The sequence below is a fragment of the Tympanuchus pallidicinctus genome, unplaced genomic scaffold, assembly GCF_026119805.1.
Source record: "Tympanuchus pallidicinctus isolate F22 unplaced genomic scaffold, pur_lepc_1.0 scaffold2, whole genome shotgun sequence".
Lineage (NCBI taxonomy): Eukaryota > Metazoa > Chordata > Aves > Galliformes > Phasianidae > Tympanuchus > Tympanuchus pallidicinctus.
This window is the reverse complement of record NW_026294721.1, coordinates 3,807,780-3,879,868: the sequence shown is the minus strand read 5'-3', so window position 1 is coordinate 3,879,868 and position 72,089 is coordinate 3,807,780. Positions and strand designations below refer to the sequence as shown.

At 36.3% G+C, this 72,089-nt stretch overlaps 1 long non-coding RNA gene across 1 annotated transcript; it reads right to left on the bottom strand.

Moving 5' to 3' along the window:
• Positions 1-36,103: 36,103 nt before the first annotated feature.
• LOC128080136 (uncharacterized) lies at positions 36,104-43,546 on the bottom strand. Its single transcript, XR_008206502.1, has 5 exons — positions 43,490-43,546; positions 42,554-42,617; positions 40,511-40,593; positions 40,106-40,343; positions 36,104-36,260 (listed from the first exon to the last, which is right to left on the bottom strand). It is a non-coding gene; the product is annotated as an uncharacterized LOC128080136 (long non-coding RNA).
• Positions 43,547-72,089: the final 28,543 nt, after the last annotated feature.

Below are 72,089 nucleotides of genomic sequence, written 5' to 3'. Positions count from 1 at the left end.
AAACAAAAGTCCATTTAAAATATCGTAAATGTTTAGTCAAAAAAAAAGGTTTGAATTGTTATTGTCTTCATGCTGTTACTTTGAGGACTGGAGATACTAGAATTGATGTAAAAACTAACAATTAGGAGTATAAAAAATGCAAGTGCATGTACAGAATATTCAAAAATATGGTCTGATTTGAAAAGTTAGGCATTTTGAAATTAAAGGATAATTATATTAAAATAAGATGGCTATACAGTATAATTATGAATACAAGAAGGCCAGAGTATACAAATAAAAGGCAAATGAACACAGGTTAAAATCTGTCTATATATCAAAACAAATGAAGGACTGCAAAAACAGATAAAAGATTGCTTTGAGCAGAGGATTTTGTCAATTACAGAACTAACCAACCATGGCTGAATAACATCCATGCTTGGATGAAAGATCACTGACACAAATCAAGCACTGTAAAGGAGCCACCATTAGCTGCGTGCTCAGTTATTTTACATGAGCTGAGCTCATCCCTCCATTCTTCTCATAGCCCCTGGACAAATTCCTTGTTTATGAGGAACAAATGCAGTCCTGTAGTTCAGTCACACTACAGAAGCAGTGTTCCTCCCCACTGTTTGCACCTAGCATGCTCTTTTTTGGAAGTAATTAACTGATGAAATGTATACATCAAAGCAATCTTGTTTCTGTATTCATTCTCTGCCTACTCTGTTTCTGTGCCTCCAAGAAAATATAAATTACAAGTTGCAGGTAGAGACTTTCCGTTGTGTATCTGGGAGTACTATGTGCTAACCCATTTTCTTGAAAATACAAGGAAGGCATTTTCTTCCTAGATCTGAGTTTAGAGGTACTTAATTAAAAGGTATGGGAACACTCTTCGGTAAAGGGAGGCTCCCTGAAGATTCATTACTGAGGCTCTGAAGACAGTACCAGTTCTTCCCTCTAGCACTGGAGTTACTACTGAGTTCTCCTGAGAGCTTTTGTGCCTCTTATTTAACATCTGTTCCTTCATATCCCATGAAAACATATGCAATGCAGAATCCATTTTATACAGAAATATCTGAACATGAATATCCCATTCTTATAATAGAAATGTAGAGACATGGATTTTCAGGAGGCCAATGAATACTTGTTGCAAAACCTTGCCTTAATATCCTTAGTCTTCAAGAGATTATGTTAATGTAACCCAAAGATTATGCCAGCAGTGCCCATGCCCTTTCTACACAGTGTTGTCTGCTGCTTTTTTGTGTGTTCATACACAAAATCATTCACCTTCATATGAGACCACATGCCTTCTATGTGCCACAATCAATAATCATAGTGATTGTTTTATGCTGATGAAAGTTAATCTAACAGATTGAAATAACATTTGTCATGGGTTAAAAATTTCTGCTCAAAATTCCTATCGGTGTTAATCTCTACTTGCCCAGGAGATTCATGGATTTGTCTTTTAATTTTACTTACTATTAAAAGGGTACTTCTTGTGATTGTTCTATTAAATGACTTGTTAGAGAGTGTGAGGAGATGGGTGTTTAATGATTATTCAAGTTGCATTGCGTACAAAGCTGTGGTTTAAGGTTTAATTAGATCGCCATACAAAGACTAAAATGATTATGAACATTTTTAGATATATGGTAGAGTAGTAAAAGCACATTTATAGATATAGATTATAAAATAAAATTGAAACATGGACATATCCTTGAGTGGTCAGGATGACAGATGTTGCCACAGAAACAATAGTTCCAGCATTATCTAGAAGTTGCTCATATTTTATTTCCTAACTTTATCAAGGTTAGAACAGGGAGAAAAGAAAATAGGATCTTTTTCAATACTCTGAGGAACTCAGCAGAGAAAACAGGTGCTTGTGTTGAGACTTACTTGTTATTCCTATGTGATGTTAGGCTCTCATTCATCATGGGATGCAAATGAAATGACCACAGTCAGACCAGAGAGATATAGCTGTGAATTAAATACCTCTATGGAGAGAACTGTAACACTGGGTGGTATCCGCTGCTCTTGGCTTTAGGCGTCTGACATGTAGACATCCCTCTCTGAAATATTCATTTAGATTCTCTTTCTAATCAATAACTAAAGAACAGCATTTAATACCTTAATCTCCTTCCAATAAAGGCAAATGAAGAGAGGTTATCACACCCTACCTTGACACATTTTCCTCTATTTCCTATAAACATCCTCTGGAAAAGTATCTGGGATATCATTCTAGATGTCTGAAGTAGAAAGAAGGCTATCAATTGACTTCTTTTTAAAGGGGGTTAAGGTCTTACAGATTAAAATCTGTAAACTGTATTAAATTAAAAAACTGTAAATCCCTACCATTTTTTTGTAGGCTTTTACTAATAGAAGTAATTGCCTTAATATATGCCAAAGAGGCAATTGATATTGCTTAGAAAAAAAACACACCCCAGCTTAACTAATCCCAAATAATCTTGAGTGCATGGCAAGATGTTGTATCACTGGTATCAATTCTATTTCTGATACTGTAGAATCAGAGAATCATCTAGTTTGGAAAAGACTTTCAAGATCATCAAGTCAGACCAACAACCTGATCTAACAAGTTCTATCTGTCCCTTAGTGGTATGTCCAATTGTCTCTTAAATGCCTTCAGAAATGGGGACTCTACTTTTTCCTAACGCAGCCTTTTCCAAAGCTTGATCACCGTGAGTAAGTTCTTCATAACATGTGATCTAAGCTTTACCTGGTGCAATTTGAGACCACATACTTCACGTTCAACCCAAAGCTTTTCTTCTGTGCCTTCCTATTATCACACAGTTTTGCAGTCCTGAAATCCATTCAGATTAGTAGAGTCAGTTAAATACAGTATTACTCATACCTGTATATATTTGACTTTATCCCATTCATGTCACTGAAAGATAATTGGATGCATTCATTTCACCTATTAAGGATGCCAAGCTGCCTTTCTGTACACAGTATGCATAATGTTCTTTTTCCCCTCATAGAAAATATAATATTTATTAATTATTTGACCAGTTTCCAACCTGAAGCACAGATCAGCTTACTTCTTCTTACTGTGATGAGAAATAGTCCCAAAATGGACCATTTGTGTGAATCTATGTACATACATACATTTTTATATTTACAATGCTGATAATGATTCATTTTCCTGAAACTGCTAGTGCTTGTGGCAGTTCTCTACTTAGATTCATCACAATATGCTATGCACTAAGAAAATGCTTGCTATAAGCAGCTAGAGAGAATACAAATCTTGCCCCTTAGTGGCAAGTATTTTGAAGAAAATCTAATTGTTTTGGCCAAAGACAGAAGTCAGTAGTAATGGCTACTGTTCTTATCCTGTAATTCAGGCAAAATGAAATAGTTTTTTCTTCAGTTCCTATTGATATTCAGGAAGATTTGAGCTGTATTAACATTTTCTATGTATTCTAGTTCTATTGCCTGCAGTCCTAAACTTGGAAAATACATTAGCTGCAGCATTAGCTGTTTTTTCAAGTTCATGAACTAAGAAATCCAGATTTATCTTGAATTTGAATAAATGATTCATTACAAGGATGAAGAAAAAGAAAAATAAGCCTTGTTGACTTACTTCTTTGCATCATGCCTCTGCATTTCCAGGAATTATTATCACCTTCCATCTGCCAGCCTGCCAAAGCAGAATCTGAGTAACTTCCACGTGATATAAATGTTTTATTTTTTTTTGCCTGAAAAATCTAAGAAATGAAGAGATTAGATAACAATTATCATAGCACTACCCTTTTGTTACACTAACATGTAACAAGGAACATGCTAATAGAGAAATACTGTGATAGAATATTTCGGTGTTCCAAAGAACATTGAAACTGAACTTAAATTGTGGTCTTACTTACACATTGAAAAGAAGTCAGGAACAAAACAATATACTCAAAATAATAATAATAATAATAATAATAATTAGAATTAGAATTAGAATTACACACAGCTTTGTAGTACAGGTTGTGTAATAAACACTCCTTTCTGACACACAATATTGTGTTCAAAGATGTGTAATGAGGCTTGCTAAAACTTATGATATTCTTTAGAGAGAAGACAATTTAAAATTATCCTGCTAAAATAAATAAGTAAATAAATAAGAAATTCCAAACTTTTCTCTTTTCTCTTTCTTTTCTCTTTTCCCTTTCCCTTCCTTTCCTTTTCCTTTCTTTTTTCTCTTTTCCTTTCCTCTCCTTTTCCTTCCCTTTTCTTCCTTTCCTCTCCTTTCCCTTCCTTTCCTCTCCTTTCACTTCCTTTTCCTTCCTTTCCCTTCCCTTCCCTTTTTTCTCCTTTCTTTTCCTCTCCTTTCTTTTCTCTTCTTTTTCTCACATAAGCTCTGTTCTAGTAAGATAAGAAGATTTTACCCACTTTTAACAATCAAGAGAAGGCTAATGTAAGGAATCATCAAATAGAATTTGACGTTTTTTATGCCATGTCAAATACTGCCTTCAAAATTATCTGTCTTGAATCATTTGGTCTCACTGGAGCTTCTATAAATAGATCTCTCTAAGAAAAGACAATTAAAACTCTAGAAATGAAGTCAATCCAACCCAGAAAAAACTTCTGGGCATAAAAAATTTAAAAAAAAAAAGAAAAAAAAGAGGAGGAAAAAAAAGTTATCTTTGACTGCTGATGGATAACCTTTTTTTGTAATTGTTTCTGAGGATCTTACTCATCAGTCTTCTGTGAGAACATTATGCGGAAAATTGAATGCATTTCATCAGCACTGCCTCCATACTAGTGCAGGTGATCCATCTCATGAGCCTTTCTAGAATCCTAAATTGTCCTGCAGTCTAGGTAAATATTTAATAACAGAGGAGTAATCTCCAATTATTATGATTTAAATTGAAAATGACAAATAGATTTAATGTTTTGGCACTTCATTTGGATTTGTAAATATTTACCAAAACAAAACAAAATAAAAACATAAATACGTGAGATATTTGATAGTGTTTTCTCTATGGTATATTCTCTGAAAATCTCAAGTTGGAGAGAATCATGTGATCAGTTAAACAACAGTCTTGCCAGGAAGTCAACATTCTGGAAAGAATTTTACATGCTTAGAATAAAAAAAATTAGGAGAAAATCAAATGACATTAATAGGTCTCAAGACACTCCACAATGTAAATTAAATTGGATAAAGAGTAGAGTAACTTGCGTGCTGGAGGATTAGACTTCAGAGCAGAAGGAAAGACTTTTCCTGAAGCAACAACTCAGGAAAAAAACAGCTTCAGATCACTGAATTGTTAAGCATGCTGCCATGTTTATGTACGTATTAACAAGTAGAGATGTGCTCTTCTGACTTATATAGCTGTATTACAACAAATTTTCATATCTCACATTCTGGGCTGGTGTTGTATTGAAGGACTTTTATTATGACTTAGACTTATTATCAAAATTTCTGGTTTTCCAAAATACATTTTCCTCATGGTTTCCCTAGACATTGTATTGCTGTGAAATTACATCAATGGTAAATTTTCTGAAAACATTTCAGAAGATGCAAATGTTCCTCAAATTTAACTTGATTGTTTGTTTGCCATTGGTGCTGTAATAACTAGATTAATAGCAAATGATAACTTAGTCTTTCATATCCAATTTGTATTGCAAATTGTTCTTCAGATGCTACCTTTCATTTGATAGCCATCAACTTTCTTAGACTATTCTCACGCTGATTTCAAGTAAAAATGACTCCAGTTGACCCAGTGCTTTACAATAGCAGACAGTGGGAATGAAAGGGAAAGGTGTCTTTCGCTTTTTGGTGTGATATTCAGAGTATAAAAGTCACTTCTCAGCTATCTAAATGGAGAGTTTCTGTGCAGAATGACACCAAATAGGCAAAAGCTAAAGAAAGACAAGGAAGAGGTAATGTGTGAGGTCATTGTAACTAGTAAAAGAATTTGATCTTTCTGAAAATTTTAATACAAGAAAATGGGATTTTTCTAGCTGAAGTGAATTCAAGGAGAAAGTATCTGACAGTACTCTTGAAAAGGCTTGAAAGAGTAGTGAAACTATTGAAGGAGAAAGATAGCAAGGGAGAAACAATATTGTGTGAAACCATGGAGATGAGGTATAATATGTAAAATTTCTCTCTGAATTGAATTCCAGACTTCTCAGACATGCACTCAATTCCCAGATAACAAAATTTCCTGCATAGAACAGGGTAATTCACTTAGTCTACCTGTATGTGAGTTTTCCATCCGTAAAATAAAAATGAAGGGACGAAGGCCAATGGAATTTAGGTCAGATGAAAGGAAAAATTGTATCTTGTAGGACATATGGAATAACTTCAGTAATCCTTCTGATCTCCTCAGAGGCTTTAGCTGAAATTCTCTCCTTGGTGTTGCACAGCATACTTTATAGTAGTCATGAGCAGATGGAAAGTACCCAGAGAGGAGGATTAAGTAAAATTTTAGAAATTTAAGAAATATCACTCACAAGAAAGACTGAAAAAAACTGCAGAACTGCAGTTTGTGAAGCTTGACAAAGGAGATAACTCAGGATAAAGAAAGGCAAGTGCCCCATCCCTGAAGACTTTCAAGGTCATGCTGGATAAGGCACTGGGCAGCCTACTCTAGCTGTGGTGCTCCTGTTTGTTGCAGGGGACTTGGACTGCATGGCCTTCAGAGATCCCTTCCAACTCTAAGGATTCTATGATTCTAAGTGTGAAAATGTAGAAAAGTGGTCTGGGAAAGAAAAAAAAAAAAGGAAGAAAGAAAGTATGTGCTCTTCATAACTGTTGTGGATAGTGCAATAAGTAATTGTATTATATGAAAAGAAAGGATACTTTGATGTTACGATAAAATTTTCTACTTATATCATTACTGGGACCTAAGGGTGATTTGAATGAGTTTGCTGCACAATCTGCATTACAGGAGATCTTTTCTTAATTGTTTGACAATTACTAGCCAGGAATTACACGCTTAGAGAGTTGCCACTGGCTTCAGCACAACTAAAATTAGTTATTTGTATTATAGGAAAGAAAGTTGCTGTGATGTTTTGTTAATTACTCAGTCCCCAAGCCTGCAGATTTTGTTTGCCTAGACATCAGTTAGAGGTATCAGTTTTCTGAAGTTTCAGTGGATGTGGGATAAAGGTATTCTTAATCTCAATTTAATTTTTAAAAGGAAATTAACTTAATTACGTTACTTAATTACTTACTTTAATATATTTTGGATGAATAGCTATTACTGAAGGAAATGCCTCATGAAAATCTGCCTATTTTGTTTCAGATTAAAATCCATAACATCTACAAGATTTCTTGTAAGCAGGTAAGTTGGAAATTATTGATGGGTAGCATTAATTTCTTACTCTTGTTAAAAAGTGAATTGGATTATTAATAATTTCTCAGTATTTAAATTTAATCTGGAGGTATCTTCAAATCTGTGCTTTCAATAAGGAAAGAAAGCAAATTTTGAATTTCAAAGGTGAACATTGCAAATAGTAGGTCGTTATAGTCACAACAGTTTTTATTTCTTTTGAGAGTTTAGTTTACATGGCATGAAGAATGTACTTACAAAGCATGGACTGAACAACAGCAAGATAAAATTTTGATAGAGTGAGTTGCTAACAAACTTCTAACTCTCCATTTGTGAAAGGTATAAGGACTAAACCTCATCCTGTTCTACATGTAGGAGTATCTATGAAAAGAAATTCAAAGTCAACAAGACCTTGAGAAAGTACTGGTTGAATAATCTTTCAGAAATAGCTTCTCTTCCCTGAAAGGCAGTTCTCCACTCAGGATACCTCTGGGTTATTTTCTTCCTTTTAGTGTTGAGAAGTGTTTCATTTTTTGCAGTCAGCCACTCTCGATGTAGACAGTGAGTGCTCCCTGTGCTGAGTGGGTGATGTGCCAATTGCATTCAAGGAGGCATTCTTCCCCTCAGAGGAATCCAGCACTTACCACTACTTTAGATGTGACTGATACTAGCAGCCACACATCCTGTATTACCAAAGTTTCCAGTCTGTTTCTTTAATTCTATTTGATCTGATTTCAAACTATGTATTAGTTGCAGTAACCAGTGTATCCAAGACCAAAGACTCAGAATTGTTCCTGTTTCCCTGAAATCTTCATAGTGCCTTTTATGGAATAGTATAGTAAATTGGATTTTGTATTTCTTTTATTTTTCTGCTTGTACTTGCCAAGGTGGTATCCATCTGAATATTATATTTTTGCATGACATCTGACTGCTTTAAAGCTAGTTTGTCTGAACACTGAAATTCAGAACATCAGAAGATGTTTCTGCTACAAGTGGCCTTACAGGATCCAGATATTTTCTTCTATGCTTTTAACTTACAATAGACTTGCAACAGAACACCTTCCTATGCAATTCCAGATTATTTACAATCAGCTGAATTTTTTAAATTGTGATAAATTAAGCTATCTTTGAAAGAGGAAATGCTGTTCTGTGGAACTCATGAGTTGTGGATTTGTGTTTTTTTTTCTAATTTTGAGTAAAATACTACTGCAGATAAATCACAGCAAAGATTATTTCCTCAGCCAGAAATACTTTCTCTCGCCCATGTGGAATGAGGCCAAAATATAACCTGATCAATTTAACTCTAGTGTGTCTATTCATAGAAAAACAAAAGGAAATAGTTAATGAAACTGTATAGAAATTGCAGTTTTGGTAAAACAGAGATTTCAAATGCTAGTTTTACTCACTCCTACCTCTATCCTCATACCTATCAGCAAAGAACCTGATCTGAGCAAAATGAAGTTCTATCCAGTAACTTTTATGCCTTTGCACAGAAAGATATGGAAGGATTTACTACTTTTCAAACAATACATACAACATTACGTATTATTCACAGTGATAAAAATCATTTGGTTCACATACAAATGCACTGTACCTAGCACAGGAAACATATAGATTCAGTGCAGCAATTTATTAGGTTTACACCTTTTCTGTCCCAAAGTCTAACAGAAAACACTTCTATTAAATTTCCATATATGGCTGCCAACTACTCTTGCATGAATCCCCTTGTTCTTCAAGGTAAGCCTTTGCAATTTCTAAGCTCTCTAAGCAAGATTAGTAGTAACCATTAATTACTGGTCATCAATGAGTTATCATAATTCATCTGAGCTACTGTGACCTACTCTGAAGGTGGTTTTATGTCCTAAAATCAGAAGCATTATCTCACATTTGCCATGGCCTAAGAATACATGTACATATAGTCATTTACTATAGCCCAGCTGATGAATAATAACTTACTGGATAGCTGCAATTTGGCATCACTCTAAGCCTACTTTTAGTTCATTTTCATGTTTGCGAGACAGAAGCATTTTGTGTCTTGTTATTAATAGCACCATGGTTCACCAGCACAGAAACTCTCAGAAATACATTAGAATCTGTATTACAGGTTCTGTTACAATGGCAAATCATTAAAGTCAAAAAAGACCACTAATATCATGCAGTCCAACTACCAGCCCACCATCACTATGCTCACGAAGCCTTCTTTCTTCCTGTAACACCTACCCTTTTCTTGAAAACCTTCAGGGAAAGTGACTCTGCCACTTCTCTGGGCAGCCCACTTCTTTCCTTACACTAAAAGGAAATTTTCCCTACATCATTAACACTTGGCCTAAGCTTTGGGAATTTCTAAAAGAAACTTACGCTGAGGGAAGAGGGGAAAAAAAACCTCTGAGTCAATATGTGACTTATTATAATCAAATAAGATGAAAGAAATTGCTGATCTGAAAATGAAGAGAAAGGGTGAAGATTTATAATCCGTAGTCACACAAAAGAAATTCCTTCATCTTTAATTTGTAAATGTGAATGACACTAAATAACACTCTCTCATTTTTCTTAATAAATACATGAGACTATATTGCTATCACTTATTATTAGCTTCTTATTTGCATAGTACTAGGCAATTTGCATTAGGAACTTATTTTTCCCTCCTCTATTTTGTTTTTCAAATGAATTTATGCTCACAGTGGGAGGCAGCAGGAGAAATCCTGGATTTATCCACAGAGAATAGCAAACAGTAGGCAAATTTCCTTTTCGGTCCCCCGCTGACTTGCCAGAAGAAAAAAGATTGTTCAGTCATTGTGTACATTCAGTTCTCATCATCTGTGGTCCCAACAGGGGGTCAGTAAAATGTCTTTGGGATTGCCAGTTAGCATTAAATGTGCTGCTGACTTTTTGAGGGGTGTTGGGTATCCTTGAGTTTAATTCTCAATTCAAAAACCCTACTGCTGCTATGCTATTCACAGGCTATCATCTCACTGTTTCGTATCCAGTTGATTTGCAGTCTTCCAGTTCCTTTACATTTTTGTCACTTGGGAAATCTCCACAGCAGGAGTGACTCAACCTACACGTTTACAAAGTGCCAAACTGCAAGGTATATTACTGGCTGAGGGGACGGTGTTGGGATCAAGGTTTTGGGTACTGTGATCTTGGGCAGGCCTCTGAGAGATCACCTTTGTGGGCATCGGATGGGATTTGGCTGAGCAAAAGAGTTCTGGGGAGCAATCTCACTGGATTGACTACCAGAGCTTTAAACTAGATTCTACGGGAGAAGGAAATGGAGTTCCTTGTGAAAAAGAGAGGTCTGATAATTCTACCTTTTTAGTAAACTGTGGAGAAAAGACTCTGTTGCCTAACTGGATTATGGAGGACTCCTAAGAGAAGATAACATTGTCAATAACCAGGCTTAAATCTTCTTGCATCTCTCTAGAGATACCTGAACCTGCTGCTTCTCTAAAGTTCCTGTATACCAATGCACACACCATGAGAAATAAACAGGAAGGACTAGAAATCTGTGTGTGGTCAAAGGGTCATGATATCATTGCAATCACTAAGATACGGTGGGACAGTTCACACGACTAGAATGCTGTCATGAATGGCTACGTCTTCTTTAGAAAAGACATTCCAGCAAGTTAAAGTGGTGGAGTTGCTCTTTATTTATGTGAGAGAACAACTAGAATGTATTGAGCTTCACTTGGGGGGAATCATGAAGTGGAGAGCTTGTGGGTGTGTACTACAAGCCACCAGATCAGGAGGAGGAAGCAGATGAAGCCTGCAAACAGCTGGAAGTAGCCTCATGATCCCTGGCTGGGATCTCAAAAAGAACTGGTTCTTCTTGGGGACTTCAACCAATTCTGGTATTTGTCAGATAAGCAATATAGCCAGACACACAAAGTCCAGGAAGTTCCTCTAATGCATTGGTGATAACCTTCTGATGCAGGCAGTGGAGGATCCATCAAAGAGGAGGGTGCTACTTGACCCTGTTTTTACTAACAAGGAGTGGCTGGTCAAGGATGCAATGATTATGGGATGCAGTGATGATGAGATGGAGTTAAAGATCTTGTGTGGAAGAAGTGAAGAAGCAAAGCAATAAGTAGAATTGCTGCCTTGGATTTCAGGAGATCCATCCTTGACTTCTTCAAAAATCTACTTGGAAGTATCCCATGAGCTAGAGTGTTATAAGGGGGCCTATGAGACCTGGTTGGTGTTTAAACACCACTTCTTCAAAGCTCAAGATCGATGAATCTCTTAAGAGTAAGAAATTGAGGAAAGATGGCCAAAGGCCTGCATAGGTGAGCAAGGAACTCATGGATAAATAGAAAGGAAAGAAGGTGGTCCACAAAATGTGGAGAAAGGGCCTATCCAACTAGGAAGAACAGAGAAATGTTGCCTGGGTCTGGTAGGGATGTAATGAGAAAGGCTAAGGCCCTCTTAGAATTAAACCTTGCAAAGGAGGTAAAGGATAATGAGAAAGTTATCTTTAACTACATCAAAAGTAAAAGGAAGACTAGGGAAAGTGTGGGTTCCCTACTAAATGAGGGGGTGTACATAGGAAGTTCTGTAATGACATGTGGTATTACTTATTTATGGTAAGTGTGATGGAACACTGGAACAGGCTGCCCAGAGAGGTTGAAGTGTCTGCTTCTATGGAGATATTCAAGATCCAGCTGGCTGCCTGCAATCTATTTAGGGTGCCTGCTTTAGCAGAAGGGTTGGACCTGATGATCTTCTGAGGTTCCTTCCAACCTCTCCAATACTCTGTTACATATTTTAGGATCTATTTTAAGCAAACAAACAAAGCGCAAATCTTTATCACTCACACATACAGACTGCCTCTACTAAACTAGAATTATTAATAAGAGTTCACAGCTCCTTGACTACATTGCACTGTCATAATGCTAGATTTATATTGCAGAAGATATATTTATTGGGTGCATTGTTAACACTGATCAGATCTCACTTTACTTCTGTTCAAACAAGTGGATTTTCTCAGTCTCACTTTTTTTTTTTAGCATGCAAAATCTTTTACAAGAAGGTGATCTGATGTAATGGAATATGAACTGCAGAGTATAAGACACTAAGTAGAGGCTATATAATACTGATTTATTTAATGTAACTACAACTTCTGTGGGGTGATACTAATCTACAAAAGAAAATAATGCCCAGCTTTCCCTCATTCCAACAACAAACTGATCTAGCTAATGAGATATCTCAGATTGGGCAGATTGCTTACGAGCATGCCACAATAGCAAATTAAACATACTTGGCTCTATTCTCCCACAACTAAGAATACTAATCTTTCTTCCTCCTCCAAAACTTCACGTCTCCATGCAACTCCCTATGGACCAAAACAGTACCAAAGATGTACAATTTAAGTATATGCACAAGCAGGTTCTGATGTCAGGAGTATTTTCAAGCACAGTTTAATTCACATCATAGGTGTTTATAGTGTTTACCAGGTGTAAGAAACACCACAATTCTGGTAATCATGTAATTTTCACAAAATAATATGTTTAGGTCTTCTTCAGTCAATTTAAGATCCAAGTTCGCTCAACTTCTAATAAAAGTTTCTGAATACTGAGCTGTTCAACAAATTGAATGCACGCAACTATATTAAGGTAGAGAATAAGATCTTTCTAAATCACAGAATTGTAGGTGTTGGAATGGACCTCCAGAGATCATCAAGTCCAACCCCTCTGCCAAAGCAGGTTCCTTACACCAGGTCGCACAGGCAGGCATCCAGGCAGGTCTTGAACATCTCCAGAGAAGGAGACTCCACGACCTCCCTGGGCAGCCTGATCCAGTGCTCCATCACCCTCACTGTAAAGAAGTTCTTGTGCATGTTTGTGCGGAACTTCCTATGCTGCAGTTTCCAGCCGTTTCCCCTTGTCCTGTCTCCACTCACCACTGAAAATGAAAATAAATAAAATGAAGTGAATCCTAAGTGGAGAGTAAAACCTTCTCCAACCTAGAAAAATGCCAGAACAAAACACTTCAACACTGATTCAGCCACCTAACTTCAGGAACTTACCCAAATACTTGGTTTTATATGGAGGCTCTTTCCATAGTCATCAGGGTTATACATCTTACATGGGGCATAAATCTGCACCTTGAAATATGATGTCAGATGAGAGAGCCTAGAGTGACTCATTGCCTTGGTTCCAGCTAACTACTAAAACTTAGAAGGACTCCTCTTTTTATAGATCAGTGTCACGGGGAAAAACTGCTCACTCATATGATTTCAATCTTATTGGGATTGAAGTGGTTTATTGATTGATTAACAACGCGTCATTAAAAAGCAATCAGTGAATTATATATCTAGCATTGATACCAACAACACATCAGATAAAGCTCAACACCAGGCATACACAAAATATTAGAAATAGCTACACATTTCCAAATGGTGAGCAGGCTCCTATAGGATCACATTTGCATAATGAAGCAGTGTTCCTGCAAACTAGGACAGATTTATTCAGTTCCTCTTTTCAGGCTGACTCCTTTTTAAAAGTCATCTGTGATTAACTCTTAATTTCTGTTCACTCTGATTGACGATTCTTCTCCCTATCAGATTTCATTATTTGGGGACAAAAATCTCAGATAGTTTTGAGTGTTGTGGTCATACAAACTCCTGTCTCACCAGCTTCCATTATACAGGCCCATCAGCAGATGGGGGAGTGTGTGAATTCACTCTCTGTTCCTGTATAACACATTTGCTTTTGAATCTCACCCGCTTTAGAAAAGATGACAAGCAGTGGTATTTGCAAACAGCATTGTTGACATTATCAGAAGAAATCCAGCAGCTAAATAGATGCTCTACTTCCAATATTTTTACTTTGTATTTTTGTATTGTTTACATAACTGAAAAATAAGGAGAAATCAGATTTGCTGAAATTAGTTCTGGCTTACAGTGAAATTAACTGAATACAGAAAGCCAAGGGTTCTGATAATTTAATGTTGTATGTATATTGCAGTGTTTAGGAATGGGTCTCTTTTTCTTCAGTTTCTTCTGAATAAATGTAAAAATGAATCTATATAGCCCCTTCGTTTTAGACACATGCTTTACTCTATGTGTAATTTCCAGACAATGCTTGCCATGGATAATTAGGTGCTCTAGTTTTAAATCATGTAAAGATTAGCAATTTGTATTTCCAATTCTTGTTTTAGATTAAATGTGAATACGCATGAATGTGGGTGCGTGTGAATGTGTTTCTGCATATATTAGTATGAGTATCCCACTCAGAGGATGTGATTCCTTCCCTTTCTTTCTCCCGACTACTCTCCTTCTATCTTAAAAAATTGGAACAAGTCTGAATTTGATTTACAACCTAAAGTAAGTGACATTGCTAGAGGAAAAGAAGTAAATAATAAGCAGGTAAAACCAGAATATCAGAAGTGAAGACCAGGCAGCAGCACTGCCTGCTTTAAAGTGCCTGCAGTCTCTGTCAGTTTAGAATAAAACAAATGAAACTACCATTTACCTGGTTCTCTAGTGCAAACCCTAAATGACTTCACCCTGATTTAGTTCCTCAGGCAAAAACAGAAAATGTCAAGACTGAAGAAGAAGATGTGCTGAGACTCATGACCAGAAGGTTTTCAAGCCGGAAGGCAGAAAAAGATCCCTTTGTGGTTGAAGAAGCAGAATGAATTGCACGTCTCAGCCTTGAGAGCTTTGGGTTTGTTTCTGAATTCAAGAGGCTCTAACAAACCACAGAATAAGCAAACAAAAATAAAAAGCAGCAAGCTATGTTTGCTCTGATTTTGTCAGCTTCTCCCTTAAAATTAACAAGGAAAAAAAAAAGTAAAAAAAAGGAAACCATTTTCATTAATCTAAATGGTCAGGTTTTACTAGCTGTGTGATTTGTTTACAAGAACCTGGGGTAACGATTCACTGTCTAGGACTAAGATTTATCTCTAGTTCTCGAACAAATAAGATTCTCACCCTGTTATGCAAATTCCTGAAAGGAGAAATATATTTTTAAGATTTTTATTTTTGGGTTGCAGATAAGATGACACCTATGCAAAGATCAGAAGCATGCTGAAATTGAAAACATTGAAAACCCACTGATGTTATAGGATGGAAAAATACAATAGGATTGCCATAGGGAAGAAAGTATTCTAGGATAGGAAGAGCCCCTTTGCCCTGGATGACATATATATGCTACAGACTACTTCTGATCACTGTGGTCACCTTTCACCAGAGGAAAAATACGGAAAGATATGGATAGGAATAGTTCAGAAATAAAGCAGGTCAGATACAAATGTCATGGGAACAATGGGAATAAGTGGATGAATTGATTGTAATGTTTGTATTGTATTCAAGTAGCATGCTCACTCCTAAAACAAGAAGCCAGTTAGTAATAGCAGTAAAGCAGTCTGACAGGTTGGAGACTCTCACATTGGGGTATATTTTTCCTGTGAGATGAAAGGAGGAAGGATGACGCACCTCTCGTTTTGTTCACAAAAGATGCATTTCAGAAACAATGAACAAGTCTCATTCTATGACAAATACTCCAGTTTAAGAGATGAACCATTAGATTTAAATACTTCTATAAAATTATTTCAACTAATTGTCTCCACAGCATAACATTTAAGAGAACTTATAATTCAGGTGAATAATCGTTGGATAGATCAGTCAGCTAAAGTACTTTTTTTTCTTCAATCTACTGGTATAGACAAACTGTTTTCTGTTCCTGGAAGTAGCAAGCATTTCCACAATCTACAACTCATCCAGCTACAGACCTGGCCACAGAGTGCATTTCTGCCTGTAGATAGGGATGGCAAGCAAATGGCTCCCATAAAGATGAATTTAATAGTTATTCATCCAGTATAATTTATTTGCTTGGGTTTTAATTACCTATTGCTACAAGTCTCCTTGGTGATGGTGAGAATGTTGCAGTTAGATGTCAAACTACTTAGAATCATAGAATTGCACAGTTTGGAAAAGACCTTAAAGATCATCAGGTCCAACCACAACCTAACCATACGACTCTAACAACTCTCCACTAAATCATGTCCCTGAGCACCACATCCAAATGGTTTTTAAATACATCCAGGAATTGTGACTCAACCACCTCCTCTGGGAGCCTATTCCAGTGCTTAACAGTCCTTTCTGTAAAGAAATTATTTCTGATATCCAATCTAAAACTCATCTGGTGCAACTTGAGGCCATTTCCCCTCGTTCTGCTAATTTAGACAAAAAAAAAAAACAAACAACAACTGGTGATACACATCTCAAAATCTGCTGTTGGTGGGCAGCTTGTTTTAAACAAGAGATCAGCAAAAGATTGAGAAGATTTGCCTGATGGTAGCAGTAATTATACCAACAGAACTGGAGTGACTCATAACGATGGCATTTAACCAGAACCTCTTAACACTCTGCAGGGAATCTAAAGGTCACTCAGTTTTCAATTAATTGGTTTCTGGGGGCTGACACTTTTTTGTGGCTTTCCTAAACTGTCAGGAGGGTTAACTTTTGCGCCTGTCCTTTTTATTGGCTTTTTAAAATCAGGATGCACCCTTCCTCTGTATTGTATATGTTCTTCATTTTCAATAGGAGCAAAGACTACATTTGAATGTCCTTATCTACAGACAGATGTTCTTTATCTTTCGTTCTCAAAATTGCTAATTGATTTACACTTTGATAAAATGAGATATTTCTGTATTTCTTGACAAGGTGATGCAGATAACTGACACTGAGTCTAAATGAAACATGCCTGGATTAGCATTAAATGTGGAGGTTGGTGGCCCTGCACGTGGCGGGGGGTTGGAGATTCATGATTCTTGAGGTCCCTTCCAACCCTGGCCATTCTGTGATGGGTGGACATAATTCCTTTTTTTTTTTTTTTTCCATGGATTTCAGATTGTTCAGCAAAGCAGATGATTAATCAGCATTTTACATTTCTTCCAGAAGAGAATCCAAGGAAATAAAATTACTCTCAAACAGGTCAAGCTGCTTTCTCCACCTCTTAGTAATGTTTTCTGTCTAAAACATCTTAGGAAGTATGAAAGCTACCTCTGTCCACAGAATATACAATAAATTATGGTATAATGTTTTACGTAAACACCTACATTTTACGTTACTAAAAATAGATGTGACATGCAATAAATCAGATAAGGACATTTATTTGAAGACTGGCTTCATAGATCCCAAGAAAATGATATGAAACACTGCTGAATAGCTAGAATCAACTATAGACTATTGGTCATTTAAACTGAAATAGAAAGTTATTTGAGTTCCCAAATAATTTTCTTACCTTTTCTTTTTTCCTATGAAATGAATCAATTCTTAATAAGTTATTTAGAAAGGGAAATAACAAAGAGAGAAACCAGAAAAGGATACATCTATTCTTTGATTTTATTTACTCTACTGTCTTTGATGTATATACGTATATTGTAATAAGTGAAATATGTCTTTTCTAATGAACAGCTATAAAGGAAAAAAGAAACAGACTGATCATTACAAAGAAAACAAAGTTTCTTGGGCTCTGTACACAGAGACGCATCATGTGAATTGAAACTTTTTTTTTTTTTACTACTATCAAAAGCTATCTTTTGGCCTGTGAACTTTCCATGATTAAATGTAAGAATCTGGACTCTGAGATCTATCAATTAACACTAAGATCAGACCCACCCAGAAAAGAATTGCTGATTTTTTAATGGAAGGAAATGCGACACCATAGATGCTTAGAAAGATACTTCCCATAATGAAGAGAAGTGAACCAATTGTCGCAGCTTGGGGTTCTAGAGTAAAATAGTCTAGTATGTTAACTCACCTGTGTAGAGCATGTTGTAACATATAGGACAATTAAGTGGAGGTATTTAAAGATATCTCAAACTATATTTGCCTTTATTTTCCCTATCAAAACAAAGATAAATGCTGATGCCCTTGGTGTCACTGTGTCTGTCATTTGTCACTGTTTAGTCACCTGTTTAGGTAGTTATTCCTATACATAAAGATAGCCAAAGAGAGAGACAGAAAGATAGTTACTTGCAGATCTTTAAATATCACAGATATATTCTAAACAGGTGAAGATTTCTGTATAACTCGACTGTTGCAATAAACAAATCTTAGAAAGTCAATAGTAAAATGAGAAATAAAAACAAAGTGATTGAATATGTCCTTTAAAATCCAGGAAAATAGAATTTGTTGCTGCATGTGGTCCACTTGTGATATCATAGCAGTGCCACTTATCTCCTAAAGAGCTGTTTTTATCAGTATGTCTCAAAGCACATTACAAAGAGATGTTGATATTCCTTTCTGTAAAATTGAAAGAAGATAAGAATTGCACAAGAGTGCTCAGCAGTCTGTTCAATCAGGCAAGAACACAATACACTTCCTGCAAACTTTCATTGTTCTTAGCATTTGGCAAAGACGCTTCTCTCTTTTGCTTACTCAGAAATCAACCAGGAACTACTCCACTGAAATAACTATAATTACACGTTTCTAAAATAGTTGTGAAAAGAAAGCCCAATCTTAACTTCTTGAAAGGATTAGCCCCTTCTTCTACACACACCAATATGCCTCAAAGAGCAAAGATGAACTGCAGGTGCCATGTTAGCGTAGAGTTTCTCCATAAATAAAATACATGCAGATAGCCAAAAAGACTTTTAGAAGAGTTTCCTACTAGAGCAACCTAGACTGCCGTGGTCCTGCTGCCATCTCTTGTTCAAGCAATATGTCCCAAGTGACTCTAGAAGATTTAATGAATTTGAGTGGAAAATATTGCACTTAGACACTTTGGTTCTACTATAGAACGTGTATTGCAAACATCTGCAGTACATACATACAATTAATGAACGTGGAGATGCTACAGTACAGCAGAGAGCTTGGCTACATAGTTGTTACACCAAAGCAGGAAACTGAAATGATAGGTACGCTCACCCATATCCTAGGCTCACATGGAAAACTCCAGTGGAAGGAATCTCCAGAAGAGATTCTGCTGTACTGGTAGTCAGCTGTTAAATGGATCTGGGAGAGGTGGAGCCAGGCTCCACCCCTTCCTGCAGCACAGGTGAATTACCTTCATTTGTGCTTCTGTGTCTGACTCATTGCTTGCCTCAGGTGATCAATCAGAGGTTCAGGCTGTGATTTAGTAGGTTCTACATGGCATATCATCAGATCTTACTTGGGAATTTTAGAAGGGCGATTCTGCAAGATATGTCTCAGGCTTCAGTTAATTTATTGAAGTTATATACTATAAAAATATGAAACTAGGAAAAGATTTGGAGACCTCACTCACCAAGCCAGAAATCCTGCAGTTATCTAACACAACCTGCTTTTTCACATGTTTAACTCCAAAGCCTCCAGAGTAGGTCAAGTATTCTGTTCTTGAAAAAGAAATTGATGCTGTCCTCAGCCTTACAAGCCCAATTGCTCCACAATTTATACCTTTCGCAGTTTAGCTAATTTCACCTCAAGTGAAGATGAACCTTTATGCTTCATGTTTTGGTTGAGACTGAGGCAAAAGTCCCAAAGAGAAATATTGGATAAGGCATTTTTCTGGGGAGTTAGTGTCACAGGCTGTATTGCTTGATTCTCCTTGAAGCTAAAACATACAAAGAGAGCATAACCAACCCTATACAAATACTAAACACCAAAGCTCTGTAGCAAGAAAAGCAGTCTTACATCTCTCTCCCAGCATTTAGGAGATTGTTCTACAACCCCATGTTGTTAATCTCCTTTGATCTGTGGAATTCACATACACAATGAGAAGAGGACAGATGACAAGATATGGAATGTGCAGAGCATGATTTTGTGAAGCTTGTAAAATGACATGTTCAGAAACATTTGTTCATAGGGATCAGGCAAATGCATTCCAAAGTATCACTTCAGAGTCCTTTTCTCTGAAGAAATCTCAGAATCTACAACATGGGATGAGACAGGAAGTACGTTTTATTTATACATTTATATTTACACGTTCATATTACGTTTAATGTCTCTCTCCTTCTCAAGAAACTTCATTAAGAAAATTAAAAGAAAATCAAACAATACCAAGAAGTAGTAAGCAAATACTGGCTGCAGTATGCCAGAAAAAAAAGAGAAGGGAAGAGAAGTAAAGGGAAGAGAGAAGTGTTGATGTTTTTGCTTGGTGTATGTAACGTGAGTTCTTATACCTGATTTCTTATCACTTGGCTGGCTGCACTGTAAATATATCTCAGCAGGCAATATGCCTCTGTATGTGTTAGTAAGACTTTCTGTTCACTTATGGTGCTCTAGCAATAATAAACTACTTGATAGAACAGCAGGAAAGACTTCAATATATTTTACAGAAAGGCATGCTGGTTCCTATGCTGTATCTAGCCAAGAAAATGCACATGATTACACAAATGGCCCCAACAGACTCATTCGAGGGCAATGACTAAAATCTGTGGTACAGAAATGATATTGTTTTGGTATCGGTATGAAAAATCACTTTCAGGACAAAAATGAATATTTTCAGGTGAGTCCAGGCAAAAATAGGTGCCTATTTAACTTATTTGTTTATTTAAATTTGCACTGAAGTTTTTTAAAATAACAAGAGTCAAATCTGCCATTTGGCAAATAAAATGGAGCTTGTAAATTACCTCACTACGCTGTTACAACAGCATTGAAAATTAGGGAGAGGAAATCTTTTAGAAGTAGAGCTTTTCCCTTAATCTGTGTGAAAGATGTCACAGAGTTTGTGCTCAGTGTCACTGTGAACAGAGATTGGTGGTAACCCTTAACTTTCACTGCCTGAGGAGTTGTTTTCAGAGATGATGAAGCTCAGAAACACTCTTCTATTCACAGCTCCTCCCATACCTGCCATGAGGTAATTATTAAAATTCAGGCTGATCATGACATGTTAAATAAGGATATTTTGTGTGGATGATTGAATCTTCAGTATAAGTTTTAGATCTAATGACTAATTATGCACTCAATAAAAAGATGATACTCTCCACAACCTCCTAAAATAGTGTGATTTATGAATAATTCCTTGATTTTTAAATGTTTTAAATAACAAGAGATCACCATCTCTAGGAATTTTGATGCAATGAACCCCAAATAATGAATTTTAAGCATGCCTTTGTACAACTAAATAATTTCACTTGTGGAATTGTAGATGTCTGTACATTCTAAGGTGTTCAGCGAATTTTCCTAGATCACTAGCTTGGAAGTTAATTCCTGCATTATACTGCTGGTTCATAATTATTCTGTGGAAGCTGCTTGTACTGTTGTCCATTGCTCACTTCACTAAGTGAAGTGACTAAGTTGGTCAGCAAAGAAGGGACAATGTTCTTCCTCATGAGTGCTGGTGAGAGGGAAACAATCTTGTTTTCTCCTAATATCAAGGCATACAATCTGTTTGCTTGCTAATGGAGATGAGAAAAGTTAAACATAATATTACAACTTTGGCTGAAAAGAAATATCATAATTTTATTTAACATTAAAACATCAGTATCTGATGCAAGTCTTATAATTTCTATCCTGTAAATTCAGCAAAAGGCCAATAACTTAGAGATGAACATGCAATGTGCACAGACCAACTTGGCAAGTAATATAGAGCTTGTATAATGATCGACATAGCCCCATATGTTATCATATGGAACAGTTTTCATGTTTATCTACAGACTAGTAACAAAAAAATACCAAAGCAATATTTCAGTCTAATCCCGTGCATAACTAGTAATTTAAATCTAATAATCAGTGTATTTAACAAAATTATTTATCTCTGACTAGAGATACAGCAAATCATTCATCTCCTAGGAGACTCAGCTCAGTTTCTGGACATCTCTCTGTGATTCTCTCCAGCACTATTGACTATCACACAGGAAACAAATGTAGTATTCTTCCCACTTTGTATTAGTTCATTGATCCCTCTTATCTGACATCAGTCATAAGCTCAGAGTACACTTATGAGCAATCAGCAGAGGGTGAAATTATTACCTTCTTTTCCCTTTCCAACAGAAGACACACATATACCCAGGAGTTTAACAGTTGTTCTAGCTATAACACATGATGCAGCAGACGATAATGAAATGGGAGAGCATGCTCTACTGCCTCCCCTGAGTAATCCAGGTATTCCTAGGCCAGTGACAGGAGATTCGTGTAAATTTGATTGTGAACAGCAAACTAGGGCTGGCTACATTGAGCTGGCAGGCTGTTGTTGGCTCAGTCCATTTAGGAATCAGGCAGCTGAGATACCAGCTGTGTGTTCTCAGTGAACCTTCTGTAGATCCTGCTGGAGTGACTTGCAAATAGAAAGTCTAGGGATGATAAATATGTTCGATAATACTGTTGCCAGGGCTTGATTAAAGAGAGTATGTTTTAAGGGGGAGAACAAAGATAGCAAAGATAGAGGACATAACTTTTGCTGATGGCCTTTATTTAAATAAGTGAAGAAGTTACTTAACCTAATTTAACTTTGAAGAGGGAGGATTGCCCTAGCTGCCTCAAGGGACATTTTAATTCCTGCTTCATAGAGTAATCCAGTGTTTATAACACTTGTCAGTGGCTGTGGGTAGAAATAGACTGAGGTCCCAGTCGCTGATGCTAGGACATTATGCATTTTACATGAAATCACAATTGGGAAAAACAGATAAACAACCCTTGGAACAGAAGCCTAGACATCCATGTCCTCTCAAAGGAGGTCTCTTGCCTTGCTGCTGAATCTGGCCTTGTTACCATCTTATTTGCCAGCCCAATGAAGCATGGATGTTTTTTCTGCACACTGCAAGACTTTTCAGCTGGCATTGTTGAGGCATTCTGCCCTCCCTCCAAGCAGCCTCCAGTCTGTTGGCTAAGCAGATTGCCAAAAATGCAAGAGGTGAGGAGTTAAGTCCCATTAACCAGAGGAGAGAACTGAATACATATCATCCAAAGTTCTGATGGCTGTTAATCTGCTGCATAAGAATATTCCTATTACTCTTGTGAGGGACTTTGCATTGAAAAAAAAAATCAACCATTGCTATATTTTCTGGGACACTGAGGAACCAGCAAGCTCATTCTGTACACGGGCTAAGAACCTCAAGCAACAGAGGGAGAAGACAGATTTCTTTGTCAACTCAACATAGACTTGGGCACAAATGATATGCAGAGCTGCTCACTCCTTTCAGGAGTAAGTGAACAAATGGAAAAGTTAAATTTGAAATGTAAAATGTGCTTAACTTAAGCCTGAATGAGAGCAGTAATTTTCAGGACTGAAAATTTGAAATTATGGACCAAAGCCAAGTCTGAATCTCATTTTCTGGGCTGTAGTCTTTTTAGACATGCTTCAGATGCCTTGTACAGTGTTTCACAGGAAAAGACAACCCAGGAGCAAGTTGAATTCTAGTTACTGAACTTTTTCTCCACAAAGTCCCAGATGCAACCTGTTATTTTCTCTGTTCCATTATGTCTTATGTTTATCATTATTGAAGACTAACCTCTTATTGGAACAATGGGAGCAGAAGAGTGGCCAAATTTCTCATTATTGTTACAATAAAAGAAGACTTTCCAAAAATCACCTACGTAACCATGCTGTTCTCTGTGCTCTTTTTCTATTTAGAAATAAACACTTATGGCATTTTATCATGAGGTAAAATAGATACACATGGTGTTTGTAATGATAAACAGATTTTCCCTTTTCTGTCCTGTTTCTATACTGGCACATCTTTCCACAACTTTATAGACAACATCCTACTTCAACAGTGAGAGGGTAAAGTTGGAAATAAACACTACATACATTAGGGAGTACAAATACATTTCTTTGTGATTAAATATAATGAAAAATCATGGTAATGAAAACAAGCTCATAATTCTCAGGATTCTCACCATTGAGAAGGAAACTACCTGGACATCACTGCAACGAGCAGATAGACGCATCTAGATTATAGATTATCCATAATAGCATTTAGCAGGCAAAAACAAAATACATAGGTGTAAACACATCAACAGTCCCATGAACAGTCTGTCTGTAGTAAGAAACCTTCTGAACTTCCACAGTAATTTTCTGAATATCACTACACCAGAACCACCAACACTAACATATGAACCTTTATACACAAAGCTTTCCTTTGCTTTTGCTACCTCTTGCGAGAAGATGCCTTATAATGGCAAGCAGAACTGTCAGAAGGAAACAGATCGAAGAACAGAAGGATGCATTAGACTTGTACCATCCAGAGCAGTGTTGTCACTTAAAAATCTTGAGATGCTCCCATTTCCCCAGATTCCTAAATAATCTAAAAATGCCTTCTGGATAAAATGGGCAAAGATGAGTAAAAAGCATGCTCAAAAACTGGAAGATGAAAAAAGATAAGTATTTCTATTGCATCTTTATCTTATTTTAAAATAGTGTTGAATTTTATTCTATTAATAGTAGAAAAATTATTTTCTACCCATATGTTAGTGGGTTTGCCTTGCACACTGCAAAACCAACGTGCACACACCATTGCTCTGTGCCACTTTCATTTCCTGACACATGAACAGAGCAAGTGGTTGTTTCACAGCAGTCGCTTCAGGTCTGATATTTATGACATTTATGGTAATTTATCTTTATATACCTCTGGATTTTCCGAGAGTAAAAAACATTATATACGTAAGCACAACTTTTGCATTCCACAGAAATGGACATGAAAACAGAAATGCTAGTAACTACCAAGATTGGAAATCATAACATTTAGTCCAGAACAAGGCTTTACCATAGCAAGACATAATCAAGACTGAGATGGGAGGTTATTTTGAATCACAAATCAAAGAGACCAAAATGATGAAACTTCCATTAAAAACATCAGTGAAGTACAACTTTTCCCAAAAATTATGAGCCTAGAAAAACTGAGGAGATACAGCAATGTTCTTTCTTTGTCAAGGATCCTGAGGAAGTGTAAGCAAAAACTTCAAATATCTACAGTGTTTGAGGGACTTTAAACACTGATGTTAGGTAAATGCTCAAAATGCTGGAATGTTCTGTGAAGAGAATTCCTACTCTTCAGGCTGTTCTTCTTTGTGAGGCACAAGTGAAAATTAATTGAGCTGAAAGGCAAGAAAGTTATGATTCTATAGGTAAGCTATTAGGCAACTTGGCATTTCTGCTCCAGTGAGTACTTCATATAAAATTATGTAAATATTCATTAGAATACGTCAGGAACTCATGTCTCCCTTGTCACATGAATACCTTAATCACTATTATCTTGGAGACTTTTGTCCAATGAATATTTTGTTCTATAAAGTTGAGTAATTTCAACAGGAGGCTTAGAGACACTTTTCTTGAATATCTAAACATAGGTTTTGAAATATTCTCTACTTCAGTTTCAATCCTGACCACCAAAGGATGGAATTGAAGCCATACATCCGAAACCCAGGCACACTGTGAAGATACTGCAGTAAAGAAGGAACTACTGTCTCTATTGTTGATGGTAATTGTACCAAAACATGGAGCTGACATTTAACCAAAACTTGGACTTTCATCAATGCGTATATACAAATAATATTTTTTACTGCATAATATGGAAATTCAAATTCAGTTGTTGTAAGTGACTACAGAACATTAATTACAAAACATTTTACGACATTTTCTGGTCTGTATCCAGAAAGAGATGTGGATCTTACAATATCAAAAAGCAATAAGAAAAATAAACTATGAAAATTTGGGAACTAAGAGATTTCTTTTAGGGTTTTCTTAGAGATACCAGTGAAACAGGCTAATGTAAATGTACACATTGACACAAAATCTAGACTCACATCCACAGTTTTGTGGAGCCTCTGATTTCCATTGAGATTCCATTCCATGAGCCTCATTTTCCATTCAGGTGTAGATAAGTAGTACCTCATTGTATGAATGCTTTAGATCCTACTCTTCAAATGACATGAAACTTAAAAAATTGCTGATGCTATTTACTTTTAGTAATTTCCTCACCTGCAGTTCTTTTCTTGACTCCTGTAGAGAACCACAGTTCTCTTTAATAAGCTGCTTTGTAGGTAACTCAAATACAATATCTTCTCTGCCTTTGGTACATCTAGGAAAACAACGTTTTTTGTTTCCCTTGAAAGTTGATCTTTAAGAAAGTCAGTGCATGTGAAGAATGAAAGATCTCAAAACATTTTTATGGACCTTCTTCTAACATAAAGATTATTTCATTCTCCTTAGTTTTCTGCAGTTTAATGAGTGTGGTTTTTAATATATACCTTCTGCAGTTTAATGAGTGTGGTTTTTAATATATACCTGTTATGCCAGAACACAAAGAATGTCTTTTGCATTTGGTCCAGACAATGATAGGCAATGATGAAGTTTGTGTTCACTTTCATTTCCAGTGGGAAATAATCTTTATTCTTCCTGTCAGCTCATTGGGCCACCATTGTGTTCTGAATATGTTACTGTTCCCTTATGTGAACTGGCAAGCACTCACAGAAAAACTGTGCTCAGATGAACTTCTCCACAGCAAGTACTTGGGAGTCTCCGACACGACAAAGGACATGAATTCATTATGGTACCATAGCAGAGCCTGTATTTTATTGCACGCTTGTATCACAAACAGCAGAAGGTTGTTTGCTAATTCTGATACGTTCACCTTATCCACATTAGTCTGAACTGTTCTCTCTACTTTCATCAGACCCGAGGGATGATACAGTTTACTTTGCACACATCTTCCAAGTTTTCATTCACATTATGAATAAAAGCTCTTGCTCAGTAGGGAAAAGATATTTTGATTTTGTTCTGTTTATATCCTAAATGAAACACTAAGTTCCTGTAATTTTACAAGTATTTTTAATCTCTTTGATTACTAACAGTAACTTCAGTGTATTGGAGAAGTAGTAAACTAAAGCCATAGTAGTTCAAATGAGTGGTGGCAAAGAAAACATTTACAAGTGAGAAATCATAATCCAGAAATTTGACATTTTGTCTTCTAGTATTGAATTCAATTCATCTAGCATTTGCTCTGTGTACAATAGATTTCATGCATTGCATTGCCTTCATAAAACTGTATCTCTCTGTATGCATAACAGAAAGGTTCTTGGTCAGTCATGTAAATGACTGCTAAACCTTTAAATGAATATTATGAGTCCCTCTGAATTAATTTGCTTGTTCTGTCCACTTTAAAATGCATGATTGTGAAGAGCAAGTCCTGATTATACTTAACACTCTTCCCACCTCCAACCCATTTATAGGATAAGCTAAGTAAACAAACAGTGAAATACTGGTATATAAACTGGAATATATTTACCCAAGACGGAATAGAAGACCAATAAGAGAATATGAAACCTAAGCTTCCTGCTTTTTTTTTTTTTTTTTTTTAAAGTCAGATCTTCTTCTTTAAAAACATAACATTTCAAAAGGATAAGAGGACCAGTGTGCTTCATCATATCTAACTCTAATATCTATTCAGATAATACAGCTAATTGTCTAGATGTCTTCTGCAATCAAAGAAGAGTTCCAGGCACCAGTTTGTTCCATTCATCTTAGCTATCTCAGGACAGAATGAGTCACTGTTTAGAGTTACAATGATTGAAGAGGTGATAAATACAGCTTAGATGATTGAAATCATCTCCCAGATAGCTTTTAGGTGGCTGACAGCTGCAAAATAGAGGAGTCCACTTCCCAAGAAACAAAAACTCTTTTTCATAGCAACTTTCAAAAAGTCTTTTGCTTGTGAGCTGCCCTCTAAGAAAACACCAAATCTTCATGATGGTTTCAGGCATAGGAAATAATTATTTCCCAGTGGAAAAGGTGAGCACTTTGATTCAAAAGAGAACATGCATTTATGAGGTGAGCAATAAGTAGATGAGAATTCCATGTTACATAAAATATTTGGTTCGAAGACCCTGCTCAGCCCAGGTCAGAGCAACATGTACCATCCCAGATTGCTCTGTATCAGTGGAGAAACCATTCATTCTCAAGGAATTTTTTATTTATTTATTTATTTTTTTGTCTTTTCTGAAAATCGGTTCTAGGAAACTACCTTCTCAGAAGGGAGGTCAAAGGCAGGCAATAAAAAAAGAAACCTTTCTCACTTGCAAGTAGGATTTGCAAAGCAAAACTATGGCTATATAATGGTAAGTACTACTTTGATAAATGCATTCTGTGAAGCAAAATGCAAGCTGAGGAGTTTTCCTGCCAGCCACAAACTTTTTGCTTGCATTAGATTTCTGTCTCAAAAGAAACAGTGAAATGCCAAGATTTGGGAAAAGAATATGTAATCTTCTTTCTCCACCCCTTATACGCTCATCTCATATATAAAATAAAAACTGTATCATTTTCAGTAATGTACATATATGTTTATAATGCAACTTCAATAGATTTAACTGGTAGCTTTGTGTTAAGTATTTCTGAGGGGAGATGAAGGACTGAATAAACACCACTAGTCTATCTCTGCTAAGTAAAATACTACGAAATTGTTTCTTCTGGTCATGTAAATGCTGAGAGTTGCAAACGATCAACCCAAATGGGAGTTCAGAAGGAGCACAAGCCTAGAATAGTAAGTAGCCCCTACCTTAAATCACAGCTGGCCCTACAAGTCCACTTACAATCATGCTGATTGCACACAGGTGAAAAAATAAAGTTTTGTCAGAACAAGTCCATACTTTATTTACTGAAGCTAATTGTTCATAAAATAAAGCATGAAGCTTATCATCTGTCACTCTGAGTGATCCAGGTAACTGAATATATATATATATATATATATATATATATATATATATATTAAGGTTGCTATGTTTCTTTTTGTATCTATTTTCCCTTACTTCTAGTGATGAAGAATTGTTACTGAAAATGATTTTCATATATATCAAAAAGAGAATGTGACAAAGGATATAAGGTTACAGGACACTTAGAAATGATAAGCTATATAACAGAATTTAATATGAAGATTACAGCAATGCTTTTTCATCAGTTTATCCTAATTCCTCAAATTAAGTTATTAATATTTATCTTAAATTACTCTTCTTGAACCAAGCTTACTACACTGGTTGTACATACCAAAAATAACTCTCTCCAACTCTCAGCAAAAGTGTTCCTCTTTGACATATCTTGCTCAGAAACCAACTAAATAAATAAATAAATAAATCCAGAAAATTTACATCTATTGTTATTCCTTTAATTATCTACTTTGAAAAATAACACTGACACTTTGTAACTTCCTGTGATCCTTATGCATCCTATTAGTACTCTTTAGAATTATAGAATGGTTTCAGTTGGAAGGGACCTTTAAGATCATCTAGTTCCAACCCATCCGCTACAGTCAAGGACACCTTCCTCTAGAGTCCAAACAAAGCATTCTTCAGACACTGACACTGTGAGATGAATATGGTAGATGCTTAGAAGTGTAGGGGTGAAGCAATGTTAAAAAAAAAACAAACAAGCACTCAATTTCAGTAACAATCCACTTCTCAGAAACAAAACTTTAATATGACTTAAAGTAGTAATAATATGATTAAAAGTAAAAGTAGCAGCATACTCTCGTGATGTACTCTTTCTTGAATTAACGTTCACTTGTTGAATATACTCACATCACTGCCAGTGACCTGCTATTTGTTTTTCATTATTTGCACCAATTGAATTTATTGACATTTTGGAAACTCTTACTTCACTGAGTAATGCCTTTTATAACATGCATAGGTTGCTCCAAAAGTAATGTCTCCAATTTTTTTTCCCATGGAAAATACAGCAGAAACTAAGAGCACAATAACACTATTTGAGAAAGCAAATTCTCTGCTACAAAATACTGTTTTTCAACACAGTCACTACCATTAGCCATGTTTTTTCACCAGTGATGAACAGGAGCCTGCAAGCTGCACATGTAAAATCTGCACCAACAGAAACAACCCACTGTCATTGTTCCCACTATTGAAACACTCAGCTTACCACCTTGCTGTGCTCACAACCTCTCTTTGGTCTCTTTGAATCTTCTCTTTGAATTTATGAATCTTCAACTGTCAATGAACATCAGTGGGTACCATTTTATCTGTATGGAGAAACACAGTGACACACCTTTGCTTCATACACACTCCCATGTTAGGTGCCATTCTGTCAGACTGCTCCACTGCTGCCATCTGTCACACAGCAACAAAATGTAATGGAACACTGATAAGAAGGTTCTACATCTACTGCCATACTACCAACACCTACCTCTGATTTTGGAGGCCAACATCATAAAATAGGGGGCATTTACTTCAGAGTAGCCCTCATAAATCTTGTGTCCATTAAAGAGTTTGTTTGGGCAGAATGTTTGTGCTTGGATTGAAAGCTTAGAGTAAGTGAATTCCTTCATGATCTTTTGTTACATACAGAAGCAATACCTTATGCTTACTCAGTAAATGACTTCTAACAGAAAGGCAGAAAGTATCAAAAATCAAAAGAGTCAAAATACTGACACAACTATATCTAATTCCAATAATATTTTCTTTACTCTTTAAAATGATCAGCAAAATGAAACAGTTTTTTGTTTGAGTCATTTGCATCTTGCTTTTTAGGCTCCTACAATTTGGATCTCACAATCCCATCTAAGTTACTGTCATGAGCATAAGCAGTAGGTCAGCAGAAGCTGTCTGACCCCTTCACAGTTCTGTGAGCAGAAAAAATGTGTGTCAATACTTTGGTTTTAATCATTGCTACAACAGTTCTAAGGATTGAAAAGGTAAATTGCATTGGTTTAGAAAAAACTGAAGTTGGGAAGATCATTTCACTGCTACCTGTGGTCCAGATATACAAAATATAGGGACAAAAAAAAAGAACCTTATTGAACTGATAGGGGCACTTGGGTTGCAGAATCAAAACTGCATATTCTACCATTCATACTGGACAAATCCTGTTTCTTAGAAGTGCTTTTCACATAGAACTCTCCAATTCATTCTTTTTCCACGATCCTGGGTCTTTCCAAAATTCTACTTTGTTTGTGGTAGACAAATTCTCAATTTTTTCTTAAACACAGTCTCAGAGCAGTAAAAGAAATAGGGATTTTCTCTTTCAAGATTATATTTTAAAAATATTAGTGAGATTATGTGTCAGATTGTCTCGCTCCAATTACTAGGAGGGAGAGGAGGTTCTTTTATTATTTATGTACCCGGCGTGAGATTAAGAAGCAAGGGTTCAAATGTTGGTCCGACCAGCTTATTACAAATCTTAATCAGGGAAATGGGGAAGGGGAGGATGGACACTATTATGAATTAGGGTAATGGGGAAGGGAAGGGAAGGAGGGCGATAGAAAAGATAGAAAAGAAGAAGCAAGGAGTCTTTATAGGCAGCAAGAGGGACATAATCACCACCATGGATCCAGCGAGGTTCGTAGTTCAGTCTTTGATCTTCAGTAGTGGTGGGTTGTCAGGCAGAGTTGTCCTGTTGACAGCAATGACCACGAAGCACAACGACGACCATGGTGATGATGGCCCCTTTTCAATGGTTTCAAAGTGGTTGAGTCAGCTGTCTTTGCAGTGACAGCTCAAATCCAAAGTGGTTGAGTCAGCTCTCCTTTGAGTGGCAGCTTCTGGCTCTGGGGCCTCAGCAGAAACATCCTTTGTTCTTATCTTCCTGGCCTTGCCAGCAGATAAGAGGAAGCAGGGAGGCACCAACTTGTATCTTGCCTTCGCAGGATACAACAGTATCATCCCCCAGCCTCCCATAGAAAACAGGAGTTATTTGGTCACAGGCTAGTTCTTCCACCAGTAAACAGTCCTGAGCACTATCTTCCAAAGGCAAACAGCTCCAAAGATGTAAAATTGTCCACATAGCGATGTTGATTGCCACACAACACCCATCACTTGCCTCCTCAACAAAATACCTCAGGAAGCAAGCTTTGAGCCAAAAAAACGAAGAAGGATTCTCACACAGATGAATATACTGTTTATGGATGACTTCTAGATATTTAACAATTAATCTAATTTAAAAAAATACAGACTCTGCAGTACTCAATTGCTGCAGTAGACATTGTACTACAGAACATTTCTTTAGTTGTTCTTATTCCCTTCCTGATGGTTAAAAAAAAAAAAAAAAAAAAAAAAGATAACAAATATTTCCTTCTCCACCCTACAATCTAAAATTATTATCAATTTAATACATTTTTTTTCTAAATCCCCCAAGTCTTTAAATGATTCTTTATATTTAAACCCAAGGAGGAATATGGTAGCTGTTCAATAGCTCACAGAACCACAGTACATGACATTTAAGAGGAGAAGGAACCATCTTCAAAACTATCTGACAAATTTGCACTTTGTTGAACAGAGCTTTTAAAACTGAAAACTATAAAGGACAACAAAGCTAATCACCTTTCATTTGCCAAACATACTATATATACTTTGATAATGACTGATTAGAAACATAATTTTATCTGTCTTCCAAGAAACATTACCCCATTCTACCATGGTCAGTAGTGAGACAGAGTAGACTGCTGCATAATGAGCTGCTAACAGGCTCAGCTGTTCCCTCCTTCTAAGAAACTAGAAAACTAGCTCAGATTAGTTTTTGCTTAAGATATGATGAAATCAAAGCCCTCCAGAAATATTGCTCAGAGGGTTAGAAATGCTGTAATTAGAAAGCTTGAAGGAATACTTACTCATGTTTTTTTATGCTGTTTATTGTTGGGTCTGATTAGAAGCTAAGAGTCTTTGGAGATTTGTAATGAAGTTAAACATAATTCAACATGTTCAGAAGAATCCACAAACAAATAGCCAAATTTTGATAGTGCCAAATGCTTTATAGAAAAAGACTTTATTTTTTCTTATACAAAGTAGATGAATTAGCAGACAAAGAAAATTTGAACATCATTTGATATGACTTAGTCATTTCACCATGTCAACTATCACAAATCTCAGGATATCTAATGAGAGCCTTAAAACCTTAGTGATTTTTTCCTGAGCAATTAGGTGGGAAACTCAGTTTTAATTTTCTTCCTCTTTTGCCAGTGCCATGCTACATTACATCTAATTTTCATCATCATCTTTTCATTTTTTTTCCAGGATATAACCAAGTTGAGATTCTTAGGAAGAATTTAGTGTTGTCTTGAAGCAATTGTATCACAAGTTTAGACTGGCTGAAAGAACATATTTATCACACTTGCACAGAACAATTATATTCTGGATGTGCTGTGTCTGGTCCTATCATTCATAGAGCATAACATTTTTCCCTTCTCCATGAAAATACTGTGAAAAATATCACAAATACTTTAAGTAATACTTTCAAAAAAAAAGTGAGTTTTCAGGATGCTACAAATTCTTTGCATACCCAAAATGATGCTTTCCACACAGTAATTACTGAAGTTAGATGGTTTTGCAAAGCATCACCACTGGCAGAAGCAGCAGAAACAGCGAGCTGTTTTATTTTTTCTTGTTTCTTTTGATCATCCTATTCTAACCTTACTTCTCCCCTCACTTGCTCTTGTGGTCCCACAGTCTCTGTCCAACTACATCAGCATCCATGTTGCAGAGAATAAATCTGTGTCTAAGACAATGGAAGAATAGAAGCATGATTTTCTTCTGCTTTACTTTTTCAGTGTGAGGACACTAAATATATGAAAGAAATACAAAGAGCAAAGCACGGCATACAGACTGATACAAAGCATGAAACAAAACTTCCCTCTTGCTGCTTATCACGTTCAATGATTACCAATCCTGCCACCAAAGAATTTTTTTTTTTCATTTGGTGTTACATGCCTTTTGAATCATGATACTGAGCTCTTCTCTTTTTGTAATTCATGATACATACCATACATGCAAAAAAATGGGATCCTCCTCCATTGATGAATATGCGCACACAATGTTATGGTCCATTTTAGGACCCATTTTTTACCCATTTCAGGGTAGTATAGTTGGGTTGAGATTGGACTTGATGATCTTTAAGGTCTTTTCCAACCTGAACAATTTTATAATTCCTATGATATCCATGGAAGAAATCTTTGTTAAGAGTTGTATTTACAGAATCTATTCTATTTCCTCATATTAGAGAAAGAAACCAGCAATGTGGCTGATCATTCTCTGACTCAGTTTTGTTATCCTGATCAGTCTTCCAACACAAGTTGATTGGATTTTGCATTCATTCCCCAGAAAATGAACTCAATTGCCCAGACATCTGTTAGCACCTCAAAATTAGATGGCACCAATTGGTTCTGTACATACAGGAAAAAAAATATTATTTATACAGGAAAAAAAATATTATTTCTATGCAATATGCACATTTCCACTGCAAAATCTTCTACTGACCCCAAGGAGAGACTCTAATTATAGTGACATAAAGCCAACAAAATTAGTTAGGTTTATGATTAATATTTATATTGAAGATAACTTAGCAGTACTTAGTTTTCCTGTTTGTAAGGTTTTGAAGCTTACCACAGCAATAGGATTTTGTATTCGATTTTGTATTCGAATCAGGATACGTGGGTTTTACCTTTCTTGCTTAACTTTAGAAGCTCCTGCTTAACCAAGATTATTGTATTGCTCCATATGGTAGAAAACAAGCTTATAAATATCTTGAAGGCTTCAACAGTTCACTAACTCCTTCCTCCAGTAATTCTAAAATGTCCTCCTGAGTACATCCAAATAGATAAGCACAAATTTCAGTTTCTCTCCTGAGGTCCACACATTTCACTTACTCTTGAGTTACTGGGAGAGCCAGTCTGTGAGAAACCAGCCTTACATCAGGCAATCAGTGAGAGCATATAAATTCCAAAAGGATCTTGCAGGGTGAGCTTTAGAAAGATTTTGGCTTGTGTGATGAAATAAGCAAAAGAAAAACCTGACATTACTGTATGAATTAATAGGTTGCATACATTGTCATTAAGAATTATGGGGTATGATGCACATGCATGCACACCGTTACAGCAGCAAGTCCCTGGACATTCTCATTGTCACTGCTTTTCATACACTGCATTTCCTCTGTTTAAGTAAAACTGAGCACTCAAACACATCATATTTTTCTCCCAGTCAGCCTCTTTCCATTATCTCTGATAATTTTAAAATAAATTTTGTTGCACAAACAGGTTACCTAGAAAACACCTCCAATCCTTCAATCCCTCAGCCCTCACACAGAGTTATTCTCATATATTCTTTCCTGCCCAACAGCATTTAGATCTAAGCCTTGCTTGTTCTTTGATGACTAAGAATAGTCTCCTCCTCCCATTGATTTCCAGAGAGTTATGCTCCCATTTCATTTTCACTGACTTACAGGATATCTTTTCTCTTTTGATCCAAAGCAACCACAAAAATTCATGTTACTGGATGGATCATGTCCATTTTCCATTTCCCACACTTCTATTTTCTTACAGCTTTGTAGTCTTTTTCATTCAGCCTTGTTACCCTGCTTTTATCAAATGTATTCTAAGAACTGCAGCTACAATTTTGATAGCATGTTGGTTTTTTTCCTAAGGAATTTTTGGCATACATTTTTATAGCCATCATAGATATCTTTTGTTGTGTGAGATATCTCTGTCTCTTAGCTGTCATTTTTTAATATTCCCTCTCTCAGTTCAACTTTGAATTTGGGCTAGTAATTTTACCAAAATTCTAATTTGATGTACTTCAGAGAGCTCAATTCCTTTTCTTGCATTTCTCTCATTTTAAAGGAGAACTTAACAACAACAACAAAAAAAAATGATGTATTAAACCAGAAATTTTCGAAGTTAAAACCAACTTCTGTGTATAAAATAATGAAAATATAATTTAAAGAAATGTACTAAAAACCACCATGGTCTATAGAGCCTTCATTTTTGCTCGCATTACTGTGGGTATTTAGGGGTAGAGCTGGTTGTTTTAAGCAGATCAGAAGTTGTTTGATACTTACTATCAGTTTTGTAAAACTGATAATAATTTGTTTTTACTAATTGTGTCAGAATCTTACAGGAGAGACATTTCATAAAATATACAATACTTATTTATGTTTTAATCAAGGGATGGGGAGAAACTTTCATAATAATGTTGCACTTAATCGCTAAAGTAGAAGCTTACAATTTATTTCCTGATGCCAAAGAAATACCTAAATTTATCCACTCACTCTTTCAATATCCACTTTTTATTTATGTTTCACAAGATGCTTCTGCTAAAACCTTTCTGTTGTGTGCCATGTGATTGGAGAATTAGTTTGTAGTTAAAGTTCAAAGGAGTTCCTGAACAACAAAAAAAAGTTGATGAGGGTGAGAAGTCATTACTCGTAGCAAACAATCTTTTATCCTATCAGAGGAAAACGGTCTTAAATAGGCTTAGTGGCACCTATGCCACTGGCTGATTAGCAACAGCTATTCTCTGAAATTTTGCTGCTGTTCTTTCTCTCTTGTAGTTTATATCTACCTCTCTCATTCTAATTTTATTAATTTTTTTGGAGAAGGGAATATCTTACTGTTCATTTTAAGCATGTTTCCTATATCCTCTAATGCTATAGGCTCTCCTGGGCAGAACTTTCATTCCATCTTCTTCTGGGTGGAAGCAGTTGGTGAAATGATGTTCTTGCACATTTCCAAGCCCTCTTGAAAATGCATCTTCCCCTTTGATATTTAGGAGTTGATTTAATATGTAACAGTTGGCTGAGAGATACTTCATAGGTCAAACAGTCATTTTTGAGCACTTTTTTTTTTTTTTGTATTGTGTGCTAAGTGGGAATATATTCTCAGATATATGTTCTATTTTCAGTCATTCAGGCTGTAACCCAGCTAACATTTCAGTTTAGCTAGGTAAAACAAACTCAGTCTAACTCTTATGATTACATTGTAAACATCTCCAGTTGATGAAGACATCATATACCACCTATCTTGATAATTAATGGAAATAAATCACAAGGTATCTCACCAAGTATTCAGGCAAATCTGAAGAAGCCCCCTTAAGTGCATGTCAAAGACTTTTCATTAAATTGAACCTGTCCTAAGATTCAACTAAAATCTGTCAGTGTTTCATATGCCAACAGGTTTCTAATATCCCAACAAGTCTAATAACTGAATAAAAAAAACAGCATACAGAAAAGTCTACTTACAGGGGAAAGTGTGAGAAGTCACTAGGTTCCTGGGCTTTAGCTGGATGCATTTTTGAAGTTGGAAATAAAAAAAAAAAAAAAAAGAAAGAAAGAAAGAAAAATTGTATCTGTTTAGAATGTTCTTGATCTTCCATTCTTTGCACTGTAGCCAGTCACCAGTCATTTACTTTTTCTGCTCCATTGGCAGCATTAGCACTGGTAAAGCTATGAAAGGCACACACAGCTGAATATGCGCAGGATTTGACTGACTTGCACTCTACATTTCTAAGCAGGAAAGGCACATATTGAACTGCTTTCTTTAAAGCAGATAAAAGCAAAATTAACACACTCCATCCATTTTATTTTTTTTTAAATACATATAGAAGTTCACAATTTTCCTGGAAGTGGCATAAAATTAGCCTAACTCTGATATTACATACTAGATAAGTTGAGAAACAAAGGATGACAAAAAGTTCCTAAACCATGCAAGAAAGCTGTAATGGGGAAGTTATAAGAAATTACTGCTGTCATTTTCAAACCGCTTAAAAGCTTATAGCCTCCATTACAATGTTGCACATCTTCTTGGAAGAAAGAATTATTTCTTCAAAACTGAGAAGAACATTGACAGAATTCTTTGAATTAGGTTCTACTGTTACTTCCAGGACAACAAGACCTTTCTATCCCCTAAAACTGCCCTATGTTTACATTGTTTTTGTTTCGCACCTCTTTATAAAGACACTTTGTGTATCCCATGTGTGAAAGTGCAGGATAAGTTAACAGAGTTACAATGCGACTGATACTCGAGGGAAAGAAAGAGGTTGTGACCTTATCTAGCAATTCTAAAACTGGATGACGCCTAAAGATCAGGGCCTTGGCATGGCCATGAATACAATGGACGTGATATTTGTGACATTTGTGCACTTTAGAGCATACTGCAGTTCCCTCTGTGCACTCTGTACTAAACTGTGTTCACATTAGAAAATAAACTGTGTTCAAAGTAACCATGGCAACTCTGACATAGATGCACGGGGGATAGTTCTGTTACATGTGAATATGAGCAACAGCATGGAAGAACACTGGGGAGACCATTCTGAGTGAACTGCGCTCTTCCTCCCAGAGGATCCTGCTCATCCACTTCTTCAATATTGTTTGAGGACATTCACTAAATTTGATTCAAGTAGCAATAATTTTGGAACAGATATCAGTTTTAGAAGTGGGCATCAGTGCAGCCTTTGCTTTTAGTTAATATCCATATTTAACTTTTGGTTAAAATTCTTGCCAGGTTTCTTGTTTTAGAAAAAGCAGAAGCACAAGCAGCATGAGAGACCAGGGAGCTTCAAGATATCAAGAAATCCAGTCACAAATCACAACAGAGCCCAGTAGAAGGTCAAACATATAGTGGCTAAATTGTGAAATATACAATCCTTTAAAAAAGTAAATTTAAGAACTGATTCTGGCTGTGCGTTAGTTACCAGAGCATAGGAGAAAAGAACAGTCTTCCTAATAATGGCTTGTTAATAGCAAGAACGTGTATTTGACCCAACGTAGGGCCAGCAAGACCCATATGTCTTCCTCCCTTGAAATGTGAGTATTTTGGTTGATCTTCCGGGATTTTCATGTGTCTAGAAGTTCATGTGGCCAAACAAACCCAGCCAAGCTGCAGATACAAGCATCTTCGGATGTGCAAATATTAGTTTTATAGTGCAAGCCTATTAAAAACATGATGAAATGCAAAAAAACATGTATACATAAATCTCTTATCCTGTGAAGAGTCTCAGATAATTAGCAGCAGCTGAAGTAAAAACAAAATATGACTTCCATGAAAAACAGTCCAGAAGTGTGCTCCTGATAGGCTTTAAAGCATACACTTTTCAAAGAGCAAGTCCAAATGGAAAGGAGTGCAACACCTGAGGCAGCCCAGGTGGCTGACATAGGTAGAAGACCAAAAGACTCAGAGTGCATTCGCTGAGATGAGACAAGGGCATGAAGATTCAAGGACAGCTCCTGTTATTCAGCTCCATTCTAAAGATGAGAATTCTAGAAATGTCTTGTATTTTACCTGTGAGCAAGTCTGGGTGATCTCTTTCCCTTTAACTCTTCAAGAAATGGATTATGTACTGTGAGCAATAAGCAATAAGATTCTGTTTTGCATCTCATAAGGCCAGAGGGGTTGATCAATGCAGTGGCAAAAGACACATTCAAAGTCCAAATCAAATCACATTCTAGTAGGAGAGAAACACTTACAGATGCCTTTAAGGAGAGCAGTTCAACAGGAATATTGCAACCTCCTTTCTAGGCATTAAAAGCCGAGTAATGAAAATAATAGTGCTTACTTCTGTGTAATGGTCTACATGCATATCAATTACTTACACAATCCAAAATTGACATGAGGCATAAACAGACTTCAGTCCCATGAAAGAATATGGGAAAATATTTGCTTACAGCAATATCATTAGCTAAATCAGCAAAGGGAAAGAGAGCTATGTGGCTACTGCTTTACAGAATAAAGACATTAGGCTGCACTCTGTAATGTAAATGTAAAAACAACAACAACAACAACAATGTTAAAAGCACTGGGCTTCTAAGAAATTTAGTGGCTGGAAGATAAAAGCTCGTTACCAAAAAAAAAAAAAAAAAAAAAAAAAAAAAGGAACTTTCCACACACTGTTCTATTATAGCAGTGTGCATCAAGCTGTCCACTGTATCCTAAAACTGTAAGCAAAAAGTAGGAATGAGATAGGTCTAATGCATTTAAAAAAATATGGCAAAGATTGAAGTGAATGGCACAGAAGACTACCACAATAAGTGATATAAAATCTGATTGTGAAAGCACATGTTAAACACTTTAACATGTTATTGTGGTAATGGTAATAACATGTTAATGTGTTAAGACACAGATGAGGAATGTTGCAACTGAGATCCCAAAAGGCTTTCCATATCATCCTCTTATAAGAGAAGCAATATTGGAGGAAAAGCAACCTTCTGGTGATGACAACTACATCACTTTACCTGCAGAAAACATGTTACTCCACTCATGGGTAAAGATGTCAGTTCCAAGTGGGATGGCTGTGATGTATCCTAATGCTGTCACCAAGTTGGAAACAAAGCATCTCCAGACTCCTTTGGTTTTCTCTACTACTTCAGACAAGCACTATTCCACTGACAGGTGCCTCAGAAGAGATGCTCAGGCTTGTGTGGTCCCCATACGGTGGAAAACTACAAAGAGTAGGAGGTGCTGCCCATGCTCCTGGATAACAAATGAGGCAGCAATATTATGGGCTGGTGGAGTGAAAAGAGAAGTAGGTTAAAGTTTCTTATGGAACTTTCTCTAACTGTTTAATGCAGTAGGTACTGTGAAAAGAGCATGCAAGTTGAAAAAAATCCACAGATGTAGGAATGGTAATAATAACAGACCTTTAATTTACCCTGACTCTGAGGATCTTCACTCACTAAACCAAGTCAAAATCCCATTCCTGTGTTGAAATATGCTTCCAAGGCTACAAGGTAAGAACAAGGTGAAGATACTAACACAATAAACGTGGAAATGGTTTTGAAAACTTAAGGGAATCAAAGCAATAGAAGAAATATTACAAGACTTGCACATTGTTTAGGAGATGTAGGTGGAGATAAAGAAATCATACAGATGATTTGAAAACACTGAGACTGTTGAGATTGCACAGAAACTAAGACTGATATTGCACTTCATTATGAAACATGATTTTTTTTGTATTAAGTATCCATCCATCTGTAAGATAGTTGCCAGCCAAGGGCTGTTTCAAAAAGCAAAGCAACTCACAGACATTCTTGTTTGTGAAGAATATGTCAGTTTAAGATCCAGCAAAGCTAAAAGCAGAAGGGAGTAGGTCACACTATATTAGGCTGTGCAACGTGGCAGTGAGGAATGGCATGGGATGAGAAGGAAGCAGAGCTGTCAGGATGCTTTGATTCAAAAATACCCATTTAATTGGTGTACTTCAGTATAATTCATCATGCATTGGCTACAGTTTTCCAGCTCATAGGCAAGGCAGTGAACACACACAATTCACTTAATGGCTCTTTTCACCCCTTCAAGCTTCTTCTCTCCCTTTCTCCAGCTAATCTTCCCTCGCTGTGATTAGATGCTATTTTGTTAGAATTTTTCCTTTCCATGAAATGTTTCTATGAACATAACACAATACTTTCTTTCAAATTAAATAATTACTTTTCATCTGAGATCTGGACCTGCATCCCAATGATGTTCCATACTTCAAACTTCAGTTACATATACCCTAGGTTTACTTTATTCTAAGCTTTGCTTTTTATTCTTAAGTCTATTTTTCTGAAGTGCGGAAAGTATACATGTTTCTGAGAAAGTTTGTCTTTGAAAAATAGAGTCAAGGCATACAACTTTTCATTCTGAAAGTATTGACTGTTCACTTGAAGTCAGTCAATACCCTTAGCAACTATGGCCAAATCATGAGGTAATTGAAGTTACATAGCCTTCACAAAAAGTATTTTCATTACTTAAAAATCAGATCTTTATACCCAATGTTACCAAGAGTATGCCCAGTTGGACTTCCCAGTGCTATAATTGAGTCAGAATCACAGAATCATCTACTCTGGAAAAAAACTTTAGGATGACCAAGTCCAACCATTGAAATGACCTACTAAATCATGTCTGTAAGCACCACATCCACATGCCTCAAATATTTCCACGGAAAGGGAATCCACCACCTCCCTGGAAAGTCGCTTCCAATGCTTCACTGCCTTCTTTGTTGAAAAATTCTTCCTAATGTCCAAACTAAACCATCACAGTGCAACTTAAAACTATTTTGTTGCATCTTTTTACTTGCTAGTGAGAAAAGTGATAGACATCTCCTCACTGCAGCTTCCTTTCAGGTGGCGGAAGAGAGTGATGAGGCCTACCTTCAGCAAGAGCTGCAGGAGCCCAAAACTGAATAAAATACTCAACATTAGTACAGTCTACAGGTGAGACAATAGCTTCCCCTGCAGAACATCTTTTGATGGACACTGACTAGAACCGCATGGGTCTTGGTGGCTTCCTAGGCATGATACTAGCTCATGTTCAGCCAGATTTTGAAGAGCAACCCTAGATCTTTTTTTGTGCAGTTTTCCAGCCATTCTTCCTCAAGACTATATCGATGCATGAAGTTGTTCTGACAAATACAGCACTCAGCGTTTAGTCTTGACAAGTTTTGTGATCGACATCCTATTTATCTAGCCTACCCAGATTCCTCTTCAGAGCCTTCCTATGCTTAAGCAGATAAAATATAGAAGTAGGCTAAGCGTTAATTTAAAGCTGAATCTTCTTTAGAATTACAATTTTCAGAATACTGAGGAGTTGAAAGCTTTCATGGCTAACTGAGAATTTGAGAGGAAGATACACAGAGAATACTGACTGAAGATATTAGGAAAATAAGTTTGCTACAATTTTTCGGATAAAAATTTTCCACTTACCCAGTAACAAAGTCCTCAGTCTAACTAAACATCTCAGTGGCAGCAAGCATGCAGCAATGACCTGCTGAAGGAAGAATGTAGTCAAGCAAGTAGTGCACTGATGATTGAACTACATGCTGACCCTATTATTATCTTCATGATTTTCACAACTCTCAAATATTTTCTCCTCTGATCTTGAGGCATCTTCTAATACAACTCCTGACGGATATCTCTTACTTAAATGCACCTTCCTTTCCCTTTTTTACTTTCCTTACTTCTGATTGCTCCCCCAAGTACATTTTCCCAGCCTCTGTCCCTCTTCTTGAGCTATTCTTCCTTTCCTCTTTCCCATCTAACTTTTTACTTTTTTAGAAGAAAGCTTAATGTGAGCAGTTATTTCACTGAGATGTCACTGTGACAATTACATAAATTTGGTGTGAAAATATAGTAAGAACAATTTAACAATAATAGTGGTGTTTAAATATGTTTCTTCACGGACACACTCAACTTATATTCACTGAACCAAAGGTTGCATTCAGGCTGCTTCTAAAAAAAGCTTTCTACTCCAGGTGTCTCTACAGATTTCTTTGTTTATCCTTCCCAGTGTGTTTTAAACAACTCTGAAAAGATGAAATAGGCAAACTCAATCAGAATATCTGAACATGAATGTTTTAGCTTATTTTCATCAAAAGTAACAACACTACTTTTTTTTTTCCTCCACCAAATTAATACTCTTTCATGGCCTAATAACACAAGATAGAGTTTTTTAAGCTTACTTTCAAATGAGATACAAGATTATTCTTCATCAATTCCCAGAAAGATTGTTAGCCCCAGAATAGCATTGGTAGATGCTGGTCCTTAGAAAAAGTGATTTTTTTCCCAATGCATTCTTTACAGTACCTGGCAAAGTACTATTAGACGAGTATATAGGGGGGGAAAAAAAAAAAATTGACCTACACAACTAATGATAAGGTCTCTGTCCCTAAAGCATTCCTTCTCAGAAAGTAGCTTTCATCCAGAAAATATTCTCCCTTTGGAAACAAACCCTTAAATGAGCCCAGAGAGTGAGCCCCTACCAGTCACATGTTAAGCACAGGTAAGCTTGCACCTGTGCTTACTTGGCCAGACAGCCACCCCCTTCACCAGGTGCTCAAACATCAGTTCAGGCTGTGACATAACCGTTTCCTCATAGGAGGATAACACTACTGAAATGGTTTTCGGTCATTGGTAGGGACAAACTCATTTCTGCTGTGGAGAATCATCAAAAATTCTCTTGACACTACTACTGAGGCCACATTCCTAAGCTTTACATCTAACCTGTGTAGGTCATACAAATGTCTTCAGACTTGCTCCATGGTCAATACACTTTGAGGCTAGTTTAACTTGATTAATATTGTGCCCAACTTTATGTTTCCAGGCAAAGAAGAAGAGTTTTGCTGCTATATCTTAGGCACAAATGGAGTGAATTTCATCCCACGGTCCATTCAGGCTCTGTCTGCACAGACTCCAAAATACTGCACTCTGTATCATAGATGTAAACTACAGTGATATACACTTATAAGAAAGAGACAGACAGATACTTGTCAATGCAAAACTACAATATGGTAATTTAAACAATGGACACAGCAACATATGATTCTTAATGGCTCAATATCCTTGAATACTTGCTACATAGAAGGTAGAGTTGTACAATCAAACCTTAGCAAAGCTAGTACAGCTTAAAACTATAAATTACTTAACAGAAGTCTGTATTTGCAAGCTGGCACCACCACATCAAGGGGGTGTCTACACAAATGTAAGTAATCTCAAGAGGTATCCCTACTCAAGGCAAGATCCTGGTATACAACCACCTGCTTGCAAGAAGAAATTAAATGATCTCTTTTGCTGCTTCCTATTTATGGGGTAATATGACTGGCATATCATTTTGCATTGCTATCTATTAAACCAAGTGTGATATCTGTTCTTTTAACAGACAGTTTGAGCAAGTATTTTGCTCATCAATTGTCCGTAATAACCTTGACTGATATCAGCCCTGAGCTAAGGGCAAGATATTTTGCATCTCATAGTATAAGCAAGGCCTTGGGCAATAAAACTAGGCTAAAAGAAGAAGCTGGGGGGCTGGAAAGGGAACATACTGTCGTACTCAGATTACAAAAGTGTTCTGCTGAATATGAAATCCTATCTGAAGAGTTTTCTATGCTTTAAATAATCTATAAGCTTTGTTCCTCTGCAGGCAGGCACCCAGTTTTAGTAAGCAGACTAAGTACTTAATGGTATATTTTAGTGAAACAACATAAAGCGGAATGTGCAGCAGTATCTGATTCAAACTCTCCTCGCTGCTGAGAAGACAAGGTAAAAATGCTTTTGATTAAGTATCTTAGTTTACACATGATGAATCTAGGTCTTGTTCCTGATATTGGTTTTCCACAGGGTATTTCCTGTTTTCCATTTTTTTTTCAGCCTTAACATTCAGCTTTACATTCCTTTGAGAATATCAAAATAAATCTGCAAAATTCTTGAAGTACTTGGGCATCAAAATAAATCCGGACAATAATGAAAACTAAAGGTGATGCTTAGAACAGTTTACTTATAATTTTGCATAAAGTTTTCAAGAAACATTTTAAAAATGCCTCACTTAGAATGTAATCAACAACTATTAAAACTTTTTGAATAATGTACAGTAAAGTTTGCATTTGGAGTTTTAGATGAACACAGGAGTTGTATGAGTCCTATATGGCAAATAATTTTATTTGATGAATTTTGCTGTTCCTGCTGGTGCTCTGTGAATATTTATTCATTATTTGAAATTATTCACAAATGTCTTTAGTGAATGTTTTTGTTTGTTTGTTTGCAGACGCTTTGCAAATAGTTCATAACAGATATTTGTCATTTTCTCCTTTTTGATGAGATTTGTTTTCATGAAATACTGTTTCTATTCCTTAGCAGTTTGATTTATATAGCAAAACAACACAGCAGGAAATGCACATTTTACACGAAGCTATCTGAAATCAACTTCAGTCAATTTAGTGAATATTGAAGGTTGAATGTTTTGTTGGGTAGAATTCTCATTAGTACTGTCTGAGAAAAAATATGCAAGAATAACACACTTTATTAAACTCTGAGTCTGGAGTGAGTGAGTGACTCTAGAGCCCCTTGTAACATAAGTTATTCTATAATTCTCACAATGAATGTTTTCAAACTCCCTACACTTATTTGTCCCCATAATTTATTACTGAAATGAGAAGTGAATTCATCTCTGCAAATCCAGGCACCTATGTATTAGTTATTATGTCTAAACTAATCATCATCTTTACTCTCTCTACAATAAATACAGAGTTTATTTCTTTCTGCAGTCTCCAACTCTAATGTGAAAATGTGATAAATTTACAGTTTTGGAGTACCTCTGGAATTCCACTAATAAACTACCTATTTATTAGTTGCCTTTTAAATATGTAAATTTCAGTGAAATTACTTCTGTACAAAGTTCAAAGGATCATTAACACAGGAAATAACAGTCTTAGTAGTATGTGGGAGAGTAAGATGACTTCGAAAACAATATGAACTGCTCTGGGAAAAAGTTTAATTCCACAAAATGGTAGGCATGTTTGAACTAAGAAGATGTCTGGGATAAACCGGGACCTCTACATTTGAAAGTAACAGAAAAAAAACTGATCAGAAAGTTGCTGGTACCTACTAAATGAATATAAAAGGATACAGTGAAAACAGAAGATAAGCTTGATTTGATACAAAGCAGTATCAAAGTGTGAATACACAAAGCACTAGTAAGCTACATAACTTATGATCACAAGTACAAGAAAGATCAAACTAGAAAAGGATAAGAGGCTCAAATAATCAAGAATAATTTACTTCCTTACTACCTGATTTGTTTACTTTCAAATACAAATTTCCTGTAAGTGTATATAATTAAGTAAGGCAGGTATAAAGAAGAGGGAGTGTGAAATTACTGAAATGTAAGGGCAATCGTAGAATGTGGGCTAGTGGATATTAAATGTTCATAAAGGAATGGAGATTGTAAAAATATAAACATTTCATAGTAAATGGTGTAAGGAATTTGAATTTGTGACAGGAGGACTGAATGAGCACGCTAATGTTATGAAATGGATTATATGACTTGGCAACATAATTAATTTCCTTCAAATTCTGTATTTCCTTCAGTGCTCCCTTCCCTTCCTTTTCTTCCACCATAAAAATTTGCTCTACTTTGGCCTTCTCTTGTGCTTCACTAAATCTCATGCTCACAAGCATTTACCAGTACACTTCACCCACAGAACAACTGTTTCACCACCAGAGGAAAAATGAAGCAGAGAAACCCTGAAAGAATGGTTTCCTTTTCATGAATACTTTGCATGTTCAAGTATCAACTTTCTGTTGCAGGGAAAGAGGCAAGATCCTGTATAATAAAACCAAGGATAATCTAAACCTCACCAGACATCTGAGGTCTACATTTAGTGAACAGAATTAATTTTCAACTGTTACTTCTCATTGAAAGGTCACTCGTGTGCAAAAAAAAAAAAAAAAAAAAAAAAAAAAAAAATTGTTTATCATTGCATAATCCTTAATTATTAATGCTTGAATGCAGTTTAATTTAATCTCCAATCAAGAAAAATCTATTTTGCCATCCTTGGCTCCTGCAATTATAAAGAAGAATAACCTTGGCATAGTACCTGCTTAGTTTTCTATGAATGCTTATGCTTTAAGCTACTTAAAAGGCCATTTATGCATCATCTTAGACTGCAGAAGTGTGAAGAGAGAAGGAACATGATGGATCACAGCAGCTGTAATGTGTGAACACACCTAGATAGTATGTGGGGCCAGGCTGCTCAGTGCTTAATGACTTGCTGAGGTTCATGTGCCCTTGAAGGGGATTCTGTTACCTCATGGGTCACCTAGAGCTCAGAATTTTGCTTGCCCTCCTTTCTCTCTATGTGGATGGCGAAGGATACTTAACATACTTAGTACTAAGGGAAGAAGAACTCATAATTTCCTAGTGGCATAGACCCATCAGATCTATAATAAATTATCCTGCAAGCCGCCCTTCCTGTTCCAATCTTTCTAACACGAAGAAGACAGATTTTGATCAGATTTCAGAGTTCAATTCTTGCTCTCCTAGGATCTCATTTATTTCATGGTGACAGTGCATGCTACCTTATTTTAGCAGCTATTTTTTCCAATAGGGATATCCTGTAACCCCCTCAAGTAAGACAATTGATTTCTCCCATTCTTTAAGCCACTGGCTGTGAAGGAAAATAATATTATTGTGGCACAAATAGTCAGATGGCAAGGTTCCACATATACTAGATTATGTTCAAGAGAGGATATTCATACAGATTAATGGTTCAGTGTAGAGATAGCCAAATAAATGTTGGAATCCTAGAATCATTAAGATTGGAAAGACCACTAAGATCACTATGACCACTGTAAACTATGTCACTTAGTGTGGTATCAATCCTTTTCTTGAAAATTTCCAGGGACAGTGACTCCACCATCCCCCTGGGCAACCTGTTCCAATACCTCATTGCTCTGAGAAGAAATTTTTCCTAACATTCAACCTGAATGAGAGAAATGAAAGAGAAAAATGAAAGAACATTAATTATATTTGAGATCCAGAATGGCTTTATGGGTTACTTCTAAGGAGAGTCCTAAGCCATTTACATGTTTTCCTTGCTCTGCTTAAATCGTAATCTGGTTGCAAAAGGAAGACCTTTAGGGCATAATAAAAATAAACTGGTTTGCATGGTTGACACAGAAATGTAATAAACACTCCTCCCATTTTCACTCTGCTGTCAGAGCAATGTTTCATGATTATTCTATGCAGGTGCTTCATTCAAGTCTTTCCAGCAGCAATTCAGCCACTTAGTGCAGGTCATGAAGTTGCACTGCACTTGGACACAATGTGTGCTGTTAATAATCTGAAGTGACAAGGCAGCATAAGAGCTTTCTTTCTTTAAAGAAAACCATATTAGCTGGATTTAATATGCTGAAATGGAGCCTTTATGATGGCCTAAGGAATGTCCAAATTTTATTTATGTTCCATGGAATCTAAGTAGAAACTTTAATTAGAACTCCAATATGACATTTTCTGCTTAAGCACTGCAAGTTTGTTTTATTTTATATATTTACTTAAAAAACTCAGCCCCCAGGCAACTATCTTAACTATATTAAACATTTTCAGTTGAGCGATCATTGATAATTTTTTATTTCTCAGTACTGACACACGATATCCAACAGTTTGTGCATGTAATAAAAATAACCAAATCTTCTGCTTTTTGTAAGCAACACTGTAGTACATAAAAGCAGATGGTATTTCTGTACATGAAATTCAGGATATGATTAGAAGAGGTATCTTTATATTTTACAACAGAACAAATGTTTCACTATTTCCCAAAAATGTAAAGTTTATCTAACTATAATGAATTTTTTACCCTCCATGGGGGATGGGCCTCTAACTCTGTCTTTCTAGACATACAGCTGAGCTAATGCATAACTGTATGTTTGCAAAAAAATAGAAGTAACTGTGCAGACATTTTGACCTAGTTTTGTCTGGGATAAAGTTAATTTTCTTCCTACAAACTGGTGTGATGTTGTGTCTTGGATTTAGGATGTGTATAATGTTGATAACACACCACTATTTTAGTTGTTGCTGAGCAGTTCTGCACAGAGGAATTTTCAGCTTCTGGTGATGCCTTGCCAAGGAGGTGGGGGTGCACAGGGAACTGGGAGGGGACAGACTCAGGACAACTGGCCCAGAAAGGCCAAAGGGATATTCTATACCATATAGCATCATGATGAACAATAAAACTGGGGAAGGTGGTCAAGAGAGTGACTGCTGCCCAAGGACTGGGTGGGCATCAGTCAGTGGATGGTGTACAGTTGTGTTTTGCATCATTCATTTTGCATATCATTTTATCATTATTGTTATTCCTATTTTATCTTCCTTTCCTGTCCTTTTAAGCTGTCTTTATCTCAACTCACAAGTTTTACCATTTTTTACCCTCATCTCATTGTGGTAGTGGAGTAGGTGAATGGCTGTGCATGCTTGGCTGTCTGCTGGGTTAAAACATAACTTTCCACATGCCTAATCAAATTTGTCATCTAGTGAGAGCAAGCAGACAGCCTCAGCACTCCTCAAAGCAACACTGTGAGGGAAATGAAGAGAGCACAGGACCTGCTTATCTCCACTGTAAACTGGAGTATCTGCTCCATATGTATTAATAACAAGGAGAAATGATAACTGGTCTCCCTTTTTAGTGTTGACTAAGGCAAGATTCAGCATAAGAAATACCTATGAGCTATATGAACCAGACCAAAATTCACACTGTTTACTTATGTTACTATTTTCCCATTAATTTTCTATCACAAATGGAGAATCCATTTCTGTGGAATAGGAATTCTTCCTTAAAAGTCAGTCTTGTGATGTTAAGTATTTAAAGATATCCAGACAGAGCCTTATGATGACCCTTCTCACTTTATCTTATTTTCCTATCTAAATTCTTGCTTTGACTTTGCTATCTCCTTTTCCCTCTGTAGGGAATTTTAGATTTCTCTTTCTCCATCCTTCACTACTTCAAGGCCACCAAGGTATTTTATTCACAAAGGCAGACTTCTTAATATACTCATAGCATGGATACACAAATACGACAATAATACCTGTGAAGTAGACATATTGAAAGTAAGTGAATCTTCATTATCAACTCAATTACAAACCTGATCTGTGAAAGCTGTGATATATAAACTGGCTAGTATTTGACTTAAAAAAATGAAAACATATTTTTATTTCTGTATGTCAAAGAAGAATCTGCCCTCACATCTGAACGGTATTAACAACCTAGTAATTTCATGACCCAATCACTGTAAGTGGAATCTTCCAGTTGGTTTAAGATTTGACTTGGGTTTTTGATCTGCTATGTATATTTGTTTACCTTATAAAAATATCACAGGTAAGGCTTACAGACGCTGAGAGGCTTTAAAAGGAAAAGAGGGCTGGAGCACCTCTGCTGTGAGAAAAGGTTGAGGGAAGCAGACTTGTTTAACTTGGAGAAGAGTAGGCTCTGGGGAGACCTTCCAATATTTGAAGGGAGCATATAAACAGGATGGGGAACAGCTGTCTAAATGGATTGATAGTGATAGGACAAGGGGAAATGGTTTTAAACTGAGACCAGAGAGGTTTAGGTTAGATATTAGGAAGAAGTTTTTCATACAGAGGGTGGTGATGCACTGGAACAGGCTGCCCAAGGTGATTGTGGATGTCCCATCACTGGAGACATTCAAGGCCAGGCTGGATGTGGCTCTGGGCAGCCTGGTCTGGTGGTTGGCGAACCTGTATAAAGCAGGGGGGTTGAAACTAGATTATCATTATGGTCCTCTTCAACCCAGGTGATTCTATGATTTTATGAAAAGCCAAACGGAGATTCATAGAGGCTACTCAACTGAGTCACCAGAATGCAAATAAACATTCACTATTGCACTGGTTTCTTCAAACAAGAAAATTCCATGTAGCAAGGAAATCCTTTCAAGATTTACTTGGAGCATGTTCTCTCATCTGCTTTCAGGAAGACTGAAAATTGTTTTAGTGCTAGCAGGGGCTTAAAGTGGCACTTGCTTCTGGAGAGTCTTTGATTAGCTTAGATTTATTTTATTCTACTTTTTATTTTATTTTATTTTATTCTATTTGTTCAATATTCATAAGTTTTTAAATGTTTGTAAAACATGTGTTATTTGTTTCATACAGTCATAGAATCATGGAACGGCTTAGGTTGGATGGAATCACATAATTACAGAATCACCAAGGTTGGAAAAGACCTTTAAGATCATCTAGTCCAACCATCCACCTATCACCAATAGTACTCACTAAACCATGTCCCTCAACACTGAATCCAAATGTTCCTTGAACACCTCCAGGGTCAGTGACTCCACCACCTCTCTGGGCAGCCCATTCTACTGCCTGATCACTCTTTCAGAAAAACAGTATTTCATAACGTCCAGCCTAAATCTCTCCTGTCGCAGCTTGAAGTCATTCCCTCTAGTTCTATCACTAGTTACATGAGAGAAGAGGCAGACCTCCAGCTCATTACAACCTCCCTTCAGGTAATTATAGTGAGCAATAAGGTTTCCCCTGAGCCTCCTCTTCTTCAGACTGAACAGTCCCAGCTCCTTCAGCCACTCCTTATAAGGCCTGTGCTCCAGACCCCTCAACAATTTTGTTGCTGTGACTCTACAGAGATTTGTCCTGCTTTCTATGAGCAGACATGTAGGAGCCAAATTCTAGCTTCTCTTGTACGTAAAAGCTCAGTGTAGAAACTCGCATCCAAACACCTTTCAATGGCTGACTTGAAACTAGGCTTAGTTGTTTCCGTCATAGAGAAAGGGGAAAGCAGGAATATCCCAGATTAAAAATCTTCAGATTGGGAAGTTTTGCTAGTGGAGAGATGGTGGCAGATTTAGTCTCTTATACGTTTTGTAGCTATTCTTTTGAAATCTATATGATAAAGGCTGAAAAGCTATGAAAAATGAAAACAAGCCTATAAAACAGAGTTTGCACTATCTCTGTTCAGACTGACATCCTTTGGACAAATTTGTCTTCATACCTGCGTGCATGATAGCAGGCCCTGATCAGGCAGTTGTAGAAGGGAAAAGACATAAAGTTCATATTAAAAGGAAATAAATTTTGTGAGACTAGGTTTTCAAAGGAGGGAATTGGAAAACAGGATAGATTTAATCTTAGCCAACACACTTATGACTTGGCTCCCTGCATAAGAGAATGAATGAGAGACAAGATAAATTGGGTAAAAATTGAGTGCAGATGTGTGAATACAGAGCTCCAGGTTAGAATGACATTTCACAAGAACCTTAATGTTTGGGTTGATTAAGATAATGAGCATCTTGGGCTTAAGTTAAGTCCTAAAGATAAGTGATATGAATATCCCCAGATGGAAAAAAGTATTCATATTTCCATGCCAATAGTGTAGAGCACTCTGCTACTTGCTATAACAGATAGGACTGTAAATGACAACTCTTTATAGGGCTGTAAACTGCAAGTTATCTTTACTACAAAGCTACCAGGAAACAGATCAGCTACACACACACATATGTCAGTGTGCCACAGTGGGACCATGCTCGTTAAATTGCTGTTTGGCCTTTCCCATAATTAACTGACTAAATAGACCATACTGTATTCCCTGTAGCTTTGCCACTTCTGCAGGCAGTTCTCCCTGGCTCTCCTGCTTGCACTTCTTTCAGGCCATGCTATGGCCATTTTAGGACAAGAAAAGTAAAAGATGCATGTAATCATTCCCATGCATGACGCTTCCGATGGAACTAATGGCCTCCTTGAGAATATATATATAACTGCTATGAAATTCCAACTAACTAAAAGAGAGAAGGATGAAATATACTATTAGAAGGTTTTGGCCAGCAGGTCTACCAAATAGAAGTGCTACAGTATTTTTGGAATTCTCAGAGTAGTCCTTTTGTCAGCAAGACAGTTTCATGCACAGCCTCAGCCCCAGACAAGACTATTGTTGTTTTTCATCTCATATTCCACTTTGCTCTTTCCGGAACAAACACGAGTGTCAATGTACTACAGTAAGAAAGGTTTGATACCTATAGTACCAGTGGAAATGGTCAAGGAATCAGTAACATAAAAATTAATTCAAAAAGCAATTAATGAAATAATATCTAATATCTGACCAGAACATTGTTTCTGTATCTATTTCTAGCAAAGTATTAATTTTTTCCTTAGAAATTTTAAGAGAGATTTGGGTACCTGTTTTCATGATTACCTTCGATGTCGTTTACTATACATAGGGAATTTTTGTTTAAAACATCTCCTAGTTAATGTAAAAAAAAAAAAAAAAAAGCTGAACTTTTATTTCCAAAGCCCAAATAATAATGTGATAGACCTTCATGGCTATTTTAAGAATATCCTGTCAGAAGAGCAATTCTCAAAATAACATTTTAATGTGCTGTTTCTCTCAAATACATTTTAAGAATGAAAAATGATCTCTACCTTTTTGCTGTTTTAATGAGAGTTACTTTTGTTCTGAAGCAGAGCTATTTATTTCTAAGTAGGCAAAAAATTTAGAACCAGATAAAAAATAGCAATTTTCCCACCAGTTTTATTTCTGGCATTCTTTCAGTAATATTTCTAAATCTCAGAGGGTAAAGGCTTGTAGTGAGAACAGACTTCAAAACATATCTATCTTACATTGATTTTCTGCCTCTCTCCACCAAAACAGGGGAAAAAAAGCCCAAACTGAGAACGTTATGGTATTACTACCTCCTTGCAATTGACTATCATTGTAGTCAGTGATCATTTAAAGAATAAACATTGTATTTCAAGCAGCTAAGGTGTAAAGAGAGACATGACTATGAAATAAATAACAATACCAGGAGACTAAATGCATGTTTTGGACCTGTATTCAGTTCATAGTAGCAACTCATATGGAAGAAACAATTGTCAGTTTGGAGATGTTTTAGGCCTTAGGAAGTGCGAAGTGAGGTAGCAATATATAGCAAATTGCACAGAACTGCAGAGCCCTCAGCAGTTGTTTTGGAATTTACCAATATTTACAGGGTTCAGTGTGGAGAATTAATAGGAAAAAACATTTTCCCAACTGTGCTAAAAGGAATATGAATAAACCATAGAGAACCAAACAGTAAACATATTTCTTTTCTTTTCTTTTCTTTTCTTTTCTTTTCTTTTCTTTTCTTTTCTTTTCTTTTCTTTTCTTTTCTTTTCTTTTCTTTTCTTTTCTTTTCTTTTCTTTTCTTTTCTTTTCTTTTCTTTTCTTTTCTTTTCTTTTCTTTTCTTTTCTTTTCTTTTCTTCTCTCTTCTCTTCTCTTCTCTTCTCTTCTCTTCTCTTCTCTTCTCTTCTCTTCTCTTCTCTTCTCTTCTCTTCTCTTCTCTTCTCTTCTCTTCTCTTCTCTTCTCTTCTCTTCTCTTCTCTTCTCTTCTCTTCTCTTCTCTTCTCTTCTCTTCTCTATAGTACAAACCTGTTTTCAAGGGGAAAGAAGGGTAGTTAAGACAAGAAAATACTGACTGAATATAATTTTTAATTTAACTCGATAATTTCAATGACTGTAGTTACAATTATAGTCAAGGTCACTATGATGTTTTTGTCCTCTTCCATTCAGTGGAAGGAAAAGAAGAAAAAAATCAAACTAAACTTCTCAGCATTAGCATGCAAAGGTACTTCAGGCATCTGAACTCTAAGGCAACTCAGGTCAATAGAAATTAGTTTGAAATCATAGAATCACAGAATGGCTTAGATTGAAGGGAATCTTAAATATTATCTAATTCCACACCCCCTGTCCTCCACCAGGTAAGGCTGCTCAGGGACCCAACGAAGCTGGCCTTGAACAGCCCCAGGGATGGGGCACCCTCAGCTCTCTGGGCAGCAGTGCCAGGGCCTCACCTCCTTCTGAGTAGAAGATTTCTTCCTTTCTACCTAACTTCTATCCTAAATATCCCTTCTTTTAATTTAAAGTCATTCCCCCTTGTCCTATCATTATCAGACCGTGTAAAAAGTTGGTACCTTTCCTGCTTGTAAGTTCTTTAAAGTGTGAGAAGGCTGCAAGGAGGTCTCCCTGGAGCCTTTTTTTCTCCAAATCAATAGTCACAATGTTATCTGACCTTCTGAAGAAATATGTCCCAAGATAAAACCTAGAAAAAGTTGTCTGTTAGTAGCCAGATTACAATGTGAAATGGTTAGATATTGTCAGTGTGCTTTCAAAGGGAAGTTTTATCCAGCACTAAGGCTTTAGTCATTGACAGCACTGATGGCTGATATCAATTCATAATTCACAGGAATTAGAAAGGAAGAAAATATGACAATGCAAATATGGAAGTACATTTATGAATTAAAATAAATGACCACCCATCATAAAGAAAAGTCTTGGAGCAGAAATTATTGGAAATGAGATAAACGTAAATGCAGAAAAATTCAAATCAACCTGGTTCATCTATAGACTTACAAAAAAGTAGAGATGAAAATGATCTTACTAGGTTATCTAGGTGAATTTTTCAAGCTGCTGCTGATGAACAAATTAAAATCCGTGCCATGGGTGTAGTTACTCTTCGTTATACCTAGTGTAGTTTTATCTAGACTAGTTTGCTTATGGGAATGCCAGCTGAGACCATGTCAAAAGCCTTTCCAAAGCCAAGATGCATTACATCCACTGCTTCTCCCTATTCACAAGGTCTGTTACCTTGTCACAAAGGGAGTTTAGATTGATTTGACAATGATTCAGTCCTGACAAACCTATGCTGGCTGCTATTCATCTCCTGCTCATCATTCTGCTACAGAGGCAGGAAGAATAATTTATGCTTTTTCACTACTGATTTTGTTTGCACCAAAATAAGCCTGACATTTAATACGAAATTACTCCATTAATCTACTTTCTCTTATAATCAGGTGAATTAAGGTAAATTTAATTCTAAGTTTTCAATATAAAATAATGAGGGTTTTTTTTTCCCTGCTATGTCAATACAATAAGGAGGATATGCTGGGTTTTCTTTTTCATACATAAAAAAGTGGAATTGAGAGACAATCGTAGAATTCAACCAGCTAAAACTATGGATCATTTACAGCTGTTTCTTTAATAAAAATGCACATACACTTTACCTAAATGTGCAAAGTTTTTGCATGAATGAAAAATTAATAATATTTTCTGAATTGTTTGCTACTCAGGGAAGATACTGGAAACACAGAGTATATTCAAATTCAATAGCATAAGGGATGATCTGCCTGCCAGTAAGTTTCAACCTCATTATGAAAAGGTGAGAAGACAACTTCATCTCTGCAGGCCTTTTGATCTTTGCTTTCTTGTTGAAACAATGAACAAAGATGCCAGTCAGTTCTAGCTGTAACACAGATCCTTCTCACTAGACTCTGGACTGAGTCCAATACCCATACCATATAGGTCAGCAAGGAACCATCTGTCGTTAGTGATGATCTGTAGTCACTACTGACATGTTAGATCTCATCTAGTGCTGGTGAGTGAAAGACTCCCTTATTACCAAGCCAAATGAGGTCGGGCTCTATCAGTCCTGCATATGGATCATACATCAACTGTATATACTCTCCATTATTATTTAGAGAATCTTGTACTGATAAGTTCAAATCAGAGCAATTTATTACCAGAACTACAATAGTATTTCTCTTTAACACTCTAAAGAATCTATCCTTTGTCACACTGAGGCATACCCATATATTCATTTTCCCTCCTGACTTTTTGAACCATCAGAAAAGTAAAAAAAAATAAAAAATCTGTGCCTTAGAGACCATATGCTGTCTGTAATATTTTCTTGGATTTTTACAAAGTATTAATGGATGTATATAAGCTGTTATGACTATAACAGAATACAATACAGTGCATGGTACTATTGAAAGGAGATAATAAAGGATCAGAATGTTTTCCTCTGTCTCTTAAAGTATATCTTCCCTTATGTACAAATATAGTCAAAATGTTTACATTTATTTTTGTTTGTATAGAGGATAAAATAAAATAAATACTGTTGAAATGTATAGATAGAATACCTAAATACAAATTAGTACATGTTTAATGAGGGCAGGTTAAGAGCAGAAATAGCAACAGCTCATTTTAAGATGATATCTTATATTTTTAAAGGAATTTCTGTGACTGGATTCCCATGACAGCGTAAGATGAGCCCCATCAGAGGTCCTTTACAGTGGTATAGTAACAGTAGATAGTAATGACAGAGATCTTTGGGGTGTTTGATCAGGTGGAAAGATACTGTCAGTAGAGCTAGCTGAAGGAATCCAAGAGCACTGAGATACAGATGTAAGATGAATAATCTCCTATAAGAGCCTGTTACATCAGTTGAGTTATGAGAACTTTTCAGTTCTTACCTTCCTAGCCTCCTTGGAAAGGACCTAAAAAACACATTTCCATTTTTCTGTACTTTGTGGCTAGAAGATTGAGGGAGGTCCTTCGTCTCTTCTACTCTGTCCTTGTAAGGTGCCACCTGGAGTATTATGGCCAGGCCTGGGACCCCCAGCACAGGAAGGATGTGGAGCTGCTGAAACAGGTCCCAGGAAGGGCCATGAAGGTGATCAGATCACCTCTCCTATGAAGGAAGATTGGAGGACTTAGGCTTCCTCAGCTTGGAGAACAGAAGGCTCCAGGGAGACTTCTTTGTGTCCTTCTAGCTCTTACAGGGATCTTGTAAGCAAGGAGAGGTCCCACTTTTTACCTAGGCAGAAGTGATAGGACAAGGGGAAATGGTTTTGAACTAGAAAAGGGGAAATTTAGATTAGATACTAAGAAATTTTTTACTCAGAGGGTGATGAGGCCTGGCACAGGTTGTCCAGAGAGGTTGTTGTTTCTGCATCCCTGGAGATGCTCAAGGACAGGTTGGATGGCATCCTGGACAGCTTCATCTGGGCAGCAACCAGACTGTGGCAGTAGGGTTGGAACTGGATGGTCTTTGATGTCCCTTCCAACTTAAGTCACTTCCATGATTGTATGATTTTGTGAGTCTATGATTTTCATCTTGAAATTATTTCTTTAAAATATTTTTGTCAGTCTTTTCTTCTACTTACTCAGTTTATCTTTCAGGACTCCTCTATTTCCATTTGCTTGCAAGTATATTTTTGTTCTACTTAACCTTCTGGTTTTATTTTATCTGCTTTTCATTTTGGAAGGAAAATATGTGTTAATCTTGGAATCAATATCCACTTGATAGGGATATATAAATTTCATATCTTCACATTCTTTCATATCTTTATATGCTTATATTTTGGATTGCTGTTCAGTGACATCAAAGATCACCAAAGCTAACTATAAGTCAAATGGACAGCTTGGAATTATAATATAGATTCAGAACATTTCTAAATTCCTTTTTGCTATTAACTTCATCTGTCTCTGCCCTGGTAACACTACAAAGTTGAAAAGATATGTAATGAGCCATGATTGTGGAAGCAGTAGCTTCTCAATCAGAATTCTTGGTTTTCCTAATTCCAATCAACAGATACCTTCAGCTCTACGTCCTTCTGAGACAACATCTATCTTCTTGTCTCTTTCCATTTCATTGACTCTCCATCTACTTTCAGACCTCATCTGAAAAACAGATTCCTCCCCCCCCCATCATTTCTCTCTGCCATAGCTATTATAATTTGAAATAGAAACTTTGTTACTTTTAATAAGGAGAAGTGTTTATGTGAGAAACTCATTCATGCAAACAATAAATATTGTCATGACACTTCCCTGAGGGCAGAAACTTGTAGATGCAGTTATTTATTAAAATCCATTGTTTTGTTTAATTAACATTTCAAAGAAAGAAGATTCCTGCTCCAGATCGCATCTTCATGAAGTGTGGAAGAAAATTGGTGGTTTTTTTTGTTTGTTTTTTTTTTTTTACACCTCTGTGATAAACAGTCTTCCAAACTCAAATCATTTGTAAGGAAAAAAAAAAAAAAAAAAAGCAAAACAGAAAAGACAAAAAAACTCCAAAAATTTTATTTTAAGACCATATACAATGTAAAGATTAAAATACACTGTTACAAAATTATATTCTCTACTTATCTGATTGATGAATGCCATTGCAGCAGCAGTTGCTGCAGATTCAGTGTTATCAGCCACCTCTTGATAAAGCCTGAAATCTCTTCCAATCTGAGGTATCCTATGAGCCTAACATTTTTTATAAGGTTTATGTCGCTTTATCTCCTCCTTCTGGAACTTTCCACAAAAAAAAAAAAAAAAAACAAACAGATGATAATTATACATTACTTGGCTCTTCTTCAGGAATAAACCTGATCTTAATTCTATTGCCTTCCAGCTTTTGGGGCCCTTTGTTGAGAATGGCCTTGGCTTTATACAACACTGCTTAGCAGAAACTAGAAATATCAGTGTGTCATCAACATTGTTTTTCTCCTAGATCTGAAAACATAGCATTATACCAGACACTGAAGAAAAAAATACCATCCCAGCTGAAACTAAGATAGTAAGACAAATTACTGTGATCTCACTTATAAGCACATGCTTTTCTTCTCCATTGAGTCAGGCGATAGGAGGATTGCTTTCATAAGAAGCAGTTTTGTGACAAAGACTGAAAGAGCTCAAGGAAATAAGCTCAACCTTCTTCCCACTGACCTCTGAAAGAATAAAGATGCTTCACAGACTGCACCTGGAATCCCATTTCTACATAAAAATGTAGAGTAGAAGCAGTATGGGAAAAATGCAATATCTCTGTCTACCCAACATGATCTTTTGCATTTTCCTAACAAAACGAATATTTCAGTTCCATGCAAAAGATAAAACTAGTTTCTCCTCTGTCTGTATTAAGCCTTGCCATCCATTCTTTTGCTTCCAGGTGTTATGAAAATTAAAACATCACATGATCCTGTTCCTTAAAATATTTTTAAACTGAGGTATGCCACCTAACATTTCAAGTTTTTTTTTTAACATCTGGGCAACAAAGAGGATAGTATTCAACCAACTGATAAAAATATAATAAAGAGCAGTCAGACTATGTCTTACATTCAGATTTACCTTTTATCATATTCTTCTCTGACAAATTTAATCTACAAATTTGCTCATCTCTAGATTTCAGTATCTTAGCTTGTCTTGTGTAAAGTGTATATAATGTCAATTCGTATATTACCAAACATAGATCAGAACTCACACAATACATTTAGAAATTCTTAGAAAGATGAAAAATGTTTCTCTAAACCAGTAGGCTGGTCAAACAATATCATTTGAAATATTTTCTCTACTGACAAACAATATATTGGTGAAATGTCCAAACAGAACTAAATATTTATTCGCTATTTATTTATTTTTTTTCTACCTGAGCTCTGCCATATTTTGTGAAAATAATAATTTTGGAATTTTCATATCTAACACTTTGACTTCTGTTCCCCTACTGTACAGCACTTTCCCTGGCAAACTGTTATTTCTCCCTTTTATGATATTGTTAAACCCTAGGATATAGCCAAACAATTTTTAAGTTGTTTTCTGAAAAGTCTTAAGATAAAAATAACTGTCAAAGTAATAGAACTTCCTTCACAATATATTCTTTTTATTTATTTATTTATTTTAATTTATTTTTTTCTCTACTGGCTTTACAACTCACAGTAAATTCTGTGGTATTCTTCCATCCCTTTCTCCCCAAAACCACTTAATGTGACATCATGTGTCAATTCTCAAAGTTCTTTGATTTTGTTCTACTGGTAAAGATAACTTTTTGTTAAATTGTGATGTTCTGAAAATGTCAGAAACATCTTTAATGTTTTCAAGAAAAACTGTACTCCAGAACAGAGTTTGTCGTTGCTGGTTTTGATTCACTTGAAAGATGCTCCTGCTGAATTACGCTTTTCCATATTCAGGACACCAAAACGATGCTATGTTGCATGAACAGTTGCTACACTTCATAGAAAAATATAGCCAAGCACATGCAGAAGAAATAAAAATCCAATGAATGGTGAAGACAGACCTCTATAATAAGACACGTTGATCTTTGAGCAGTGATTGATGTCTCCTGGATAACATGCTGCAATGACTGATGGAAATGGAAAGCAAAATTGACTTACAGCTAAGGACACTGCAGGTTGATATTTACACTACTTTATGAGGAGGCTAGAATTGTTCCTGGGACATCAAGGAAGAAACAGAAGAATATCAAAAGAGCAGCACACAGCTGGAAACCTAAGCACTGTGTGGCACACATATTATAGGTGGTCCTCAGTGATCACCATGTGATCAGATGAATTCCCTTCTGTTTCCCCATAAATGAAGACCCAGTATTCTTTACATACTCTCCTATATGTTATCAAACCATTCGTGTTTCAAGCTGGTGTTGAGCATCTCAAGGTGATCTCAAGTTGATTCTCTTTTATGCAGTGAGGGTATGGGTGAGTACAGAGGACATCAATGTCCCATTCTACAATATAGAGTAAGGATATATATTCAATGTCATCTTGAGCCAACAAGTGCCACCCAGAGGATGTCTTCATTTTCACCTGGAAAGACTTTGCTTGGAAAAGAGATTGAGGTGGCAGTCATACAGCATACTGTGTAGCTGCAGCACTGAAAGGGAACCCAGTGGAAGAAATAAATTTTATGTGTCTTTAGCAGTAACAGAAGCTACTTTACAAAAACAGTCAAGATTAAGGCTTTATAAATGAAATAAGCAGAACAATTTGTTAAACATCTATTCTTCCCCATTACAATGTATCTTTCTAAAGTCACCAGGAGGGACAACTGTTGCAAATATCCTGTGCCTTTACCCAGACAAGGAGCTTGAAGCTACTGTAATCCATATAATTGCAGACCTTTGGCATTAAAGGTAAAACTGAAAAAAATATGTCATAAATGCCTTTTCCAGATACTAATCTCACTCTTTTAATCTCTCTGGTGTACTTTGAATAGATGGATATTAATCTGTATTGTGTATAGTTCAGGTTCAGAACCACAGAAGTTGTGTTAATGTTAGATCCAAATAAGAGAAAATGGATTCCTGAGTTAGTACTTTCTGAGTTTTGATTTAACAGATGCTGGACAGTATCTTAAATCTGCAGTGACTCTGGCCATAAAAACTCAGTCTTTGTCGAAGACCTTCTGGGAAACTTCTGAATCCTGAGGAAATAAATTTATCTACAATATCATCACCTGAGACTCAGTTTCATGTGTCTGCCGGAATGATAGTCAAGATTATTCAAATAATCCACTTCCTAAAACTTCAGTCCTTGCTAATTCAAAGCTATCTTCAAATGTGTAACTTGAATATGCTATATCACTTAAGCAAAAAAATAAAAGTAAAAATAAAAATAGAAATAAATAAAAATAAAAAGCTAAACCTCTTTAATCAAGTTCAATAAACCAGAAAGCTAAATGCTTGCTATCCTGATAGAGGAAAAATGAACCAGAATATAGGACATCTGTGTTTAAACCCTTTCCAGGACAGTTTTTTTAAATTATATTTTCCTGAAGAAAATATTCCTAAATATTTTCCTTGATGATCATAGTTTATTCTGGTAGTCTGAACTAGCTCACTCTGAATCTCTTTAAGAAACATATTCCATGATATTTTATCATTTATTGACAAAGACAGAACACAAGAACAGATTACAGTTTTGGTCTTATCCAGAGTGATTATTTTTAATGATCTTCAAAGAATATATGTTGTCTTACAAACTGTCTCAAGATCTGGATTTAGTGAATGCATAGTAGCATGCATAAAAACTCAAACAAATGAAACTGAGGGTATGTATTATTCAATATTATTCTGTAGTGAGTGGATTTGAGACCTATCATTTGAGAAAAATGGACGAGTGGAAAATTCATTTGGCCATGTAAGAAAATTTGCCTTTCTAGGCTTTTTTTTTTTTTTGGAAGCTGAAGTCTCCATTAGTAATATTTTCTTTCTATTTTCAGTGGCTTTAGTGACTTAAGTATTATTCTAAATTCAAGTAACAGTAGTACTTTTCTTTAGAAAACTCATCTTGTGTGTTGCTTGTTTATGCTGTAGATTACTCTTTATTTCTGCCCTCTTTTTGTTTGTGCAGTTAAAATAAAGTGCTGAAAGAGCCTTCCAAAAATGGTGAAAGCTTTTCAGATTTTTAGTTTGATAGTTTTTTGTTGTTGTTGTTGTTGTTGTTTTTGTTTTTTTTTCTTTCAAGGTTTGGAAATTACAACTCTTCTTTTTTAAGGCTTTCCAATTCATCTTGAACATTGAAAAAAGAAAAAAAAAAAAGAAAAAGAAAAAAAAAAAAAAGAAAAAGAAAAATCTGAAACGCAAACATTGCCTGTCTGCCTCCCAGACTGATTATCTACGACTTTGACCACTGCGCCTGCAATCGTGAATCTTCACCTTGAAAGCTTGAAGTCTGTTATCTGAAGTTATAGAAGGTATAGTAGAATTTTCCTCAACAGCTCTCTGATCAAGCCACCACGAGAGGGAGATGGCGCATCACCCGGGGTAAGGGCGGTTGAGCCATTACTTCTGGACATACTGAAGCTCAATAGGTTTAGGAGGAGAAATATTTGGTTTTGCAGCAGGAACTCATGTGCAGTCTTCAGTACTCCACAGTACTGGCAATGTTGTGTTTTTTTTGTTGTTGTTTGTTTTGTTCATTTATTTGTTTTGGTTTGCTTCGCAAACACAAACTCACCTAATTCTTACAGTGCTCCAGCAAAGGTTGCAGAGATGGTCATAAAACATCAAACATCAAACATCTGATTGCATAAACTGAGCACTGTAATCAACACGTCAAAACTCTCTGTCTTAACCCTATGTCCTGATTTTCCTTGTCCATTTTCTTTTCATCTCACATGAAATTCATTCGATGGTAGAAAAAAATAAGAAGACATTACAGAGCTGCCTGTGTCTTTGGATAGCGTAATTCAGAAAGACAAGTGACTGATTATAACTGCTCAATGCCCTGAACCTTCACTGGGATTAAGACCTGAGGGAAATTCTGCCCCTCTCCACTTTGTATTGAACTTCATGGCTGTGTTAAAATCACTCATTTCCTTCTGACACGAGTGCAAGAAGCCAACGGCAATACAGAAGTGGTGCTGGAATTTATGGAAACATGCAAGGAATGTGCAAACTCCTTGCTGGTGTTCAAATTACCAGCAATTTAACATGTCTTTCTAGCAAATCATCAAACAGGCTGAAATAATTTACTTGCAATCTTGGAGAAAGAAACCTTTAATCAAATGTACCTCTCAGCAAATGTCTATGACCTTGATTGTGGCTAAAGTTTGTTTAAAACACAGGGAGGCAGGAAAACGTTTTTCATGTGTTGTGTTTTTATTGCTGTGGAGTATATAAGTACTTATGTATTGAAGTACTGTTTTCGAGGGCACTTTCTTCCCAGGGATTCATTAAAAACTCCTTGTTAAAACGTTCCACATGCTTGATGCACTGCAGCAGCTACATACAGTATAGAGTCAAATTAAAAGCTATACACCCTGGGAGACAACTTTAATTTTACAAAAGTCAGGGCCGCGGGAAAAAAAAATTCAACAAAGGTGAAAAGTGAAAAGTTAGCACATATGATTAATTAATTTATGCAGTCTACTTATTATATCTACTCAAAGACACTGAAACTACTGTAGGAGGTGAAGATTTTAAACGAAAAAGGAGAGACATTTATCACCTCTTTTGTCAGGAAAGCAGAAAGCCCTCAATTAACACCATCTGAATAATGTGGGAGATGCATTTCTGCACACGATCCTGGACTAAGCTAAGAGGATGAATCACTTCTGAGCATGGACAGACAGAAAAGAAGCTTCTGCCATTTGAGAAGTCTGGCTTTAATTGTTAGAGAAGTCCTCAGTAAAACTGTAGGAGTCACATTTAATAAACTCCATTTATTCAGCTTTTTCCTACAGATTTTAAGATTACAGAATCACAGAATTGTAGGGGTTGGAAGGGACCTCCAGAGATCGAGTCCAACTCCCAAGATTAGATTTATATCACATTTTTTCTCAAGATTAGATTTATATCACATTTTTCTAATAGAGAACAAAAATCATTTTCCAGCTGAAGGGAATGTTAAAAACAAAGCAAAACCAATGCAGAGAGAAATGACTTCCCTTATTCCATGTATTCTGCATCAGAGATGACAACAGAAGGACATAATTACCATTCAGTCATTTATGTGAACCATGTTAATTCATTATAAGTAGGGAAATATATACCCTGAGTGTATATTGTTACTGTGATATTACCTGTAATTGATGATGGACTAGGAATCCAGTGTTTTACAGACAGCACAACTATAAAACAAGAGGTTGATCTCTGTATCTATATCTCCATTAAATGCTCATCTAAACCAGCTGCTTTTTTTTTTTTTTTTTTTTTGGTTGGATGTCAGAAAAGATGTCAACTGTCTCTTCTCTTTGTTACTCTCAAGTGGGAATGTATCCTACACTAAAGAGCAAGGAATGTAGACAACAGTGGAAAGCATGAATGAACTGTACCTTCAATGAAAAGTCCAAAACCTTTTCCATTCCTCCCAAAATTCTTGATTTGAAAGTTCTTTCTTGCATTCTTAGTGTCTGCAGCACCATTTCAGGCATTCATGATCTCTGGGGATGAAAGACAAGTAGTCTACTCATGGCTTGCAAGTCCTGTCCAATCTTGCACTCAGACATGGTGCAGATTCCCTAGGGCAGGTTCCTCCAGCTCGCTCTTCTTCCTGGATGCTTGCTGTCTGAAGAAGTGACAGTGAGAAGGCTGAAGCAACCAGGGAACATTTCGAGGTCTCCATACTCTTGTCAACTACCTACAGAAGGAGTTGGGTTAGCTGGAATACCAGAAGAAGTTACGTGCATAGCAAAACATGGGGTAATTTATACCATCTCCCTGGTAAACACAATCAGCTAAAATGCTACAGATAAATCCCATTTGTTCAAATGTAGCTTATAATTTTTACATTATTTTACAGTCACGCTCTGTATATGGAAATTGTTCATCCATACAAATACCAGTGTCTGGTGTAAGCAGCTTGTTTAAACACTGTCATCAAAGCACAGCAACACACGTTTGCAGGATACAATTCATCCCAGCTGAGCTGCAAGCCTAAAATCACAGGGGCGAGGGCTAGATGACTGTCTTAATCTGGACACCTTACTTTTATATGAGTTTTATTAAATGAGATGAGTTATTCCAAGTGACAACTTGGGGAAAGTGGTGAACTTCCACATCAGTTGAAGCTAGTTCTGATATTGTTGACCCCAGATGTGTCAAGGTTATCAGCTTAGATTAAGTACTGCAATACTAATAAGAAACAGTAAATTACATAGACATTCACTGGAAGTTTATGAAAAGTAAGAAATGTTCTTATACTTTCTGTATTTTTCAAGCTTTAGTGTTCATGGAATGTTGGAAATGATCTTATATTTTCTGTGCTTTTCAAGCTTTAATGTTCATGTTTTCAATTTCTTCCTGGAAGCTTTCAATAAAAATGTCAGATAATCTTGTCTATTAAAATAACTCTGGAAATTAGGGAATTAATAAAAAGTAAAAGGTAATTTCTACTGTATTGTTCTACACTATACTATTCAATAGACTATTATACTATTCTACAGTATTATCTATTCTATATTATACTATTCTATTGCATTATTCTACTGTATTATAAATTGCAATATACAGTGTGTGAATTATGGAGAATATCCTAAGTCATTTCTATTTTGCATTAAACCAAATCAATCTATGACCTGTTTGTAGGCACAGGATGTATATCAAGATATTCACTCTAGCTCCATTATCTATTTCAGGATTATTCAAAAGCTCGTGATCCTGCCAACACAATCATTTCTGTAGATACCTGCATTCATGCAAAATTCCTGCCAAACTCAGAGTATCTCAGAAGGCACACAGAGGGTTGACCTTGTAGGTTAGATGTCTAGGGAACACTGCCAGCTTGTCTCTTGTCCTAGCAATGAGTCCAGTGAGTCATAAAGATGTTTTTTACTGTATATGATCTTTATTATAATGTGATATTTTTTTCTGCATTGATGACCTCCTACACCAAACACTGCTGTGAAACCATCTGCAGCTGCAAGCTGAATTTCCAGTTTCATGTAGGCAATAGACACACCGGTTACTTGAAACAGATGAAGTGCCACTCTGCTAACAAAATAAGAGGCCTTTTCTATTTTAGAATAGTTCATTTGGAAAGGACCTAAAAAGATCATCAACTCCAACTGTCACAGAGTTGTCCACAGTTGAACTCCTAAGGCAGTTGAAAAACATTAGAGCTATTATGAGTATGTCAGAAGAAAGGGGACTAATAGGTCATCCCTCTGACACTCTGTATTTCCCCTGAGTCTTGGTACATTTTCCATCTTCATCCAAACTCAGTTTAACTCTCTGACATGATGATGAGATTTCTTCTACTTTCTTTGTCATGGCTGTAACCATTTTCTTGGAAAGACATTGCACAGGCCAGCAGCACTTTTGCTGTCAGGTTGATGTTACCTTCAAATAAAAAAATGCCATAGTTTTGTTGTAGTTGTCAATCCTTTTTCTTTTCTTTCCTCCAAGGATTAGGAGTTGAAACTGCAGTAAGGAATAGAGTTGTGATCTAAAGGAAAGATGGCCATAGACTTCAACAGATGCTGGATTAAGTAGTCATCATGTACCCGTTCCTTCTAGTTGCCTGATAGTTACTGTTGATGTGAAATATCTTAAGAAGGGAAAGCTTGTAGGAATGAGCAAATCAGCCTCTCTTTAAGTCTGAAGAAATATAAAACAAGATACACTGTAGTAGGATAGGGAAAAGTCAGAGAATTGCAATTTTCATTTCTACCAAGAGATTCACCAAAAGGTAAATAAGGTCTTGTGTGTGTGCTTGCTTTCATTTTTCCACTGACCATTAGGCATTGGCAATAGGGATAAAGTGAAGGGGAAATCTATGGTATAGCAAAGAAAGGAACATATCTGTCATGGGGATAGCTGAGGCAGAGTTTCTGCTGTATTTTGCAGTCATTGGTGCAGCCAGGTGAGGTGACAGTCCCCAGTGCTCAGCTCATCGCTAGCTCAGTTCTGACATGATGGATAGCAGGACTGTTTAGGAAGGTCAAAATAAATTTCCATAACGCAGATGGGAAACAAACCAAGAGATTCCTTCCCTGCAAAACCTTTTTTTTTTTTTTTTTTTTTTTTTTTTTTTTAAGCCACATGGGTAAGGAAAGATTTATCCAGATGGGATGTATTTTTTGCATTGTGATTTCTTGTATCTGACCTGAGCTGTATTGCTCACCTTTCAGAACAATATTTCTATTTTCCTGAAAGGCTATGCCAGGAGCATATAGTCTATGAGCACTAGCTGCTACTTACCTTTCTGTTTGGCAGTGATTTACAGTTGGCTGGAAGCTCTCTAAACCTGAAAGCACATCAAGACTAAGAGATTAGTGATATATTTAACCTCTTCCACTCTTGGAGGTTTGAAAACTTTTGTCCTCAAGACATTTGGTTTGTTATTGTGCCTGAGGAGACAGGCAGTGATCAGCCTGTGTGGCAGTGAAGAGGAGAGGAAAGACTAATTGGTGTAGGAAATGTACCTGCTGAATCTCTATTTTAAGAAACACTCCCAGTGCATCCTTTCTTAAGCTAAGTCCTTCAATTTCAGGAGATTCACATATCACAAACTAGTATGTGTGCCACAGTTTGGAAAATATTCATCTATTACACAGGTTCCAGACAGTAGGAAGCTAGATTTGTTTGCCTATTCCATCCTATCTTCTATCATATTTATATGTCTAGGAGGAAAGCTTTCACTCCAGTCATCAAATCCATATAGCCAAATCAAGTGAACTGTATAAAAGGAACAAAACACAAGACCTGTTTAGATTTATGAATGAAACTCTGTTCTCATGCTTTGGAAATAAGATAAAGAAGATACCATACATCACATTAAAAAAAGTTGAGGAAGATCTGGTCGATCACAGTCATGGCTGGTGATTGCCTAGCTCTCCAGTTTGTGAAGATCTCTCTTCTACAGTTCCAAGCAAAAATGTGCATGTAGCAAAAAATTGCAATAATTACTCATTTGCTCCTTCTCATAAGGTATGAAAGTGTATTCTCAGCTCTCTAGTAGTCCACGTTCAGTTATCACACGAGAACTATAGTGAGCTTCTTCCAGGTCACTCATAGAGAGGGCAGGAGGAAAAAGACATGAGACATTAAGTGAAATCAGTGAGGCATAAATAACGTGTGGACAACAAATGGATATTTAATAATCCCAAATGATTATTTTTAGGAGGGATCCCTCTTACAAAGATTAATAACAAAACATAATATCTTGCATTAGATTTGTATCATGCTAAATTGTATCTCTAATCTTATATTTAAATAACTAAATGATCACTCAACCTTCAAAAACACACTGAACTTAGCAGCTATTAATAGTACCCATTACTGTTAGTCTTTTTTTGGTAATTTTTCAACATTTAGACATACCCCATGCAAATGACCAAACAAAAAGTGAAGTGTGCTATCACAGTACTTTCCATGACCCATTGCTATTTTCTGAACTCTTATTCTCTCACTCCCTTCCTTCAGAGCACTTCTCAGTTTCCAACATATGCTCCTGAAAATAATTTTTGAAAAATGTTTTCAGGGTCAGAGATTGAAGTCATTCTGTGTCTGTGGTAGTTTATCAAGTTCAGTAAAACCAATACACTCTGTTCCAGTAAAGAAATTGAGATTAAAAAACATAATTCTATATGAATAAAAGAGAAAATATTAAATAGCAGTTTGCATTCTACATTCCAGATGGATTTTGCAGTCTGTTTTCCAGTTTCAGATGTTTGCCTTAGGCCTGAAACAGTCAAATCTTATTGTTTACTCTCAATAGTGACCATTGAGTACAGAGAGTACCCAAGAAATTCTGGCCATTGGCTGATTATTTCCACAAGAGAAACCCAGATATCGTGCTATCTCCCACTTGTGTATGATTTAACTTTATATTAGTGCACAGAAAAGACCTTGGGAAGGATGAAAAAAGGTCTATATTTTTTCAAGAAGAAAAAGTAATTTTTGATACATGGGGCCAGACTTAAGGAAATAATGAGCTCAGTATGGCGGAGTCACTGTATGGTTGTTGAGAATTATGCTGCAGTTATTTTTCTGCTTTCTAAGGTAAGGATAAAAAATAATGTTCATAGGTTCACTTCGAGCTTTCCTGAGTGCTACTGCTTCTTCACCATAACAGACGAAACAGACTTCATGCCTAGAAAGTGACAGTGAATAAGGTTTACAGGACCTATTCTGAGCTCCCATCTTAGTTTAAAACTAAGTAAAGTCAAGCAAGTCACAATTAACTGTCTGATTATAAATTAGGTGTCACACCTGCCCTGCAAGGGCAATGTCCAGAATAATTGGCATTAGAGAAGAACATGAGGATCCTTGGATGAAGACTATAATTTCCATGCCAAACATTGGTAGGAATACTAACAGAAGGAAGTCTTAACAACCATGTTTGAATCCACATGCATTTGACAATCCAGCAAAGCAAAGTTTACCGGAGTTCAGAGCTGGAGTTTTGAACCAGCTCTTCCCTTTGTAGAACAAAACAATTGCAAAATATGTTTCCTAAGTGTTCTCCCTTACCCACTTCTTTTTAATCCCTTTCATGTCACTGCTTCACCTTCTATTCTACAAACATCCGTATGTTTGAAGTAATATCTAACTCCATTACTTGTTTTTGTTACTCCACTGACAATGCATCAGCCACTTTCAAAATACTATTTCATTTGCGGCTCATGAGATTCAGAAGTTATAAATTTATTGAATGAGAGGTGTGTTATGATGAAGAAAGGGCTATAGTTCTAAGCAACAGGTCTTGCACATTGTTTCTGAAAGCCAGTCCGTTCTATCAGTGGAAAACTAGAAGATAATAAGTAACAAATTTTTGTTCTTCTTTTCCCATAAACTAAAACAGTTTCATGTAGTGAGATGAAAAATAGCCTGGCTGAAAATGGAAAAAATATAACAACGTGACATTTTAGTCATCCCTTGGAATTCTTTGCCACAGGATTGAAGAGACAGGAAATAGTCACCCCATCACCCTTCTACTCCCTCCCCCCCCAAAAAAAAACCCAAAACCAAACAAATCAACAAATTAAAATATTAATGGATGCATCAGTGAAAAAAAATAAATCTGTCTTCAATTATTAAAGAAAAGGACATGTCTTATGAGTCACAAAATCCCTGGTGCAGAAATATCTGAAATGTGGGAATATGTCCTGGCAAAATACTTCTACATTACTTTTGCTTTTTTAGTGTTTGTTAAACATCTACTAGGACTATAGAAATAAAAAAATATGTCTCCAGTTGAAGCAGACTATAATGGAGCCTTCCTTCGTGCCCGGTCAGTGGTGATGTTTATACTCTGTAGTGGAAAATCTTGAAAGTTACAAAAAATAATGGTGCTTCCAACAGCTATGGAACTCTCCGTATCTGAAGCAGTGCAAGCTTGTCTGGATTTAGTTCTGTAACTTTAGTGAGACAATGAACTACTCATTTCCTGGGGAAAAAAGAAAAAAAAAAAAAGGGAAAGGAAAAACATTTGTATATATAAGTATACATACAAAGCTTGGCAGTGAACAATGGTAAAAAACAGTACATAGTTTGTTAGGGGTTACCTGAAACTTCCAAAAAAGGGACTAAAAAACATAAGACAGTAACAATTATTCACCATCCTTATGGCATGTGGAACAGAGCAATAGCATGTATCACAACATTTAGTATGCTTATGTTTAAATTCTGTACATTTAACACTCTCTAATATGTCATAGCCTAATACATGATAATAAGCCAAGGGCATCAGAGGATTGTAACCACACAAGGAAAGTGATGAAAGAAAAGAAAACAAAGCTGAGAAAAGACATGTCCCTTTGCAAGTAAAAAGGTAGTGACAATCATGAGAAGTTAGGACAAGAAAAAGAGAGAGAGAAGCATATCTGATAAAGGTACAGAACTGCAAGAAAAAAAAAAACCATAACAATTCAAGTAACTGTGGCATCCTTCCAGCTTTCAACAGGACAACAATTCAGG